At 35.7% G+C, this 72,089-nt stretch overlaps 2 protein-coding genes across 3 annotated transcripts; one reads left to right on the top strand and one right to left on the bottom strand.

Moving 5' to 3' along the window:
* Window positions 1-1,191: 1,191 nt before the first annotated feature.
* LOC117340157 (protein mono-ADP-ribosyltransferase PARP3-like) lies at window positions 1,192-16,631 on the bottom strand. The gene is made up of 12 exons (XM_033901919.1): window positions 16,507-16,631; window positions 15,495-15,677; window positions 14,602-14,727; window positions 13,496-13,693; window positions 12,778-12,898; window positions 11,331-11,554; window positions 9,925-9,981; window positions 9,337-9,432; window positions 4,759-4,851; window positions 3,830-4,007; window positions 3,230-3,373; window positions 1,192-2,531 (listed from the first exon to the last, which is right to left on the bottom strand). The coding sequence occupies exons 2-12, from the start codon at window positions 15,675-15,677 to the stop codon at window positions 2,362-2,364; spliced, it is 1,590 nt and encodes a 529-aa protein (XP_033757810.1). The 5' UTR covers window positions 16,507-16,631; the 3' UTR covers window positions 1,192-2,361.
* Window positions 16,632-42,731: 26,100 nt separating this feature from the next.
* LOC117341188 lies at window positions 42,732-71,520 on the top strand. 2 transcript variants are annotated; one of them, XM_033903043.1, is made up of 12 exons: window positions 42,735-43,072; window positions 54,522-54,824; window positions 55,546-55,804; window positions 57,673-57,918; window positions 61,665-61,961; window positions 63,567-63,899; window positions 64,332-64,454; window positions 65,348-65,390; window positions 66,358-66,392; window positions 69,003-69,039; window positions 69,316-69,632; window positions 70,199-71,520. In XM_033903043.1, exons 4-12 carry the CDS (start codon window positions 57,741-57,743, stop codon window positions 70,237-70,239), a joined length of 1,404 nt encoding a protein of 467 aa, XP_033758934.1. In that variant the 5' UTR covers window positions 42,735-43,072; window positions 54,522-54,824; window positions 55,546-55,804; window positions 57,673-57,740; the 3' UTR covers window positions 70,240-71,520. The 2 variants fall into 2 exon arrangements, with proteins under 2 accessions (XP_033758933.1, XP_033758934.1); XM_033903042.1 differs by lacking the exon at window positions 70,199-71,520 and having other exon boundaries at window positions 42,732-43,072; window positions 69,316-70,115.
* The last annotated feature ends 569 nt before the right edge of the window (window positions 71,521-72,089 follow it).

Below are 72,089 nucleotides of genomic sequence, written 5' to 3'. Positions count from 1 at the left end.
AGTATTTTATACATATCCACTTAATGAACATAATGAACATACTAACAGGTTGCAAAAGTGACTTTTAAGTTTAGCCTCATACTCAAGTGACTGATGGTCAATGCCAGGGGGGAACCAATCCGAACCATTTGTACTTTGCCACAGATTATCATTTATTTATTTACCTGCTTATTATTTTCAAAATATTTATAATATGAAATTTGTTTATGAAATAGATAGAACTGAGTGGATAAATGAAGGAGGCATAGAAGAATGAGTGATGAATGTAGTATAGGATGAGTATGATATATATAATGAATGAATGGATTACGTGAATTACGTGAATTACAGAATGAATAAATGATTTCAAAATAAATGAATGAATGGATGAAGAATGAATGGATGAAGTATGAATGGATGAAGAATGAATGGATGGATGAATGAACGAATTGATGAATGGTACAATATTGTATGTAGAATGAGAGCCCTCTTGCATGAGGACATATTTGTTCGGCCACTGATCCCAGGGTCCCAACTCTGGCAGTGGTCTTTATGTATAAATGTCTGGGCAATAAAAGTATTTGTAACCTTTAAAAAAAACACCATGGAGTATGAACAACAACTTAAGTACCTACAATTGCAGACACTAAAATTCAGACGATTGAGGGGAGATATGATAAAAACATTTAAAATTCTGAAGGGTATATATGACCAGAAAGTAACAGAGAACTTGGTGCAGTTACAAATATGGCTAGCAATTAATACAATGGGAAACTAACTGAAATCAGCCAATCAGATCGGGTTTGGTCTGAAGCATTCTTGGGTGAAGTGGAACCAATTTTGTAGAGTGTGACCCCCAGGGACCTGACTGGAGGGGGCCAATAGGGCAAATCTTGCAGTTTATTTTAAATTGTTCTTCCATAAAAATGAAAGATTTTGATCTTTATTTTGTCTGAAGCATCCTTGGATGAAGGCGAACCAATTTTATATAAATGATCGTTCAGCTGGCTCCCACGGGTCTTGGGAGTGGCGTCCAAATAGGAGAAATATCTAGCAAATTCTTTGAAAAACTTCTTCTTCCTCATAATCACTGCAATATCAAGGTGAGTGATACATGTCCTCTGGACCTCTTGTTTTGAATAGTATTGAACCACACAGTGAAGGTTGGAGGTAAATCAAGCATATCTCAAAACATATAAAACAACAAGGCCAGATTATTGATATAAAATTTATTTAAATAAAATGAAGTGAAGTCGGTGATTGTCACTATCACAGAACAAATAAGAATTCCTATTGAAAGTCACACATAGAATACAGCACATCTAATGTATAGAATAGTTTACCAGTGCCTAATGATTAACAGAAAAGAGTTATATTCTTAGCACTGGCTGAGTAATGTTACCAACATAAAATTGCCACATTAATAGAATGAAAATTTAAAAGTTAAAATGTAAAAATGTAAAGTTAATAAATATAAAAGATAGGCAAACTGTAATAGATTATCACAACTTTAAAATGTTTGCAGGAAAAACCCTAAATTAACTTGTTACAAAGCTAAATTTGCTGCTAAAATGGAATCTCTTTCAAAAACATATTTTTCACTATGTTAACACAGTAACAAGACACAACAATCATTTTTCTATTGTTAATAGTTCTCTACAATAAATCATTAATGAGAATCGACCTTACAAGATGACCTTGACCCCACTGTACAATGATGCTGTCAGATGTGACCCTATCGAAAGTGACTTTGTATATGACCTTGAATCCATGACCCAAGGGAAAAGTGATATATTGATATATAAGCTGATATCACAAGGGTTATCTTGCAAATATGATCTTGAAAATATGACCTTTTAAGTGTATTGAGAATATTTTTTAAATACGACCTTAAGTTATTAAATGTGGATAGTAATGCATATATGAATTTCACTCACACAGATGATGGTCATGAATGTGAATTTAACCCTGTGAAGCCGGAGTACAAAAATAACATCATGAATATTTGTTTTCAAATACAAAATTATATCTTGTAAAAAATATGACCTTGAGCCTGTGACCAAAAGATACCACTGTTGAAGGTTAAAGTGTCTCAAAGCACAACACAGTGGTAGAACTTTCTAGGCCTCCAAATCGTATTACTCAACACAGATAATTATCTGGTAGTTTTGTTACAATGAAATTTCCGAGTAAGTGTACAAACAGAGGATAATATATGTGTAGCACATAGTAATTTGTTTTTGTGCCACAGACTTGCCACCTAAAAAAAATCTAAAAAAAAACAACTCCAAATTCATCCATACTTGGTTTTATGAGTCAAGGTCATGGTTGGAGACGTAATGTATTTCTGAATCACAATGGTGGTCACATCAATGGTTAAGTCTAAAATTCTACCATCAACAGGTAACGTAACCGGTTCTGGCTCTCCTTATAGACAAGGTACTCGCTCTGAGAGAAGTTAGATGTATTCCACTTCGACTGGTTGATGGGAGCCCCCTGGGGCACAACGACTTTCTTTCCGTCCAGAGTCAGTGTTGTGTCTTTCTTAGGATCTGAAACACAAATAATTGTTCTTAACTCCAATCAAGGTTCCTAATGCTTTTTGTCATTGATTTTACCAAAGGATGTATTGAATATTATTACGGACCTGTCTCCACACTTACAAGAGAAAATACAATACTAGTTTTTTTTTGGAACTATGAGCTATCACCAAGAAATTCTTGGCACTAAAAATCACCAAATTGTTTTAAAAGAAAATCTGGGCACTACAAATTTTATCACCAATTTCTTTTTTTAAGAACAGAATCTTGGTAAGTTAAAAATATAATATACTTTCTGCATTGTAATATTTGTGAATTTGTGAATTTGTGAAACTAGTGGAATGAAATGCCTTGTGGCCTATCCAAAAACATTAATCTAATTTGACCCTGTGACCTTCCCCACATGACCTTATTGTATCACATGACCTACCTCATCTGACCCTGTGACCTTCCCCACATGACCTTATTCTACCATGTGACCTACCTCATCTGACATTATCATCTACCTCATAATATCACATCTGACCCTGTGACCTACCTCATAATACCACATCTGACCCTGTGACCTACCTCATAATACCACATCTGACCCTGTGACCTACCTCATTATACCATTTCTGACCCCGTGACCTACAGGCATCGTCTCCTATTCTGTGACCTACATGCATCTTATCCTATTCTGTGATCTGCCTCATATTTCAGTGACTTACCTGGCTCTGTGCGACCCATGGCTATGATACTGTCATACCCTGGTGGTGCTGATTTTAGTGTCCAATCATCTGTCTTGATGTGGTGTTCCTTTCCAAGAACGACTTCATCCAGAAACATAATACCTATTTTACCTGCTGGCTGCACTGTAAACATACAAAGTCAGGCACTGAACTATCTTAAACATCATACTGCATACCAGCCAGAGCTAATTTGCCCTGTCTCCGAATCGCATTGATGTAATAAAGAGTAATCTTCCGATTTGGGAAGACCTGTCTTGATAAACCTGTATGGAGCCTTAATTATACATACATAATTTTAATAGCAAAAAATCATTTTTTTTAAACTAAGGGAGCAGGGATATCAATATCATCAAGATGGGAATTTTTTTCTAAAGCAAAGTACCTCCCAATAGATTGTGTTTACTTGCAGTGCGTGGAAAGTGTGTTGCCCGGTTGATAATGTCGCTCACACTTTTCTGTCCTCAGGAGATTTACAAAAAGTTTGCAAGTGTGTTTTAAAGATATCAAAAAAATTATACTCCCCCAATTGTCGATAGCTTTTGATGGCTATACGGAAAATCTAACCATGCATGAACTTACCATAACCGGCAGACTTGCTGTTCTCTGAAGCAAAGTAGATGCCACTCCCTACGCGCCCACCACTATGTGGCATAATACGAAGGCCACCTTTACATATAGCTGCCACCACAGCGACGTTGGTTCCATGCCACAGAAGTTTACGATTAGTTAGTTTATCATGGGTCTTGAACCGGTCACCCTGGAAACAAATATTATAAGTGATTAAGTAAAAATCACCCAAACAAAAAGACCAAACCACAAAATAATGAGTATTTTGAAGCCTCTGATTAATCATGATTAAGCATCTATATGACCATGATGATGCCTATGACTGAAAATGAAGCCTCTAATTAACTCTGATATTCAATATAAAGGCTCATCATTCTTATGATGCTAATTTTCACAACAATTTTTTTATCAAAGATAATTTTTTTATTAAAAGATAATTTCTCACGTGTCTAAATATGCCTCTTATAAAACTTTTCGTAAACTTTAAGTTTGAGATGTTGACAGTTTATCAAAGTGATATAATTTGTCAATATTACATATATACACAACATTTCATTGCTTGAAACATGTCTCTCATAAAAACTTCTTACTTGGTCTGTAAGCTATGAGGGTACTGTGTACATATGTTTTCTACATGTCTCTCATAAAAACTTTTGTAAACTTTAAGTTTGAGATGTCAACTAGAGTCCTGTGTGCATGTATACCTCACAACTTACTTACCAAGTAACACTTGATTTAAATGTACAATAAATTCATACATTAAATCATCAGTAATACTTCATGTTGTTTTGGAAATTTTTTATAAACAAGTTATAAATCTTATCTTAAGATTTTTTGTTTTTGTAAAAATTAAATTAGTAGCAATTGTTTATGTGTAAAGTCAAATATTTCTTATACTATAGTTTGATTATGTGGCTGAATTGTAAATTGTGTAAACATACCTCTCCGTCACGGTCCATGCGCCAGATATATTTGATCTTAGTCTGTCTCCAGTTAGAACTATTTCGTGTATTGTTGGTATACGTCTCCAGGATCTGTACAAATACATATTGTTATATAATAACAGATATATTGTTATATAATAACACAGATATATTGTTATATTAACACAGATATATTGTTATATAATAACACAAATATATTTTTATATATATCACAGATATATTGTTATATAATAACACTGATATATTTATATAATAACACAAATATATTGTTATATAATAACACTGATATATTGTTATATAATAACACAAATATATTGTTATATAATAACACAAATATATTGTTATATAATAACACTGATATATTGTTATATAATAACACAAATATATTGTTATATATAACACAGATATATTGTTATATAATAACACTGATATATTGTTATATATAACACAGATATATTGTTATATTAACACAGATATATTGTTATATAATAACACAGATATATTGTTATATAATAACACTGATATATTGTTATATAATAACACAGATATATTGTTATATAATAACACTGATATATTGTTAAAAAATAACACAGATATATTGTTATATTAACACAGATTATTGTTATATTAACACAGATATATTGTTATATAATAACACTGATATATTGTTATATAATAACACAGATATATTGTTATATAATAACACAGATATATTGTTATATAATAACACAGATATATTGTTATAATAACACAAATTTATTGTTATATAATAACACAGATATATTGATATAATAACACAGATATATAATGAGAGAAATGAGTATTAATTGGACTATATTTTATGATAGGGCATGTTAAAACCTATACTGCATGGCTGTTAAATTTCACAGGTTGTTGTAGTTGAACGGTTCAAAGGAATTAAAATTTCCCAGGGCTAATATTTTGTGGTTGTCCTTGTTGAAAGGATTGCGAGTATTACAAAGAAGGATCGCTGTTAGTAAAGAAGGATCATGGGTATTATAAAGAAGGATTGCGAGTATTACAAAGAAGGATCGCTGATAGTAAAGAAGGATCATGGGTATCAAAGAAAGATCGTGGGTATCAAAGAAGGATCATGGGTATTAAAAAAGGATCGCTGGTAATAAAGAAGGATCATGGGTATTAAAAAAGGATCGCTGGTAATAAAGAAGGATCATGGGTATTAAAAAAGGATCGCTGGTAATAAAGAATGATTGTCGGTATTGAAGAAGGATTGCCGGTATTAAAGAAGGACCGCGGGTATTAAAGAAGGATATATATAGTGGTATCAAAGAAGGATCAGGGGTATTAAAGAAGGATCGTTGGTATTGAAGAAGGATTGTGGGTAGAAGAAGGATTGTGGGTATTGAAAAATAATTGCATGCATTAAAAAATGATACAAATTTAGCTTTGTAAATATTCTGTTAAAGAGACTTCTATACATTTGTGTATAACTGATTATTATTATCATATTATTACCAACCACATTTTGGTTTGTTGACCATGCAGTAAAACATGTTGATAAAAAATTCCACAGAACCAGAGGAAATGGTTTGTTATATCCAAAATTCATTACTGGATTTAAAAAAAATCAGATGAGCCGATTTGGAGATCTTAATTTCTTCGTAATAAGCATGTAAGTACATGTACATGTATTTACCTTGTATTCCTGGGACTTGGAATCTAGAGTATCCAGTTTACATTTGAGTAGGCCGTAATTGACATCAAACGGATGGGGCTCTTTTCCAGCAGTACTCTGAAATCACAACAACCAACAATAAACTGTAAATTAAATGTTAATGTGTTTGTTCACATACTAAATGTATCGGTCATCACTTCCATGAATCGCACTGTTAATTTTGAAGTTCCAGTTTGTCCTAGAAATAATGAAGGTGTACTCATAAAGACAGAGGATCAATAGAAAAACATCTTCAGTTTGAAATTCGAATATTTTGCTGAAAACAAACTCTGCCAGTGGCATCTTTGTCATATAAAACAAGCTTCCTTATAAAGAAGGGTTGTGGGTATCAAGAAGGACCGCGGGTATTAAAGAAGGATATATATAGTGGTATCAAAGAAGGATCGTGGGTATTAAAGAAGGATCGCGGGTAGAGAAGGATTGTGGGTATTGAAAAATAATTGCATGCATTAAACAAGAGATCCCAGAGGGATCTTGGCGCCCACCATTGAATGATCTTCGTAAGTTCCATGTCAGATTGATCTTTTCTCTACTTTTCCCTTCATTTTACTAATCTGTGCAAATTGAGACATCCCACCAGTACTTTTCAAACAAGGGAATCTTAGCTATATAAGAAATTTGAGATTTAACGATAATGGCTGTTTGTTTGCCAGGTTGTTTTCAGGACAGACTGGTCCAAAAATGCAATACAAGGGACCAAGGGGAACCTACTTATGAAATTTGAGAAAGATCCATTCAGTACTTTGAGAAATAGAGATAACAAACTTCAATTGTCAAAATCCAAGATGGCGGTCTGTCGGCCATATTGTTTTCCAATTGATCTCAAAATGCAATAAGCATAAAGAGGCACCAAGGGGAACCTCCATATGAAATTTGAGAAAGATCTCTTCAGTGCTTTCTCAGAAATAGCGATAACAAACTTCAATTGTCAAAATCCAAGATGGCTGCCTGTCGGCCATGTTATTTTCAGATTGGTCTCAAAATGCAATAAGCATAAAGAGGCACCAAGGGGAACCTCCATATGAAATTTGAGAAAGATCCCTTCAGTACTTTCTCAGAAATAGCGATAACAAACTTCAATTGTCAAAATCCAAGATGGCTGACTGTCGGCCATGTTATTTTCAGATTGGTCTCAAAATGCAATATGCATAACTAGGCACCAAGGGAAACTTACATATGAAATTTGAGAAAGATCCCTTCAGTACTTTCTCAGAAATAGTGATAACAAACTTCAATTGTCAAAATCCAAGATGGCTGCCTGTCGGCCATGTTGTTTTCAGATTGGTCTCAAAACGCAATATGCATAACTAGGCACCAAGGGAAACTTACATATGAAATTTGAGAAAGATCCCTTCAGTACATTCTCAGAAATAGCGATAACAAACTTCAATCGTCAAAATCCAAGATGGCTGCCTGTCGGCCATGTTGTTTTCCGATTGGTCTCAAAACGCAATATGCATAACTAGGCACCAAGGGGAAACTACATATGAAATTTGAGAAAGATCCCTTCAGCACTTTCTCAGAAATAGTGATAACAAACTTCAATTGTCAAAATCCAAGATGGCTGCCTGTCGGCCATGTTGTTTTCTGATTGGTCTCAAACTACAATATGCATAACTAGCACCAAGGGGAACCTTCATATGAAATTTGAGAAAGATCCCTTCAGTACTTTCTCAGAAATAGCGATAACAAACTTCAATTGTCAAAATCCAAGACGGCTGCCTGTCGGCCATGTTGTTATCCGATTGGTCTCAAAACGCAATATGCATAACTAGGCACCAAGGGGAACCTTCATATGAAATTTGAGAAAGATCCCTTCAGTACATTCTCAGAAATAGCGATAACAAACTTCAATCGTCAAAATCCAAGATGGCTGCCTGTCGGCCATGTTGTTATCCGATTGGTCTCAAAACGCAATATGCATAACTAGGCACCAAGGGGAACCTTCATATGAAATTTGAGAAAGATCCCTTCAGTACATTCTCAGAAATAGCGATAACAAACTTCAATCGTCAAAATCCAAGATGGCTGCCTGTCGGCCATGTTGTTTTCCGATTGGTCTCAAAACGCAATATGCATAACTAGGCACCAAGGGGAAACTACATATGAAATTTGAGAAAGATCCCTTCAGCACTTTCTCAGAAATAGCGATAACATACTTCAATTGTCAAAATCCAAGATGGCTGCCTGTCGGCCATGTTGTTTTCCGATTGGTCTCAAAACGCAATATGCATAACAAGGCACCAAGGGGAACCTACATATGAAATTTGAGAAAGATCCCTTCAGTACTTTCTCAGAAATAGCGATAACAAACTTCAATTGTCAAAATCCAAGATGGCTGCCTGTCGGCCATGTTGTTTTCCGATTGGTCTCAAAACGCAATATGCATAACTAGGCACCAAGGGGAACCTACATATGAAATTTGAGAAAGATCCCTTCAGTACTTTCTGAGAAATAGCGATAACAAGAATTGTTTACGGACGGAGGGACTGACGGACGGACGGAGGGACGGACGGACGGACGGAGGGACGGACGGACGACGGACCACGGACGCAGGGCGATTTGAACAGCCCACCATCTGATGATGGTGGGCTAAAAATGATACAAATTTAGCTTTGTAAATATTCTGTTCAAGAGACTTCTATACATTTGTGTATAACTGATTATTATTAATATTATTTAAATACCACATTTTGGTTTGTTGACCATGCAGTAAAACATGTTGATAAAAAATTCCACAGAACCAGAGGAAATGGTTTGTTATATCCAAAATTCATTACTGGATTTTAAAAAAATCAGATGAGCCGATTTGGAGATCTTAATTTCTTCGTAATAAGCATGTAAGTACATGTAATTACCTTGTATTCCTGGGACTTGGAATCTAGAGTATCCAGTTTACATTTGAGTAGGCCGTAATTGACATCAAACGGATGGGGCTCTTTTCCAGCAGTACTCTGAAAACACAACAACCAGCAATAAACTGTAAATTAAATGTTAATGTGTTTGTTCACATACTAAATGTATCAGTCGTCACTTCCATGAATCGCACTGTTAATTTTGAAGTTCCAGTTTGTCCTAGAAATAATGAAGGTGTACTCATAAAGACAGAGGATCAATAGAAAAACATCTTCAGTTTGAAATTCGAATATTTTGCTGAAAACAAACTCTGCCAGTGGCATCTTTGTCATATAAAACAAGCTTCCTTATTAAGAGAAACTTAAAATATAGACTTTGCCGGTCTGTGCTGTCATGGTTGTGTCCTTAGGCAAGACACTTAAACCTTATTGCTATGGAAGGCATGTGTTGGGTCTCCTGCATGTTGTTCAGTGAGGTAGTCACCAACTACTACAAGGATGCCCAGGCTCAAAATGACTCTTGCTGTTCATTGGGCAATAAACCCAACAAACAAATAGACCCTGAAGGGACAAATGTGGTGAGTTAACTACCTGACTTGATCGTGTGTTCTTCTGCAGACTTTGTGCCAGCTCAATATCTCCCAACACCTGAAAAAGGATACAAAACAATTATGCCAGTCATCCTACAAATTTACATGTTAACTTGTCTAAACAAACCTCAAGTCTTTCAATTTTTTATTTTCATGATTTTTTTTCATATTAAAATATTAATTTCCCTTTCTGATATGATGACAAGATAATTCTGAATCTCAAGACAGCAATAAAAGACAAGTTTATTGCACAACACAATATCATTAATTGCTTAAAGGGACATCACGGTAAAAAACGTTGTTATTTTCATTGAATGTACGTGTTTTGTACCTTTCCAGTTATGTTTCTGTGCTATCCCAATATTCACAGTCGATCCCTATGTCCAGCTTGACCACTCGATTTAGTTGGGAATCCCCCTCTAAATTTAGCACGGATTATTTTTAAATCATTACCACTCGATTTAGTTGGGAATCCCCCTCTAAATTTAGCACGGAAATTATTTTTATATCATCACGTGACTGTTTTGAAATCGAGGCATTTTCATTTATAAGCACAAAAACATGATAGTTTACAAGTCGAAATATTCTATCTGGGTTAGTTGGATAACGATATTATACAGTGGTTTAAATGTTAAATAACATGTTCTGTATATATTCTGGCACAAATATTTATGTGTAGGTACAGACTGTATAAATATTACCAAGTTTGTGTTAATATTACCTAGTTTGTTATGGCCTACTATCCAGCAATCAAGCAGAATACGAGCAGCGGCCGTATTACTGCATCATTGTTTTCATGTTTGAACTGTTCCAATCTATTGTACTGCTTCCCCAGTGTAATTCTAGGATTGTCTTTTACCCATTTGGCCATTATTCTCTTTATTGCGGAAGCTGTTATCGTTATCAACCGCAGTCGAGTCACGATGGAAGCCATTTTTGTTTTCAGGTGTTTTAGTTTGTTGTGCGCATGCGTTTTATCGTATATGTCACAAAATTTACATATCCAGACTATTGATCAACAAATTGTAATAACCTTTTTATAATTAATAATTCATGTTTTTTATGTACATATATCATCAAATTTGAATGGTTATTGTTCATAAGGTTATATTTTTTAAAGATATACCCAATAATATGAAAAAATACAAAATAAAAATTGGTTAACTGTGATGTCCCTTTAAAATAATACAATTTCCTAATAACGATAATGATAAACACTATTGGTGCTTCAAATCATAAACCATAATAAAATCAACCAATCAATATCCTGTATGGTATCATGTGACCATAGGTTTTTGTTTGATATAAAAAGACATGTTATTATATAATACTGTGAAACAGCATTACAAGACGTCTTTGTATATATCTGAAATGAACACCGGTCATGTGACCAGTAAAAATACATACCAGGAGCATATCCATCTTTTGACGAATGGTCTCGAGGTCACCGATCGTTGGAGGGATCTTACGGCCGAAGTTGTGAGGAATAACAGTATAAAACTTGGAGGACAGACTAGACAAAGTATTCCGAGGCTTATTCCCCTTGATGGCAGCCTCAATTTCATCCAGACACTCAAATCCCTTCGCTATCTGGCCCTTACTTAACTTCCCCAGGGGCATCTTCTTGACGTCTGAAAGGCAAATCACAACAAAGTCAGTTTACAGAAATCTTCTAATCAGTTCTGTTGTAAACTATCAACTATTCTGTCACCACTAATCAGGTTTTACCACTATCCTGTCACCACTAATCAGGTTTTACCACTATCCTATCACCACTAATCTGGTTGTCCCACTATCCTGTCACCACTAATCTGGTTGTCCCACTATCCTGTCACCACTAATCTGGTTGTCCCACTCTCCAGTCATCACTAATCTGGTTGTCCCACTATCCTGTCACCACTAATCTGGTTGTCCCACTATCCTGTCACCACTAATCTGGTTGTCCCACTATCCTGTCACCACTAATCTGGTTGTCCCACTATCCTGTCACCACTAATTTGGTTGTCCCACTATCCTGTCCCCTCTAATCTGGTTTTACCACTATCCTGTCACCACTAATCTGGTTGTCCCACTATCCTGTCACCACTAATCTGGCTGTCCTATAATCCTGTAATAACTATTCCAGTTTTTCTCACCACATTCCACTGAGAACAACTGCTGGATCATCTACTTCGAATAAAAGTAGTTGGATAATGCAACGACAACAAAGATTGCCAGATTATCTACTGAGAACAAAGCTGACTGGATTATCTAATAATAACAAAAGTGGCTGTAATATCTACAGAGGAAAAAGATGGCCGGATTAACTACTTAGAACAAAGGTGAACAGACTAGAGTGGCTTCAATATATGGTCAATATTTTCAATTTTTTTACTTGGAAAACCATTTTTGGTGTTCAGAAGTTGAAATCTGATTAATAAAGCTATTTAAAAATTATAATCAAAGCTATGTTCATATACATAAATGCAAATTGATTTTTACTTAACATACATAAATGTTATCATTCTCGATAGTTAATCAGATAATAGAATATGAAGCTAATAACATTTGACCCAAATAACTTTAAGGGTAGGTCAAGGTCATTTATATGAGGCACTTCTTTCTAGGAACTATTTGTCAAATCATCATGTGGCTTCGACAACAGCACAAGATTACAACAGTCTTTAACCAATTACATGCCAAGCTAACCTTTGACCCTAGAAAACAATCAAATTTGACCTTTCACCTGGTTTATGGTAATACATGTAACGCCTAATTTGACAGTTTCAAGTTAATTCCACTGGTAGAATTTGAAAAATTCAGAAAGTCAATGCATGGTACAGGTGGACTATATGCATACTTAAAACTTACTTACCAATGTCAAATTTCTCCATGGCTTCTTTAAACATGTCGTGGTCGAAAATGAGTTTCATCAGTATCTGGGTAGCATTGTCCAGTGTGCAGGGAGCAGTCAGACCCTTGACCACAGGTGCCAACTATAACATTCAACAGTAAAAACGTTAAACACTGAGGTATGCTAATGTATGACCACCAAACTCATGAGCAAAAACATTGTGACATATCTGACAATAGACATCACAGGGGTTAACTATTTCAATGACCATAAAAGGAATGAAACTCATTAGAAATAGTAATCAAAAGCATGCCTTTGAAGGGTAATTTAAATATGTGTACAATTCATTACTTTCTAATAGTTAAAAGATTGAGACTCATATTTATTCAAAAAACAATTAAAAGATTGTGACTCATATAAATTACTCAATAACAGTTAAATGATTTTGACCCATATTTACTCAATACCAGTTAAACTATTATGGCTCATATTTACTCAATACCAGTTAAAATATTGTGACTCATATCAACTCAATAATAGTTAAAAGATTGTGACTCATATTAACTCAATAGCCATGCAAGGGATGTATCCAGTGAAAAAAGTAATAAACATGTATATCATGATAATAGATCAATATCAAAATATCGTAACAGTCAATAGTCTATAATTCTTAAAGGGAGATAACTGTTAACTTTTTACATGTAATGCTAAGTTTTTTTTTTCACTTTTCGTCACTCACTGCAGTGGCTGCTGCATCCACTTCGTCCTCTTCCTCTCCTGCCATCTCTATAAGAGTATATTTTCCTGGGGCTGCCTTGAAATTCTCTCGATTTGCCCATTTGTTCTTTGTTTTGTCTGAAAACTTCTTCTCAAAGTCGGACGTAGCTTTTTTCACATCAGTGAATGGTCCCTTCATGGAGTTAGAACCAGGCTCTCCCTGTTTATCAATGGATGCACATAGTCAGTTTTACTGAATTTGTTGTTAGTACAAGGATCAATCTAAGTACATCTGTTTTACTGACTAAAATGTAGGTACAGGGGTTATCCTAAGATTAGCGGAATACTAAGTTGTTAAATTGGGGATAATCTGGAAATGAAAGGCTTGGTGCAGAGGTCATACTTCACCAACCTCCAAATGAATACCAGCAGTTAGGAGTCAGGGAAAGAGCATCAAAGTATTTATAAAAGAAAACAAAGCTCTATCTTATATAAAAATATTAAGTTGATAAAAAAAAAGAAAAATCCCATAAGCAACATCTTTAAGTTTGATGTGTTATCTTTGTTCAATTGATAAGATCTATAAACAAAGGTTTTTCTTGCTGGGGATATTTCTCCTGTTTGAGGGATTTTTTCTTGTTTTGGAGTTCTTTTTATTCATAGGTGAAAACCAGCATGTGTGGGGAATACTTTATGGGTGGTAAAACATGTCTAGAAAATAAGTTATCAATAAGATTACAAACTCCTTCTCTATTTGACTCCTCTGACCTTGAAAGTATAGGTCAAGGTAATTCATTTCAACAAACTCGGTAGCCTGTTCACTAGCATGCTACTGGCCCAGTAACATGATGCTAGGCCTCTGTGTTATTGAGAAGAAATCAAAGATGTGAGTTGTTTATGGATGGACGATGGGCAAAAGGTAATCGTGATAGGTCATTTGAGACTTTGTCTCAGGTGATAAAAGTATTTCAGGTAAAATATCTATAGTAAAACACATACACATACATGTACTTCTAAAAAGTTATCTAAAACACAAAACACTGTTAAAATGTATAAAGTACATACTGCCTTAAGACTTCAGAAAATATTTTTACTTGAAAGTGACTGTGGTGTTTCATGATAACATACCACTCTGCCCCATCTGTTCCAGGCATAATAGTTTGATCCTTGCTGCAGAACCTGAATCACGTAGTACTTGTTGTTGTTGTGTCCGATATTCGTCTGGTTGAGCATACAGTCGTAATCACTATATACCTGCAGGAATAAATAGATTTTATATCAATAGCTCAACCAAGGACAGCTTTAAACACTGCACGAGATTACAGGATTTTCTTTCAAATGAACTACTGAAACATCATTAGCCCTTATATACAAATTTATCATCCTGGATACTCCAAGCTCTACATTCACTTTCGCTCTCTGCAACCTTGAAATATATCACCTCATGGCAAAATTGACATCTCAGTCACTTGCCACCACGTGGATCAATCAAAAAGACTTAATTTGATCCTAATTTAATTGACTGGCTTTAGAATATGATTGTCACTCCACTATGATTTTCAAAAGAAATACATTAGCTTAGCAACCGGCCAGGTTTTTTTCCTGGTAGCAATCTAAAAGCTAGTTGTGTACCTTTGATTTTATATATGTGCATATGCACCATGACATATATCAGGTATGCAGAGGGTGAAAGTGAACATTTGGATTATTAAGGATAACCTATAATTGCAATTAATACTAGTACTAGAGGCTAGAGCGACTCGGGACAAATTTCAGGATTCCTCCTGCAGTCGATGCTAAGAACCAATTTCATTATAGTTTTACACATTTTCAGTCCCCATCAGCTGTGAAGCTTATTATCATTATGCTATCCAAGAATGGAACCTGGGTAGATTATAATGAAATATTCAATAAAAATTGTAAACGGCCCTCTTAGTACTGTATGTGGAAGACTCATTTGACTGAACATGTTAATTATCCGTGCAGAAAGAAATGTATGTGAACACTGTATGGCTACCTACACTACACCCGGAGATGGGAAAGTAACTATCAGGTTTAAACTTCTTGGGTTTCCCGGCGTCGGCAGACTTCAGACTAGCGATAGCATCCTGAACAGTGGACGGTCCAGCCTCAGCAGCGTCGGCAGTCTTGGCCTTCTTACCACCGGCTTTAGCCGCCCGAGCCGCTTTTCTCTTAGGTGGCATCTGTTAAAAACCAGAAACTATATCAGGACAAGCATTTTATTGACCAAAGTCTACAATATTAGAGACAGCCTCTGGCCCCGACACTGAATTGTTTTGGAGAATTCAACGTTTTGATATAGAAACTAGTGTGCTCTGGCAGGGCTTTTTCTCACTGGTATGGGATGGGGCCTTTTTGTTTCATTTTGGGAAGAAAATTGGTGAATTGGGAAAGAGTTTTTCAGGAGTAAACTGCAAATTTTGGGAATTTGGCTTTAAAATGAAATAAATCCTGTTGGGAATGGGGCCCATTAACGGCCCCAAAAAGCCCTCAGAAAAAGCCCTGTCTGGGCCTACACGAAGCATCCATGAGTTTCCTCAGCTCCGACACCAGACTCCGCTTGGACATTAATTCTGACATATAAATGTATATAACTACCAGACACCTACAATGCTGGTGCAGAATGTGCAAGTCTGGTGACAGGACAACAGGGCCAATGCATTGTTTAAGTATAGGACTAGACTACTCGGAGTAGGACTAGACATGCCCTTGTGGTCAGCACAAGAGGATATTCGGCTAATACTTGTACATGTCAACTCGAGTTTGACAGTGTGAAGCCCGAGTTTCCTCTGGCCTTGTCACCATGTCTGGTGTCAGGGCCAGAGGAAACTCGGGCTAGACAGTGAGTGTGTGGGTCGTGTTTACAAATGCGTACCTGACTGTCACTTCCTGGTTACACAGACATAACGTTTTGTCAACAACAAACCGATTGATAAATAAACATGCATGCGATGCATTCGGCAACAAAACCAACACTCTCACGTGCATGCGATCTGTAATTTCGACACTTACCCTTGTCAGTCCGAGCTTGACAATTCAACGAAGTTGTATATCACAGGCCTAACGCGTACTATGAACCATATAAGCTGTAATAATGCTGACACCCACATAATTCAGGCCAATCAGTGGCCTCCATACTAACAGACGTCGGCGAGTCGAGGCTTGTTGTTAAACGTTAACGATTCACGTAGTTGACTCATGTGCTATACTGTTACGCAAACTGTCTACGTTTAGGTACATCAGGTTCAGAAAATGAAACTACGTTATTTTTAGAGCAAGCTGTTCTGTTAAGGCTTGCATGGGAGCCTCTCTGATCCATTTGATAATTAAGATTTGAAATATTATGAGGATTTTAAATAATTTCTATTGATTTTTAGTTTAAAATCTGGTTAATCAAACAGAGAAAATGTGTAATATTGCATGCGATGCTGTAGGCCTACATGTAGATGTTGCTTAACTTTTTATTAAAGAGGCTTACCCGCAGACGGACCGGTAAACGGCACATCTCCGATCACTAAATAAACTTCAGTACACGTTTCTATGTGACAAAATTAGAGGCTTTCCGACTTCATTTCTTGAAAACAATTACAGAATATGTATTTAAAAGACGTTTTAAAACTCAACCTGAGAGGGAAATGTATGGAATATAACGGCAAATCTTCTTTGTAAATCGCCGCTGCCTTTGAAGTTATCACTGTGCGGCACTGTGCACGTGCTTGTTTCTTTGATGTGTCAATCAAATTAGACTTATTGCGGGTTGCGATTAAATAATTAATATTTAAAAATGAGGTTTTAATATCACTTTTCAGCGTTTTATAAGGAAAATAAAATGAAAAACTCAACAATTCCAACAATCTGTCATGTGTAAAAATCTTTTTCTATTAGCCAATTTTTCTGATCTCTCTGCGGGCAAGCCTCTTTAAAGACAGCTCTAGGTTTATACTAGATCTACATACGTACAGTTGAGTGTAGACATAAGGTTACACCCAAGTGCACTCCATTTGTTCTTGGAGTGCACTCCGTTTGGACTCCAGGTAAACTTGGAGTGCACTCCAAGTGGACTTCGAGTCTACCTGGAGTCCTATAAGACACCATGCCTACCCCAGGTCTATAATCAGACTATATCATATATGTATATATATATATTAATAATTTTATGCTTTTAATATAATTTATATATAAATACATAGATTTTTACAAATCACTTTTGTTCTGTTAATATAACTAGATCTATTAACATTTGTTTAGTCTACTAGGAATATTTATTTTATTGTTAATGCATGGTAATAATGCCTACATGTTAAATATATATTTATTAAGATCCATAAAAGACAGATTTAATGAGGCAGGTATAACAAAAAAAAAAGTTGGTTTACCAAATGTAAATTTAAGTCTGATGTTAAACTGTAAATCAATATTAGACATTGGATCCGGAATATGCTATCATGGTGATAAAAAAAACAACAACAAAAAAACCCCTTTCTTTTGTATTGTATGTTAAAGTGTACCCGGAACGAAAAACGATATTCAAATATGTTATTCTATGTAACCATCAAAGAAGAATGTCGCGAACCGCATCAAAATCGGTTGGCCGAGTGCCGAGATATCGCACATCAAAGTACGCGTTTAGCGTATCGGTCAGTCACGCTGATTTGGAACTCTTCAGTCTATGACGTCAGAGGTTTCACGGAGTAACTGAAATGGTGGTCAGCAGTATAGACGACAGTGTGAACAGTAGCAACACAGACATGTCTGAATACGATCTGGACATGAGATTTGAGGTTGATGACTTTGGCAAATATTGCCGACAAGAAGTCGGAATCCAACAATATCAGTTTGAGTTTTTAGAAAATTTTGAGCTTTTAGAAAATTAAATTTTATAGTGAAATGGACTCTGAAAATGACCGCTTAGGTAACACTAATAAAATCTATTACCTGTAAGTGATCGAGATCGGGTTATCTCAGTCGAGGGCTAAGATTCTGTAACATCCCAACCTCGGCGTTAGCCTCGGTTGGGATTATGTTACAGAATCTTAGCCCTCGACTGAGATAACCCGATCTCGATCACTTACAGGTAATAGATTTTTTTTCTCGCACCTCTTACATATATCTAGTTGTATAATAACAACCCATCTATATATGCGTTTAGAGTGTAAGAGTATCCCGTCTGGGGCCTCCCGGTTCAAAGCCGATTAACCACTTCATCTGCGCTTCGAATTCAGTCCTTTCGCGTAAAAATATAGTTCGGTTATAACAAAGAAGAAAAACAATGATCAATCGGTGCATATTATTTTAATAATAAACAACAACCAACCAAACAATGCATAGTAATTAAATACATGACAAAAACAGTTTGAATGCACATATTTCTAATAATATTGGTTAACTAGAGCGTGTGACGTCACTCAGAAACTTGTTGTATCCGGAATTTACAAATCGTCGTCGGAGTCGGTGATAACTGGACGTCTAGCTCCACGATTTGTTGGCGGATTTATGATTGGATTGTTGTTAATTGTGATATTGAAAACACCACCATTTATTACACTTCCTGTAAAAACAGACCGTTCCGATGTCTGTTGTGCACATGTGTTTGATTGTTGGTACACGCTTGGGACACGGATCTGACCTCCATCATTGGGATTAGTGTTACAAAGCATGGAGGAAATGTTACGTTTTTGTGCACTCGTCATTGCCCGGTAATTGTTTAGTGAATTAGGATTTTTGTGTCCGGTGATTTGTACGGCTTGTGTGTCTGGGATGTCGTTTTCCAGGAGTTTCTGACATAGATAGATGTTTCCTGACAGAAGTGTTTGTAAGTCGTTTCTCACCTTTTATATTTGCGTTGATTGTCATTGTTTTCATCAGGTTTTTCAATTTGTTCTGACCTACAGGGCATCTCGAAAACCACTGGTCATACATTGTTGGACTTTTTATTGTACTAGCGGCCAGGTAGAATGGGTGATCATTTCCGGAGAAGTCACAGGGCCTTTTTTCTTTGTATGTTTTATATATTTTAACCGGACATCTCTCGGGGTTTTCCAAATTTTCATATGCTCTGGGTTTTTTTCTTAACAAAGATATGTCTGCCCCCGTCCTGGTCTTTGTCTGTCGTTCATTATACTCCAGGTATTCTCTTTCCAATTCAGGATCGTATCCATGGTGTATGTCTCCCCAGCATAAAGCCCTATGCTCTGCTGCCCCACCCCTCATTCCAAACAGCAAAGTGTTGTTGAACCACAACGTGTTTAATATTGAATTGGGCGAATTAGCTCCCAGTTCTCCAGCATCATAGAGTTGGTTAATTTCAGCGTCGGAAATCGCATCCGCGGTTTTTGGTTGGTTTCCTAAGCCTTGTTTTTTAAGATTTTTTTGCTTGCTTTTTAATGTGTTCCTTGTTTTTGAGAAACAAACAGATGTTATCAAACTTTCCCCGTATTTCCTTTGTTTAAGTACCCTTTCGAAGCTTCCTAATATTCCTTGTTAGAGAGACTTGTTGGCTCGTACTCCGAGCCATCTTTTTGTCGGACACTCATGAAAAATTGAGCGAGAAGTTGATCGAGCTCGCTATATGGAATATCTGAGATTTCACGGGTTTCTGCCTGTGTTGATAAAAAATCTCGGAGCAGCTTTACATGACCAGATGTCTTTCTTTTTGTGCTCGCATTTTCATTTTCTGTTATAAAATCGTCTACATCGTCAGGTGTAGTAGCTATAAATCTTGGGTTGAATGTCTGAGTTTTATTCTTTGGCTCAGGTCCACCATGGGTAACCTTAGGAGTGTTTGCCCGAGGGGGCAGGCTAGTTGCGCTGGGTGGTGGAGGGATTGTGCTTGATGATGGAGCGGTGGCTAGTTGGTCATGGGGTGGGGTAGCAATAGATAGGCCCGGGGGTGGGGACGACTCGCTTGTTGGCTGAGGAGGAGAGTTTTGAGGATTGAATAGCTGAAGCAGTTCCTTATCAAATACGACATGGTCATCAACTTCAAGGCCTTTGATTAATTCGTGCCTTGCACACCTGATCATCTCACCGTCAAAGGAGTGAATAACGTAATATGTATATGTCCCTAAGGGTTTTTCAATAGACACAATTTAACCGCGTTTTCCATTCTGTCCAACACGTACAGTTTCACCAACTCTGAAGTTCATGCTTTTCTTGATCGATCGAGCAGACGATTATCGAACTGAATACTCGATAAGTGGTGACGTAATAAAAAATGTGTTGTCATTAAATGATGACGTTTGTTTTTTATGTTGTGCAAACTGTACTGTAACCATATGTTGATGTTATCAGCTGATGATCTGGAATGCGACTTTATTTACTATTACGGAACATTATTGATACAATGTATATGTATGCAAATTAAATATGACAACAATTTAACAATTATACAATGTATCTATGTGTGTATACATACTGCATTGCGGTTTGTGCACTTGATCACCGATTCGAGAGTATTACGTCACTTGCGCGGATGAATACATGAATGGGTTAAAATTCCGCCAAAACTCACGTAAAGGTACCAGACAGATCGGACGAGATAGAAAAATCTAGCACTGGGTATCACGTGAGATTTCCCTGTCCGAGGTGCGAGAAAGACTGATGTGTTATAAGGGACATACAGATGTTATACACGATCCAATAATCGGTCAACCACCAATAAATGTATATTAGTTTTCCATTTCTTACTCATTACTATAAAACATTTTAAAATAAAATAATGTGCCATTTTATTCGCAAATTAATATTCAAATAAACATACCAACAATACAACATCTGGATACTCTGGTTTGTGAGAAAAGACGATACACATGCGTTGTATTCTATACAAAACCCACTTCTAGTCATGAAGGACACTTAATTCAGAAAGTAATATATTATAATCATCATGATCTACAATAGACTAAATCTCTCCCGTATGAATACCGGTGTTGAAGCCTTCAACAAACTTCTACATATACAGATTTTATCCTTTATTTTACATGTCATGGTCTCAGGGATTACGGACGATTAAATGCTTGAGAAAGATATAATTCATATACGATCGTTGTCGGTGAAATTATATAAAAGTGATTCGCAACAATTATAATATAATTGATACATTATGTACAGGTAAATAGCATAGGTACTTATTAAAATCATCATTTTAGCTCCGTCTTTTATGATAAAAAACATACAATTTAGTTCATCGTGACTAATCATTATTAATACTAAAACTTATAAACTCGCAATGATTTTCGTGTACGATTAGTTCAAATTTTATTTATTTATTTTTTGTTATTATTACTATAGTATTGGGTTGTTTTTTTGTTTTTGTTTTGTAATTGTGTCATTATCGTGAAGTGATTGAGATCCTTGTGGTTTTACTTTCCATTCGTGTGTCGCAAGTCATATCTTCACTTAAAACAGGACTTTAAAAGATGTATAAACATGTTCGGAGAATTACGAATTCTCAAGTTTGAGTGGGTTAGTATACCGCTAAACAATTACCAGGTGTGAAATTACGATCCACAGACAGACAGACAGACAGACAGACAGACAGACATACAGACTTTATTTCCTCTTCAACAGAGATTTTGTATGTCAAACAGTTTACATTTCATATAATGTGTCCATCCTAAATAATAAAAATCATACAAAAATCTAGTTATGAAATGCTTCCAGCACGTTCTTGGGGGTACGAATATATTCAGGACATAGCCATTAATAAACGATTCTATATTAAATTTAATCATTATGTTATATATATCAGGCAGGAATCCTGTTACAATTGTTGATGAGCTACTATACATAAACTGGCAAAGCCTAGTTATAAAAATAGTTTTCCACAAGAACTTAACACCACCTAAGCACAATTTATTCCAAAACAATAATTTCCGTCTCTCCACTTCACCCCACATTTCAAACGATCCAAAGCATTGGACTGTTACTTCTGACGAGGAAGTTTTTGGGAGACCAATACAGCGTCTACATGCGTACCTATGTGTACGTCCTAATTCTTCTACAGCTTTCTTGGTATAAGAGTTCCAAAGCTCACAACCATACAATATACTTAAATAAACAATACCTTTAACAATATCAAAAGACTTGATACAGGGTTCAAACCATTAGGGTGAATTCCGATACATAGAAGTGAGTTTAAAATAGTTCTTCCTTTTACACAAGTATCACTAATGCTACTACTTGCATGTAAGTTACTGGTAAACATAATCCCAGCGTACGTTTGCTGTGAGGCTATTGGAATGTGATCAGAACCAATTTTACATTTTGATAAAACATCATTATGTACTAGTGGACATTGACGTTTGGAATGAAATATAACTAACGAGCTCTTAGCAGAGTTATAGTTGAGACGCCAATGAGTAGAATACGTGTACACAATATCAAGCTCACGTTGAAGAAGTCCTATTGATGCTGACAATACTAAGGTGTCGTCAGCTAGGAGTACACATGCTACATGAACATCTTTAATTAATAGACCATTATCTAGTCTATCTAATTCATTTGCTAGATCGTCAATCATGACGAGGAAGCACCAAGCAGAGAGAACTCTGCCTTGACCGACACCTTGATCTATGGAGTACATAGGACTTAGTTTGCCATCAATGAGAACTGATGCTTGAACGTCAACAAATGAATCATATAAGATCCTCCAGAATTTACCATTAAATCCTAATTTATACACTTTATACAGCAATCCTTTAATCCATACAGTGTTGAACGCCTTTTTATTATCAAGAAAAGCTGCATAAACTTTTGATTTTCTTTCAATATAGTAAGAGATAGATTCTCTAACAATTAAAGCAGCTGTTATACTACCACATTGTTCCCTAAACCCTTGCTGCAATTTATGCGGGAAATTGATCTCATCGCATTTCTCAGTTAATCTGAAGAATAAAACTTTTTCTAAGATTTTCTGTAACACGGGCGTTAATGTTATATCTCTGTAATTATCCATTAATAGTTTATCTCGTTTTCCACCCTTATATAATGTAACGACAATACCATATTTAAAGTGTTCTGGATAGCTCTCGCTTTCAATGATGCTATTAAACATACATACAATTGATTCCATCATTTTGTTACTGGCATATTTTATATGCTCTAATACTAACCCGTCCTGTCCCCCTGCTTTACCGCAGCTCATTTTAGAAATAGCACGTTTTACTTCAAGTAAAGTTAAAGGACGATCACATATGCCATCCAAATTATTAAAACTTACATCACTCATGTTACTTACGGCATTTCAATATACATCTTAAAGTTTTGTAATTGTGTCATTATCGTGAAGTGATCGAGATCCTTGAGGTTTTACTTTCCATTCGTGTGTCGCAAGTCATATCTTCACTTAAAACAGGACTTTAAAAGATGTATAAACATGTTCGGAGAATTACGAATTCTCACGTTTGAGTGGGTTAGTTTACCGCTAAACAATTACCAGGTGTGAAATTACGATCCACAATCTCGTCACACCTGTCACTGCACCACAGACAGACAGACAGACAGACAGACATTCTTTATTTCCTCTTCAACAGAGATTTTGTATGTCAAACAGTTTACATTTCATATAATGTGATCTGACTTAATATTGAACATGGTAATATTATCGATTCATATATATTAATACAAATAGATAGATAACTTACGATATATTCCTGCATTATAATTGTACAATACAATAAAGTAATTATAGAAAACAAAAAACAAATATGCTGTTATCTGATACTATAATGGACATCTTATGATAAGAACTTTATATTAATATTTCATATTTTAAACTAATTACAATAAAGTCTCCATCTCGTACAACATTCCATTGATATATCTAGACATATTTAATAACAGTGTTTCCCATTCTATGTCTGATAAATATACATTTGAGCGATCACCAAGTAAAAAACTACATTGATCTTCATTGCTTAATTAATTCTGAAAATTGTAAATACGATAGTACTTCTATAGCATTAACAACACCATCCATCATTGTATCACGACTTAAATATAAACATGGACATTCTAGTAAGAAATGAAGAATAATATCTTCACTTATTTTATCACATAATTTGCATTTAACTGCTTCATTTTCACAATATATTGAGTGTTTAAACAATTCTACGAGGTCCCATACATGCTGCTGGGATACTTCCTTAGTGCTCAAACGTAATATAGGGTTTACTCCTGGCTCGCTGTGGATAGCAGCATACCTCTTTAATTCACGTCTTGTATTAATATTAGCTCTCCATCCTAAATAATAAAGATCATACAAAAATCTAGTTATGAAATGCTTCCAGCACGTTCTTGGGGGTACGAATATATTCAGGACATAGTCATTAATAAACGATTCTATATTAAATTTAATCATTATGTTATATATACCAGGCAGGAATCCTGTTACAATTGTTGATGAGCTACTATACATAAACTGGCAAAACCTAGCTATAAAAATAGTTTTCCACAAGAACTTAACACCACTTAAGCACAATTTATTCCAAAACAATAATTTCCGTCTCTCCACTTCACCCCACATTTCAAACGATCCTAAGCATTGGACTGTTACTTCTGACGAGGAAGTTTTGGGGAGACCAATACAGCGTCTACATGCGTACCTATGTGTACGTCCTAATTCTTCTACAGCTTTCTTGGTATAAGAGTTCCAAAGCTCACAACCATACAATATACTTAAATAAACAATACCTTTAACAATATCAAAAGACTTGATACAGGGTTCAAACCATTAGGGTGAATTCCGATACATAGAAGTGAGTTTAAAATAGTTCTTCCTTTTACACAAGTATCACTAATGCTACTACTTGCATGTAAGTTACTGGTAAACATAATCCCAGCGTACGTTTGCTGTGAGGCTATTGGAATGTGATCAGAACCAATTTTACATTTTGATAAAACATCATTATGTACTAGTGGACATTGACGTTTGGAATGAAATATAACTAACGAGCTCTTAGCAGAGTTATAGTTGAGACGCCAAAGAGTAGAATACGTGTACACAATACCAAGCTCACGTTGAAGAAGTCTATTGATGCTGACAATACTAAGGTGTCGTCAGCTAGAAGTACACATGCTACATGAACATCTTTAATTAATAGACCATTACCTAGTCTATCTAATTCATTTGCTAGATCGTCAATCATGACGAGGAAGCACCAAGCAGAGAGAACTCGGCCTTGACCGACACCTTGATCTACGGAGAACATAGGTCTTAGTTTGCCATCAATGAGAACTGATGCTTGAACGTCAACAAATGAATCATATAAGATCCTCCAGAATTTACCATTAAATCCTAATTTATACACTTTATACAGCAATCCTTTAATCCATACAGTGTTGAACGCCTTTTTATTATCAAGAAAAGCTGCATAAACTTTTGATTTTCTTTCAATATAGTAAGAGATAGATTCTCTAACAATGAAAGCAGCTGTTATACTACCACATTGTTCCCTAAACCCTTGCTGCAATTTATGCGGGAAATTGATCTCATCGCATTTCTCAGTTAATCTGAAGAATAAAACTTTTTCTAAGATTTTCTGTAACACGGGCGTTAATGTTATATCTCTGTAATTATCCATTAATAGTTTATCTCGTTTTCCACCCTTATATAATGTAACGACAATACCATATTTAAAGTGTTCTGGATAGCTCTCGCTTTCAATGATGCTATTAAACATACATACAATTGATTCCATCATTTTGTTACTGGCATATTTTATATGCTCTAATACTAACCCGTCCTGTCCCCCTGCTTTACCGCAGCTCATTTTAGAAATAGCACGTTTTACTTCAAGTAAAGTTAAAGGACGATCACATATGCCATCCAAATTATTAAAACTTACATCACTCATGTTACTTACGGCATTTCAATATACATCTTAAAGTTTTGTAATTGTGTCATTATCGTGAAGTGATCGAGATCCTTTCGGTTTTACTTTCCATTCGTGTGTCGCAAGTCATATCTTCACTTAAAACAGGACTTTAAAAGATGTATAAACATGTTCGGAGAATTACGAATTCTCAAGTTTGAGTGGGTTAGTATACCGCTAAACAATTACCAGGTGTGAAATTACGATCCACAATCTCGTCACACCTGTCACTGCACCACAGACAGACAGACAGACAGACAGACAGACATTCTTTATTTCCTCTTCAACAGAGATTTTGTATGTCAAACAGTTTACATTTCATATAATGTGATCTGACTTAATATTGAACATGGTAATATTATCGATTCATATATATTAATACAAATAGATAGATAACTTACGATATATTCCTGCATTATAATTGTACAATACAATAAAGTAATTGTAGAAAACAAAAAACAAATATGCTGTTATCTGATACTATAATGGACATCTTATGATAAGAACTTTATATTAATATTTCATATTTTAAACTAATTACAATAAAGTCTCCATCTCGTACAACATTCCATTGATATATCTAGACATATTTAATAACAGTGCTTCCCATTCTATGTCTGATAAATATACATTTGAGCGATCACCAAGTAAAAAACTACATTGATCTTCATTGCTTAATTAATTCTGAAAATTGTAAATACGATAGTACTTCTACAGCACTAACAACACCATCCATCATTGTATCACGACTTAAATATAAACATGGACATTCTAGTAAGAAATGAAGAATAATATCTTCACTTATTTTATCACATAATTTGCATTTAACTGCTTCATTTTCACAATATATTGAGTGTTTAAACAATTCTACGAGGTCCCATACATGCTGCTGGGATACTTCCTTAGTGCTCACACGTAATATAGGGTTTACTCCTGGCTCGCTGTGGATAGCAGCATACCTCTTTAATTCACGTCTTGTATTAATATTAGCTCTCCATCCTAAATAATAAAGATCATACAAAAATCTAGTTATGAAATGCTTCCAGCACGTTCTTGGGGGTACGAATAAATTCAGGACATAGTCATTAATAAACGATTCTATATTAAATTTAATCATTATGTTATATATACCAGGCAGGAATCCTGTTACAATTGTTGATGAGCTACTATACATAAACTAGCAAAACCTAGTTATAAAAATAGTATTCCACAAGAACTTAACACCACTTAAGCACAATTTATTCCAAAACAATAATTTCCGTCTCTCCACTTCGCCCCACATTTCAAACGATCCTAAGCATTGGACTGTTACTTCTGACGAGGAAGTTTTGGGGAGACCAATACAGCGTCTACATGCGTACCTATGTGTACGTTCTAATTCTTCTACAGCTTTCTTGGTATAAGAGTTCCAAAGCTCACAACCATACAATATACTTGAATAAACAATACCTTTAACAATATCAAAAGACTTGATACAGGGTTCAAACCATTAGGGTGAATTCCGATACATAGAAGTGAGTTTAAAATAGTTCTTCCTTTAACACAAGCATCACTAATACTTCTACTTGAATGTAAGTTACTGGTAAACATAATCCCAGCGTACGTTTTCTGTGAGGCTATTGGAATGTGATCAGAACCAATTTTACATTTTGATAAAACATCATTATGTACTAGTGGACATTGACGTTTGGAATGAAATATAACTAACGAGCTCTTAGCAGAGTTATAGTTGAGACGCCAATGAGTAGAATACGTGTACACAATATCAAGCTCACGTTGAAGAAGTCCTATTGATGCTGACAATACTAAGGTGTCGTCAGCTAGGAGTACACATGCTACATGAACATCTTTAATTAATAGACCATTATCTAGTCTATCTAATTCATTTGCTAGATCGTCAATCAGGACGAGGAAACACCAAGCAGAGAGAACTCTGCCTTGACCGACACCTTGATCTATGGAGTACATAGGACTTAGTTTGCCATCAATGAGAACTGATGCTTGAACGTCAACAAATGAATCCTATAAGATCCTCCAGAATTTACCATTAAATTCTAATCTATACACTTTATACAGCAATCCTTTAATCCATACAGTGTTGAACGCCTTTTTATTATCAAGAAAAGCTGCATACACTTTTGATTTTCTCTCAATATAGTAAGAGGTAGATTCTCTAACAATGAAAGCAGCTGTTATACTACCACATTGTTCCCTAAACTCTTGCTGCAATTTATGCGGGAAATTAATCTCATCGCATTTATCAGTTAAGCTGAAGAATAAAACTTTTTCTAAGATTTTCTGTAACACGGGCGTTAATGTAATATCTCTGTAAGTATCCATTAATAGTTTATCTCGTTTTCCACCCTTATATAATGTAACGACAATACCATATTTAAAGTGTTCTGGATAGCTTTCGATTTCAATGACGCTATTAAACATACATACAATTGATTGCCATCATTTTGCTACTGGCATATTCTATATGCTCTAATACTAACCCATCATGTCCCCCTGTTTTACCGCAGCTCATTTTAGAAATAGCACGTTTTACGTCAAGTAAAGTTAAAGGACGATCACATATGCCATCCAAATTATTAAAACTTTCATCACTCATGTTACTTACGGCATTTTCAATATACATCTTAAAGTTTTGTAATTGTGTCATTATCGTGAAGTGATCGCGATCCTTTCGGTTTTACTTTCCATTCGTGTGTCGCAAGTCATATCTTCACTTAAAACAGGACTTTAAAAGATGCATAAACATGTTCGGAGAATTACGAATTCTCACGTTTGAGTGGGTTAGTTTACCGCTAAACAATTACCAGGTGTGAAATTACGATCCACAAGCTCGTCACACCTGTCACTGCACCACCGGTGTCTGTGATTTCTGGTGTTCTAATCGGCACACGCCGATAATTGCTTGTGAGTTCAAGCGTTTCGTTTCTATGCACTTCAAAAAAGTTCCGAAGATATGCTTTTACAGGTTGTACGTAAATTGAGCTTGAATTTTATTAAGATTGCGTTTATACTATAGGGAATACATTTTCAAGTTGTTGAAATCAAACACATTATTTTTGGAATTCAGTGAGTTTCGTTTTCCTTACAAGCGAAAAAAAAATCTCAAAGGTTTGTCTATATAATATTTAACCTAAGTTGCCTCATTCATATACCCACGATGTTGAAAATTTACTCTATGAATCTTGTCTGGGAGTTACTAATCTTTCATGGACAAGTGTTATCATTTTCGGACAATTATACGAAAATCACAAATAACGGTATCTTGAAGTGTATTTGCAACGTATCCATTGCTGTTTTGGCTAATAAAAATTCAAAATTTTCAGCATTTATTTCACATCGTGTATGAATTGCATTTTAAACTTCTATTACCAGAAGTATTATAACCGAAATCAATATTGGTATGTAACAAACCAGTCATGCCCTCATAATAAAGGCTATATGATGTAAGTCGTTATAAACGGCCCGTTATTCAAATGTCATACATGTTACAACGACCCGTTAAAATAGAAATTATTCAAATTTTACATGTTATATACGACCTGTTATAATAGAAAATAAGTAAGATGATACACGTGTATTTGGCCCGTTATAATAGAAAATTAGTAAGATGTTACATGTTGTATATGGCTCGTTATGAGAGAAAATTAGTGAGATGCTACATGTTATATATGGCCCGTTATAAGAGAAAATTATATGTCCCTGGTTTCGGTAGCACTTGTTATTAACTAATTCACAAATATAACTCAAAAAGTTTATTCAGCACTTTCGTTATTGTTGTCTAATTCGCATTAATTGCATGCACGTGTTCACGTTTGTTTCTATATATTTCCTATATGGCGGCTCTGATCCCGTTAAACCTCTGACGTCACAGGTCAGAGGTCACCGAAACGAGGTCAACGGCTTTGGGCTTCAGGTGTGTTTTCGAGAAAAATCGCAATTACTCTAAAACTAAAGTCGCTATGAAAGTTTAAGAAAGTTTAGGATTGGAGCCTGATAGGACTCCAGGTAAACTTGGAGTGCACTTTGTGTAACCTTTAGTCTACACTCAACTATACAAATGTACCGTATATAAAGCTAGCTATGCGTAGTTAAAACCAAGCGCCGTGTATTGTAGACAGGGGGTGTATATCTATACATTATTATAGTAAACTCTGATATTTATATGGTTGTCGATGACATCAAGATTTTTAAAGTTACATTGTATTATAAAACAAGAAGATGGACGCACTTTACAGCAGGATCTGGACACGATGAATACCTGGAGCAACACCTGGCTTTTAAAAATACATCCGGGAAAATGCAAATATATGCATGTCGGACGCACACAACAAAATATGGAAGAAACAACTGAACCATACAAATTGCTAGAGAACAACCTGAAAAAAAAAACCAGACAAGGAAAAGGATATTGGCGTAGTGGTAGATACATGTACATAACTTACCTTGAAAACCAAATTAGTGAGAAAGTTGAAAAGGCTAACCATTTTTTTTTTAGACTTTTAAGAACATTTAGTTTCATTGGTAATAAACCTTTCCTTTTACTTTACAAAAAGTTTGTTACGATCACAGCTGGTTTGCGCTGTTTCGGTTTGGGTCCATAAATCAGTCTAATTATGGATATCCATAAATAGTGGCTTTTTTCACTTTGGTTTGCCAAAGAGCAACATATACAGAAAGGTTTAGGAAATTGAAACTGTCAACAATATCATACAGACGGGTCAGAGGACATATGATCGAACTTCACAAAATGTTGAGCGGCATTTATGACAAAGAATCCTGCAGTTTCTTAAAACTATGGAAAGACGTCGGAACACGACACATCGGCCGAGAAAACTCAAATATGTTATTTCCGCAAGAATCAAGGACAACGCTGAGAAGTAAAACCTTCGCCATTAGAACTTTAAAAATATTGAACAATCCTCCGGAAGTTGTTTTAACTGTTAAGAATATAAACACTTTCAATAATAGATTAGATGAAACATGGAAAAATCAGGATATCAGGAGGTGAAGGAAAGCCGGAGAAAAAATGTATAAGTCGCGGAAGGAATTGTATTTCTATCGACCTTGCAACGAATTTTGGAAACAGATAGGAAAATTAATCATACAATCTCTGATTGAGGTATATGTACATGTAAATGAGAAGGAAACACTTAGAAAATATGGTTTACCTATCACAGTTGGTAACTAATAGCACAGGCGTCTGCATCTAGTTAGTATTTATAGAAAAACAGTCCCTACTCCTACTATATCAACATACTAGCACAGGCGTCTGCATCTAGTAGTATTTATAGAAAAATAGTCACAACTCCGACTATATCAACATACTAGCACAGGGGTCTGCATCTAGTAGTATTTATAGAAAAATAGTCCCTACTCCTACTATATCAACATACTAGCACAGGCGTCTGCATCTAGTAGTACTTATAGAAAAATAGTCACAACTCCTACTATATCAACATACTAGCACGGGAGTCTGAATCTTGTAAGTATTTACAGAAAAATAGTCCCTACTCCTACTATATCAACATACTAGCACAGGCGTCTGCATCTAGTAGTATTTATAGAAAATAACATAAGTTCCTACTTTAGTCCGAGTTTCCTCTGGCCCTGACGCCATGTCTGGTGTAGAGCCAGAGCGCACTACTATATATATATATGAAAACGAGGAATTATCCAACACCGTTTGGTGTCGCGAAGAATCTTGTGCAAATACAATGAAATCGGGTGTGACATAACACCTACCTTACATATATGGATAAATGAGATATTTATTTACCACAGAACACCCATTTAGTCCCATCTAGGTGTTTTATTTCGTCCGTATAGACCCTCGCTTTGTGTATGGATAATTTAAGTCCGTCATTTAACAATGTCCGGGTAGTTAAGTTGTTCTGTTTTAAACGACGAGCCTTGTACAGCATTTATAATGATAATTTGTGTTGACTTTACCTTATTTTGCACGCTTGGAACACGTTTACATAATGTCTATATGTGTTCAGTAACCATAGGTACATTACCATTGTCCATTGGACAAAGCAATACCTTTCCTGTGGGAAGGGCTGTTAAAGAAGTTAAGGCCAAAAATCTGAGATATACCTTGTATTTAAGTCGCGTTACCGTAACACGACGTTTTGGGATGGTCATTGCGACAAGGGGCGATGTTTTCAAGACGGCATGTGTAGGTTATTTATTTATATATTTATCAAATCTCTTTTGTATGAAATAGATATACAAATCTGTATTGTAAAAGGGAATGGTACGAGAGATAAACAGACGAAAGATAATTTGCTCTATTTTGAAGGTAAACCAATACCCAATAGACTGATTGATCAAGACAAGAGATCAAAGCGGGATTTTGGCTTCCAATTCCAATTTAGAAGAATTTCTAAGAAATATTGATAACAAATTTCATCTGTCAAAATCCAAGATGACCTCCTGGCGGCCATTTCCCCCACTTATTCAGGTATAAAACAGAGCGGATTCAACAAGGGACCCTTAACTTGGCCATTCACAATAAGGGGTCGAATTGTATCGTCTTGTTTATGTAAGTGATTTCACTAGACAAAGTGAGAATAATCAGAATTATTTTCTGATTACATATCTGTGGCTTATTGGAACATTGGCAAAGGTCTTTGTATTGAACTGAACGACATAGAATGTCTACAAACTATACAAAACCATGATGTAATATGTAACGGTGAATGCTGGATCTCAGAGGACGATTCATTTGAATGCCCCGGATATTCAAAATTTTTTATATCCGAGGAAATCTGGAAAGGGAGGAGGAATGGTTATTTTCTATAAACATTGTTTATATCACAATGTTAGTATGGTTCATAATGTAAGTGATACCATTATTGTGGTGAAATTTTCCAAACAGAATTGTACGATGCATTTTATTTTCTGTTACTTTCCTCCAGAAAACAGTATATTTTACAGAACTAATGATATTGATTTATTTCAAAGATTGAAGGAAACGCTTGTAAGGTATAATGATGAAGGTTCTGTGTATGTAATTGGAGACCTTAATTCGAGAACAGGTATTAGACATGATTTTATTGAAAATGACCATCCAACTCAGGACGTAATAAATATGTTTAAATGTTTTAACTACTATCCAGATAAAACATTAACTGTAAGAAAGAACGTGGATAAATTCGTTAACTCGTTTGGTAGGAGATTGTTATCACTATGTAAATCTTCTGGTATAAGAATTGTTAATGGTCGACATGAAGGAGACAGGGATGGAAGCTTCACTTTCTACAGTAAGAATGGGAAAAACACTATAGATTATTTCTTAACATCTATAGACAATTTGAAATATATTAGCCTGTTCAAGTCCGGAAAGTTTTTAACGATTTTAGATAATTCACCACTGTCGTTTCAAGTAAAGTTGAAATACACACAGAAACCAGAGAATGCTAAAATAAACACTACAACAAGAGTTGCAAGTGAGTCTGTTAAATGGAGAAATGAAAACGTAAATATTATTAGAAATAATCTTAGTGTTAATGTAAATAATCTTATAGTTTGGTTTGGTTTGGTTTATTTTGTTCAACGTCCTATTAACAGCTAAGGTCATATAAGGACGGCCTCCCGTGCGTGCGACATGCATGCGTGTGGTGAGTGCGTATGTGTGTTTTGGGAGGCTGCGGTATGTATAGATATTGGTAATAGAATTGTCAGTTCACAAAATGATGTAAATGGTGTTATTGATGATTTTTGTAAACTGGTAAATACATGTGTTTTACCTTATTGTGACGTGCGTAAAGTGTGTGCCAAAAATTACTATATGAACGTTCAGCATAGCTCTAAAAGGTCAAATGACAAGCCATGGTTTACAAATGAATGTAAGAGAAAATATTTTGACTATAAACATGCATTAGGAAACTTCAACTGCTTTAAGTCTGAAGAAAAGTATCGTATCCTTATAGAAAAAAAGACATTGTACAAAAGACTTGAAAACAGGTCGAAAAGACAATATAACAGACATAAAGGTGACATGTTAAATCTTATTCGTAAAAATAACCCAAAACAGTTTTATAAATATTTCTCGAAAACTAAAAGTAGGACTTTGCAGTCTAATATAGAATTGGATGAATTTTTTGCACACTTCCAAAATTTTAACAATGATGATTTTGGCAATTGTGACGTGTCAATTACGGCTGGTGAGACAATTTTCGACGAATTAGATTTACAAATCTGTGAGGATGAAGTGGTTGCTGCAATAAGAAATCTGAAAAGGGGCAAAAGTTGTAGTGAAGATAATATTTTAAATGGATTTTTTATTGATTGTGAGAATGAGTTGCTACCATGTATTACAAATGTCTTCAATAATATTTGTCAGTCTGGCTTTTTTTCCAGAATCTTGGTCAAAAGGTTGTATAGTTTCAATTTTCAAAAAAAGGTTATATCGATAATCCGAATAATTACAGAGGTTTGACAATAATAAGTTGTATGGGCAAATTATTTACATCTATTCTTAATAAGAGGCTAATGAAATGGGATAAACAGTATAATGTAATAACGGATGCTCAGTTTGGATTTAAACCTGGTTTTTCTACAGTTGATGCTATTTTTGTTCTGCAAACTTTAGTTAACAAAACATTGAAAAATAAAGATTATACTGCTGCTTTATAGTTTATAAAAAAGCTTTTGATTTAATTGATAGAAGCCGTTTATGGTCAAAACTTATAAAACAGGGAATTGATGGAAAGATGTTAAAAATAATACAATCTTTATATGATAATGTAAAGTCTTGCATCAAACATAATGGATTATTGTCAGAATACTATAGAAACACGATCGGTTTATTCCAAGGAGAAATTTTGTCGCCTATTTTGTACAGTTTATATGTAAATGATTGTGAAATGTGTTTTATTAGAGAGAACTGCCACTCATTTAAGCATTGATGTCATTTTTTTTTAGTTTCATCGGGGTATGAAACAAATTTTGTTTGCAAACTGTATGAATCCGCGTAGCGGATTCATACAGTTTGCAAACAAAATTTGTTTCAAATTAATAAAAAAAATTAATTTTTGAAAATGATTTTCTAATTTAAAACATGTTTTATGTACAATTTTACTGGTTTTAAATGGGATTCTTTTTCTCAAATCAATACGCAACGTCAATTGTCGTATTGTGACGTCACATTTTTCGCGCCATTCTCGGAATTTCTTTCATAGAAGAATGAAAAGAATTTTTCGACCAACTTCTCATATATACATGTATCTTGCAAATTTAGTATATAAAATGAATAAATTTGGCATTGATCTTTTATGTCCTGAATATTATGAAAAGTTGTTACATCAGGTGTATCATTTTGACTTGTTTCTGATGCTGATGGTTTTTGCGGGGCGAGCTGAAATTTCTTCCATCGGGGTTTTCTTTGGCTCACTTTAACTGACCGATTGATTGCGTTTCCTGCCACGTAATGACTAGTTATATCAATTAATGGGTTTGACTAGAACCATCACCTAGGGACACTATTCATATTTCGTTTTTAGCTTTTTGTTGTTGCTGTTTTTTTTGTTTTTTGTTTTTTGTTTTTTTTTGTTGAAAACTTGTACGCAACTTCGTGTTTGCGTATAGGCAGCTACGCGCCTGGTTTAAGAGACATCTTAAACCATAAAACCATATTGGAATGATGAGTTAACAAATATGTACCGTCTGTGTTTTTCAAGATTTTTGAGACACTCTTGGCTAACCGTTCAAGTCCCGGTTCTTGAATCATACATATTTCCGAACAAGCATCAATCTGCATACCGCAAACAAAAAAAAACTATGTAGTTTATTTTATGTATTTCTTTTAATCTACAGTAAAGTGTGAACTTTAAGCTAGATAATGGATCTGATGTATTCGTCGCTTTTCTAGATAGCAATACAGCCTTCGGTTCTGTATGGCAAGAAAGCTTATTCTATATGCTTTACAATATAGGAATTAAAGGGCAAATATGGAATATCATGAAACAAATGTATGATCGATTTACTAGTAATGTTGTTTTAAATGGTTTTACGTCTGACAATATCATCATGAAGCGGGAAATCTTACAAGGCAGATCTTTATTCGTAAAATTGTACTTAATCTTTATCAATGATTTGTTAAATGAAGTAGAATTTAGCGGAAAAGGGGCCATAGATTTTCTCCTCGCGTATACATATACCTACGCAAGCTGGTGACGTACGTATTGTCAGCAATAATGTTAAACTAAATCTAAAATTGTTGTTTTTACTTTCAAAAAGAAGTCCAATGTTCAATGTGATATAACTGTATATGGAAAGAAACCATCAATTGTAGAAAGTATAACACATGTCGGAGTTTTATTGAACAGTAGAAATAACAGAACATACATGTTCTAATTTAAAGTGTGGTGTTGTGCCCTTTATTCGTTTTGGTCCCCATCAATGCGCGCTGAATCCTTTCACCACAGAAAAATTCTCAAGTGTAAAGTACACAACAAAGAAAACATTAAACAGAAATTCACAGACGCTGATATTGGCTCACAACGCAAACGAGATAAATAGGCAAAATTTCCTGAATCGGAAAGTACTTTAATTTCCTGGTTCGCCCGGATACGCTCAAAAAATTATCGTTCTCTAGTGAAATAGTCAAAGAAAAGGCTGGACAATTCGCCAATCATTTAAACATTGTAGACTTTGAATGCTCCACTGGTTGGTTAAACAGATTCAAAGAACGTCACAACCTAACATTCAAAAGGGTGTGTGGTGAATCCAACGCAGTCAATATTAATTTCGTCGCTATGGCGGTTTGGCAGAAAAAGTTGGGTGTCAATTTTGAGAGACTACCAACCAGATAAAGTCTACAACGCTGATGAAACTGGCTTGTTTTTCATGATGTTGCCTGATAAACCTCTAGAATGCAAAGACACAAAGGGTCATGGTGGTAAAATGAGTAAAGATAGGATGAGTGTCATGGTGTGTGCTAACATGACCGGTACAGACAAATCGCCCCTACTTGTCATCGGTAAATCTTAGAATCCTAGGTGCTTCAAAAACGTCAAACACCTCCCCATTGACTATGAAGCTAATAAGAAAGCCTGGATAACGTCTGAAATTTTCATACGCTGGGTTCAGAAGCTAGACAGACGGATGTTGACACATGGCAGGAAGATACTTCTGGTTGAAGACAACTGTCCTGCCTACCCATACGTCTCCGCTCTGAAGTCAGTGAAGTTGGTTTTTCTCCCACCGAATACCACTTCACACACCCAGCCGATGGACCGAGGGGTTACTGTAAACGTACATATTTTAGCGGTAATTTTATTTTAGCGCTTTTCGCGCTAGAAGCCTTGCGCTAAATTATGATTGCGCTAATTACTTTTTCTACGTTCTATTTCTATAGAAAGTTCTGTTGATGCGCTAATTCATCATTGCGTTAACTGGCTAAAATCTGCAAATGCGCTAAAATTTGATTGCGCTAAAATAAATACGTTTACAGTATGCGTAACTTCAAGGTTCATTAACTCAAGCTCATGACTCAGCGACAGCTACGACTCATCGAGACATCAGACGCCCCCCCCTCCCCCTCCCCCTCCCCCCTCCCCCTCCCGTACCAGCTTCCTTGACGCACTCCACATGATGAAGAATGCCTGGCGACTCGTCTCCCCGACGACAAAAGAGAACTGCTTCGGCCATGCTGGACTTCGTCAACAGCCAACAGCATCCCAGATGACAAATCCCGACGATGACGACGACGACGACCCAGAAGATGACATTCCGCTTGCAGCCTTAAGCAGACTAGCCACTGGTGTGACGTTCCAACTGTACGCAGCGGTTGATGACGACATTGATTTGTATGCTGATGCCACAGACGACGCCATCATCGACATCGTTCTCTCTAAACGACCCGAAGCCGACGACTATGACGACGATGATGAACCACTACAGGTCAAGCGGAATGCAACGATTCTAGACGCCATCCAAGGTTTGGAGATTTGCGTGATTTCCTGTCCGGACTGTGCTCTGGACCACGAGAATGACGTCAGCAATACACTCTACAGACACTTCTTGCCAGGACTACACCGGAAACAGACGACTATTGAGGCCTTCCTTGGGAGTTTTCAGGCCTAGGATTGGTGCTTACATTCAATAGTATCTATCGTGTACTAACTTGTGCACTGTTGTGTGTTTCGTAGTGCTATATATCAATACATCAACAATACAGTCTATTTTTTAGGAAAATTGTTAAACTCTGTGTTGAAATGCATGGCAATGAAAATATATATTTGTGTCATTACTATGTGTCCTAATATTATGACTATTGTACTTGAATGTTCACACACAGAGCTATCACGTGACCAGCTCTGGCGTGTACTCAGTACTGTGAAAGATGTAGATTTTGTATACATATACATGTACATAAATGTTTACATTTTGACCTCTTTACAGATATCAGACTTAATATATACCTAACAAATTATCGCGATTAAAACACTGCAGGAAGATGTATATCTATGAATGTAAAGGGGGAAATTCCCAAAAATAATAACTGGGTCCGACGGACCAAGCTTCTACCCAAATCGGCGAGTTATTTTTATACACTGATGTCGCAAGGATTCCTCCGGACAAGTGTCCAGTCCAACGGTCATTTTAATACTAGGGGAGCGTGAATGAGCATCTTGCATTGCCATAAATACATGCGTATAACTAGAATCTTAGGTTATTTGGGAGTATGCGGCTTTAATGCAATGTCTAAGCACCATCTACTTCATTTATCTCCAAATGAACTAGAGAATTTCAGAATACAGTCCATTGTTATCGTTACTAAAATCCTTCAACATAGTGGTATCGTGTAATTAAACATCTCATATAGATAATTGAATTTTTTATACCGAGAGTTATATGTAACTTCCAATTTACACTGTGCGTACTTAACGCTGCAGCAGTGTCAAATATTCATATAAGTAGATAGATATTTTCTATTTCCGTCCCGTTATTTTACACTGTATAATCGGGCCTCACCACACGGTCAAATCACTCCTCGTATTGTTATTATCGTATGACTTCATCTTGTGGTGTGTATTACTACGGTGGTTGCTCTGATCGTTTGTGTTGATATTAAACAATATTGTGTGATTTCAGCATACATAGCGTGCACAGGGGCTTGGCACTATTTTCCAAATGATGGTCCATATATATATGTATTATAGTGTCACTATAATACATATATATATGGACCATCATTTGGAAAATCGTGCCAAGCCCCTGTGATAGCATGTAATTTCACAATACTGTATACATTTGGATTGTGAGCCATGCAACAGTAATATTAACTACAACAATACGGTATAACGTATTGTGTAATATTTCATATACATGTATAATTATATATGTCCGAACGATGGTTATACGAATGTTTGTGCCTTCAAGTAATGAAATTAACGCCGAAATGTACTGGAAAAGGCGTATCGTTTACAAATACAGTATTTTTTTTGCGGTAATTAGTGATACTTCGGGTCGAATTAAGAATTTTTAGGACTTTATACTCGAAGAACTTTGGTTTATCTTGAGAGTAAAACTGCCTTATTAATGTAAATATTATAACTTTTACTATTCGGAAAAAATACGGTTTTTTTACAGTAAGTTCAATTTTGACGACCTAAACTTAATTTAAACGAAAGAATGCCCCCTTTAATACGTGCCCATGATAACGAGCTAATCTAAGTTTGTTTTATCAATTGAGACTCAAGATTTTTACCTTAACCTCCGAAAGAGGAAGATATTTCGCAAGACAATATCGGCCAAGATAAAATCGGACACTAGGTTCTGGTTTCCGTATCTAAACATTTCTATTTATCAAAATCACTACAGCACAGGGGCTTGACACGTTCTTAAATTTTGTATAACCCGGAATGAAAAATAAAAATCTGATCAAAAGATCACTAATCAATAATAAGTGATCTAGGGGTCGGACTTTGGGGTTAATTTTGATAATAAGTGATCTAGGGGTCGGACTCTGGGGTTAATTTTGATAATAAGTGATCTAGGGGTCGGATTCTGGGGTTAATTTTGATAATACGTGATCTAGGGGTCGGACTTTGGAGTCAACTTTGATAATAAGTGATCTAGGGGTCGGATTCTGGGGTTAATTTTGATAATAAGTGATCTAGGGGTCGGATTCTGGGGTCAATTTTGATAATAAGTGATCTAGGGGGTCGGACTCTGGGGTTAATTTTAATAATAAGTGATCTAGGGGTCGGACTCTGGTGTTAATTTTGATAATAAGTGATCTAGGGGTCGGACTTTGGGGTTAATTTTGATAATAAATGATCTAGGGGTCGGATTCTGGGGTTAATTTTGATAATACGTGATCTAGGGGTCGGACTTTGGGGTTAATTTTGATAATAAATTATCTAGGGGTCGGACTTTGGAGTCAACTTTGATAATAAGTGATCTAGGGGTCGGATTCTGGGGTTAATTTTGATAATAAGTGATCTAGGGGTCGGATTCTGGGGTCAATTTTGATAATAAGTGATCTAGGGGGTCGGACTCTGGGGTTAATTTTAATAATAAGTGATCTAGGGGTCGGACTCTGGTGTTAATTTTGATAATAAGTGATCTAGGGGTCGGACTTTGGGGTTAATTTTGATAATAAATGATCTAGGGGTCGGATTCTGGGGTTAATTTTGATAATACGTGATCTAGGGGTCGGACTTTGGGGTTAATTTTGATAATAAATTATCTAGGGGCCGGACTTTGGAGTCAACTTTGATAATAAGTGATCTAGGGGTCGGATTCTGGGGTTAATTTTGATAATAAGTGATCTAGGGGTCGGATTCTGGGGTCAATTTTGATAATAAGTGATCTAGGGAGTCGGACTCTGGGGTTAATTTTAATAATAAGTGATCTAGGTGTATTTATTTATTTATTTATTTATACACCCCCGTTTATACCATACTGTATTGTCAAACTGTTAAATATCATTTTAGGAGAACACTGATAAATCCGCACCTGTTGTCCTGTCATAGCTTTTTCTTCTCTTAAAAGTTGTTGACAAGAAATGAAATTATTTCTCCAAAATAAAAACAAACAAACAACAAAAAAAACTCTTAATCCCGGACGATTTTAATAGGAAAACCTACTGGCACGTAAATCCCGGAGAAGTTTGAAAGGAAAACCCAAACATCCAAGGAATTTGTATTATGTTAATATAAAGTGATATGCTATTTTTATAGCATTCGCTTTGTTATAGGCGAGGTAAAGAAATTCCCTACAAATACGAAGAAAGACAATTGGTTTAGGTGACAAGATGTGACCACTAAGGCACTCTACCTTGTGTGTTGTGCAACGAGAGGTCAACACTTGATATAAATGTAAATGTATACTTTATCTATTTCACAACAATCAACAGCAAAACATGTTATACCAACATATATTAATCACTCGTTGACCCGGAAGGAAGGGTGTGAGAGGTTAAACCGGAGTAATGGGAATGGGCTTTATTGTTTATATAAACTGTATATCAATATATAAGTATTACGAACTGATTTAGGGCGTTGCCCCGATTTGTTTACAAATATTTTCACCCAATATATGTTTTACAGTGCTATCTGATGATGCAACTCTTAGTTTTAATTCTTGCAAAATGGTTACTTTTTTTTCATTTTTGGGGAGTGGGGGTGGGGGTGGGGGTGGTACGTACCCCGTCACCCACGGATCCGCCGATTATTACACTCGTCACCTCATTACATGTATATACAATGGTATAATGATATAGTATTACCATCATCATACACTGACATATATAAAATGTAAGAGACACTTTTCCTCATACTGGGGTCGCCTTAGTCCTGCTTGGTAACCATGTTAATACAAATATTTTGACGCCGCCAATGACATTGAACTTGACATTACGTAGGTATAGGTGAATTAAATTGGTCTGGTGGAAAGATACCCCCACCCCCGCGCCTTTTCATGGACACTAATAATAATATTTTCTAAATAAAAAATTTGATCCCAGATTTGTAACCGGTGAATAAATCGTTATAGTAGCCTTGACTTAGATAAAGCTATCTATAAGTCAGGGGTCGCTTCCCAGATACCAAAATATGACAAAACAAAATGAAATAAAATAAACATCATAACATTTTATTTTGTTGCGTATTTCTTATATAATGAGAACACTGTCGTAAAAATTGTAATCTGGTGACAATATCGTTATACATATATGTGGTAGTTTTATCGGAGTTATAAGGATGTAACAAACACATTTAAAGTGACTATAACTGTAGATTTGATAAAACCACTACATAGATTAAACGTCCATTTAAACTTGACATTTCTAAACAAATGATTTGACCTTTGACCTACACGTGTATACACATATTCTGTTTGGACTGTATGAGGAAGTTATAACGTCTCTGACCACAGGGATCTAAAAACAAAAGTGAAATACTTTTTGTTGTTGCTATTTAACGTAACAGCTTCTGAATGACGGATTATTTTGTTTGACAATTACTATTTAAGAATGTCTTAGTCGGAGTGGGCGTGGTCACAGCCGGAACTGACCCCCTTCGATATTAGTTATACTTGCGATTAATAGGGAAAGTGAGGATAAAAGGACATATATCATACTCATCACAGGATTCAAAACTTCCGCATTACGACTGAAGGGATGGTGTACCTATCGCCGACGATGTGGATTACAATTCTATCGTTTTTGATACAAGGTAAGAAGACAATAACCAGGTATCTGTCTGTCTGTCTGTCTGTCTGTCTGTCTGTCTGTCTGTCTTTCTTTCTTTCTTTCTTTCTTTCTATCTATCTATCTATCTATCTATCTATCTATCTATCTATCTATCTATCTATCTATCTATCTATCTATCTATCTATCTATCAATCTATCTATCTATCTATCTATCTATCTATCTATCTATCTATCTATCTATCTATCTATCTATCTATCTATCATTCTTTCTATCTATCTATCTATCTATCTATCTCTCTCTCTCTCTCTCTCTCTCTCTCTCTCTCTCTCTCTCTCTCTCTCTCTCTCTCTCTCTCTCTCTCTCTCTCTCTCTCTCTCTCTCTCTCTCTCTCTCTCTCTATCTAACCCTGAACATCTATAAACCTGTCCACGAAGGGGTTATAAATAAGTTATTTTTCAGTTGAGCAAATGACACTATGCATTACTTTTTTATACACAAGAAAAAATGAATAATACTATCAAAACAACATAAAAATCACAATGTATATGCAGTAATTATCCCTCGATTAGCCAGGTCAGCTGTACTGTACTTTATTCTAAAACGTAATATTACACTCGTAACAGTAAAATATCATTCGGGGTACATTTTACATATTTACTTAGTGATTAACCAGGAAAGGTATTTTTGTGGTATAAAATTCCCGTGTGTGTGTGTGTGTGTGTGTGTGTGTGTGTGTGTCTTCAATTACACTCCTCAATCACGAGAAAATGAATTAACGTGTTTCTTGTCTTTCTCTATCCGGCCCCAGTTTCATCAGTAATAATCCTTAATTTAAGGAAAGTTCCTCAGCTAAGACTGTCTCCTGAAATCTAATAATGCTTTCCTATGGGACATTTTTAGTTAAGAGACAATGATGAAACAGGCACCTGGTTATTCATTTATTTATTCATTTATTTATTCATTTATTTATTTATTTTATTGATCTATTCAACATAAAGATGTATTATTTTACGTTGACGACTCATCCATCCATCCATCCATCCCATCCATCCATCCATCCATCCATCCATCCATCGGTTTGTCATCCGCTCTGGGTTTTATTCAGGGCGAATAGGTTTTCAAAATATAAAACAGGACATTGTAGAAATAATAATTGCTTACACGTCAAAATGAAATACCAATACTTACCGCTAAATCTTCCTCGTACCGAGTTCTAATGCTTTATAAACAGGTTTGTAATATCTCAAGAAATGATACTCTTTATCACAATATAATGACCGACAACAAAGTCAGATCGAGTTAACCTCTAAACGATATTTATAAATCAGCGGAATGCTTTTTAATTGCTTTGCGGGTTTAATATCTTAGTTATATATTGGATATTTCCCTTTTCTAGCATTTTACCTAAACTAATATTTAAACCATCCAAATTGTATCAGCTCATGACAACAACTCAGTAACATTTGATAATCTTTGGCCCATTTTATTTCAAACAATCAATCAACATTTAAATTAGAAGCTACCGATCTCTAATTATTTCTCAATCCACAGATTTACATTCCCTCGATATATCAAAGCCACGTCTGAATCCCTGTCTGACAAGACAATCGTGTAAAAGTGGCCAATATAGGCCATATTTATGGCGGCTGATATGTGCCATTTCGTTATTTCGCCCCACTAATCATCGTCTTTTCGCAGCGACAAAATGAAATAACGAAAAAAAAAGTGACGCAAAATAATAACGAAATGGCACATATCAGCCGCCATACATATTTCTAGTTAAGGCTGGTCCGTCCGGAGAACTTTTCTATATTGGATGTTTCCTCGGAGAGCAAGATGTAGCTAGGTTATGTCCCAGTTTGAAAATGGCGTTATACACTTATTTACCTAAGTTTGCATTTTGATATTTTTTATCATTAGTAAAATTATTTCTTTGCATATACATGACAGTTCATAGAGGAAGACAACTTATTCCTCAGATGCACGCCGCGTTTCATATTTTCTGAGTGTAATTGTAAGGAGTGATACTTTGGAGCGTATGTGATCAAGTTATTTAGGATAGACCGGAAGTGGTATTCGGTGAGGTCACTAAATCAAGTGTTTGGAACAGAAACAAACTGACATCACTTCCGTTTTATGATGAATCAGTGACGTGTATACCTTATATCGTATATATGTATGTCTTTGGATGGAGTATTTAACACAACGCGGTACAAAGAGGCTAGTTTAACAACCAATGAGTTTCCTCTTATGACCCTTAGATAAGAAATGTAATATGAACGGGGTAGTACAGATTTTCTTCGTCAAGGAAGTTTAGGTTTATGGGGATATCTGATAAGCAACTGCTTAAAAAGTTAATTTAATTAACATTAATACATATATTTTAATGATATTTTAATTAAATGGAATCTAAACAAATGTACGACTTGCAAAGGCGAAATATAAAACGTGAATTTTGAAATAGATTTGAATTATAAATTTTGGAAAATAATTGATTTGATTCGAGATTAATATCACAAAAACCTCAGTGGATGATAGCACATTTGAATGTGAATTTTAGGCATGTACAACTCTATCTGAGTAAGGCGATTTTCAAATCTTAAATATATATTAGATTTACCGGAGGTATAACACAATTAAACATAATATCTTAGAATTTCGAGTTGTTATAAAGCTCCTACCTATGGTTGGTTGTGCTTTATATGCTAAAACGGATATCTGAATATGACATTTTGTGGAAAATTTGCTCGTATGTTACTTTCAAACATAACTCTAGAAGTCCCGAGGGTAAAAATCCACAAACTTGCAAACCTAGTCGCTATATATTACAGATATTATAGATTTGAAATCCTGCAAGAGTCATTCACTCTGATGAAATGGCCTATTGCGGCGAGAGACTGTTTCATGCAATATCTAAATTAGAGTGAACCTCTATTTTCTGACATCCAAGTGGCAATCATGATTTCCGACCCTGTCCTCTAGTATTGGTAAATATTTTCAGATCACCTCTACAGGAAAATATAGTTGTAATTAATTATGACATTCCCCCTGTTGTTTTGGAAACCACCACTGTCAATGAGGTGTCTCTGAAATCAATAATAAAAAAAAAATCGCTCAGCGAAAATTAATTACCACGAAAAAGTTCCAATCACAGGTACAGACTACAGTAGGACTTTAATTCTGTTTAACGCTAAATTGAATCGCCCCGAAGATAAATCGGTTTACAGTAAATAAATGTTATAATTATCAATTTTCGTTTGAGGGTCATATGGAACATAAGCTAAAGTTCAATATGTAACCCAAAATTACTATTACTACAAAATAACTTATCACGAGATAGATATGTCGTTATTATGAGATTAATTTGTCATTATTACGAGATAGATATATCGTCATAACGAGATAAATATGTCGTCATAACGAGATAAACATGTCGTCATAACGAGATATACCTGTCGTTATTACGAGATAAATATTTCGTTATTACGAGATAAATATGTCGTTATTACGAGATAAAGATGTCGTTATAACGAGATAAATATGTCGTTATTATGAAATAAAGATGTCGTTATAACGAGATAAATATGTCGTTATTATGAAATAAAGATGTCGTCATAACGAGATAAATATGTCGTTATTACGAGATAAAGATGTCGTTATAACGAGATAAATATGTCGTTATTACGAGATAAAGATGTCGTTATAACAAGATAAATATGTCGTTATTATGAGATAAATATGTCGTCATAACGAGATAAATATGTCGTTATTACGAGATAAATATGTCGTCATTACGAGATAAATATGTCGTTATTACGAGATAAATATGTCGTTATTACGAGATAAATATGTCGTCATAACAAGATAAATATGTCGTTATTATGAGATAAATATGTCGTCATTACGAGATAAATATGTCGTTATTACGAGATAAATCTGTCGTTATTACGAGATAAATATGTCGTCATAACGAGATAAATATGTCGTTATTATGAGATAAATATGTCGTCATTACGAGATAAATATGTCGTTATTACGAGATAAATCTGTCGTTATTACGAGATAAATATGTCGTTATTACGAGACAAATAATATGTCGTTATTACGAGATAAATATGTCGTTATTACGAGATAAATATGTCGTCATAACGAGATAAATATGTCGTTATTATGAGATAAATATGTCGTCATTACGAGATAAATATGTCGTTATTACGAGATAAATATGTCGTTATTACGAGACAAATAATATGTCGTTATTACGAGATAAATATGTCGTTATTATGAGATAAATATGTCGTTATTACGAGATAAATATGTCGTTATTACGAGATAAATATGTCGTTATTACGAGATAAATATGTCGTCATAACGAGATAAATATGTCGTTATTACGAGATAAATATGTCGTCATTACGAGATAAATATGTCGTTATTACGAGATAAATATGTCGTTATTACGAGATAAATATGTCGTTATTACGAGATAAATATGTCGTTATTACGAGATAAATACGTCGTTATTACGAGATAAATATGTCGTTATTACGAGATAAATATTTCGTTATTACGAGATAAATATGTCGTTATTACGAGATAAATATGTAGTGATAACAAGATAAATTTGTCGCCATTACGAGATAAATAAGCAATTATAACGGTGTGGCATAAACTGCTTTCCGTACTCTGCCACACCTGTATTGCAGCAAGATGATTATACTTGCAATCGTCTGAGTCATTCATTGTACGGTACATGCATGAGTCCGGAAGCAGGGAATTTTATAACATTATTTGAAACTCTGCTTTGTGTACATAACATACAGAATAAACACCTTAGAAGATTTGTTGAAGCTTGAGACTGAACCGTTTTAAGAGATTGATTTGTTTGTTCGGCTGGTGATAATGCACTTTTATCGATTATCCCGACTGTAACGGTTAAACGAACATTTACTCAGACACAAATGTCAATACTCAATTTAATATATGTGGTATCTTATACCAGGTATAACATGTATCATGTCAGTAGATCTCACACAGATTTATTCATTTAGCAATTTCATGATGATATCTTATGTACAAGATATATCATTGAATCGATATGTTACTAATTAGCCAATACAAGACTAATTCACCTTCTGATCAAAAAACAGAAAAAAGAAAAATCGAAATAAAACAATATATTTATGCATTGAACTATTTTAGTATGGTATTTATGATCTATTTGCGAGCAAACAAATCATAATGTGCTAACGTACATTATGTTGTTTGCTTGCATAACTCTGGCATTCAAATAGATAATAAATATCATACAAAAACAGTTCAACGCTTATATTTACATTCCTTTTACTTTTTTATTTATTTTTTAAATGCTATAATTCATATTTAAAATTCATAATTCCCGCCCTTACCGACAGTCAGCAGATTTTTTGTCAGTCGTTGGAACAGCCGGAACATGGTCGCATGCTTTTTGGCAAACAAAATAGTTCATGGAAAATTTTTTAAAAACAAATCAATTTTGTTAATCATTTTATTATCAACGTAATGCGCAGATGGCATATTTTTATAACAAATAACGTAGACGAAATAATTAGTCGTTAAACTTAATTATCCTGGATATTGTAGTACCGATTTGTGTTGTACATGTATTAATACGCTGATAAATGTAGCGCGTGATGGATGGCGTTTAAACGTACATCAATGTCAGAGCTCTCAAACAGACTATATAGTAACAATGCCAGACAAATGTAAATATATGTATTTAAGTCCGCGATATTATATATTTTATAAGAGTATAATAACTATTTTTTTTATCAAGAACTGTCCTCGTGATTTTCAGTAAAAGTTCATTGGTTGACCAAGGATTGTTGCTGAAGTAAATTACCGGCTGCCATGGTTCAAATTTCATTTAAGGTGAAGTCACCTTAAGTTGAAACCCAGATATTGCCTTGACAGTGCTCACTCGATCAGCAGATTCTTTAATTGAGGTATACGTTTTCTGTTATTTAAAAAAAAACCCCGGAAACTGGAGTTAGTCAAGGCTCTCTCATTTTAGTCCTATTGTTTTTGTGAAAATGATAATTGAAATGTTTGAAGTTGATAACCATATCTTTGGAAAAATGAATTGACTATAACCAAATCAGACCTTGAACTGCATATTGTCATTATGAAACTACATACCAATCACCACATGAAATTATGACGGAATGACGCCAAAGGGAAACACTATCTGTGATTTCCTTTATCGGGTTCGTACCAGTTGTACCGGTACAAATCTGCTGTACTCATAATGGAACTGGACTGGTTCTTGTGGATCGTTTATGCAAGCGAACCACTTGGATCCAAGAAGGCGGACTGTTATTCTTCAATTGTCACGCAAATGTGTTTTTTGTTAAAAACGAGATGAGAACTCATTATTTGCGATGAAATTTTCTATGTCATTGTTTGACAGAACTATTCAGGTATTGGTTTTACTTTATAAAACAGGAAAACAATTTGTTTTTATGTTTGAAGCGAGCAACGGCCGCCATCTTGGGAGCTCACTTGAGATGGAGCTGCGTTCCATTATACAATATCGTGCTTATTTGGTACAACAGGTACGAACCCGATAAAGGAACACACAGACTATACCCAGTCTAAAACGAGGATTATTGAACATAATGGTTTTTATCTAGATACAACATTCAGATAAAAAACAGGAAACTGACTACAAAACACAGTCCTCTCGTGCAAAAGGAAGAGATCATTTCAAACACAATTTAGTCATACACAAGCTTAACTGTTACCTACTTAACAACAGCAAACGTTGACGTCAGGACAAACTAGTCAATCATACACAAGCCTAACTGCTACCTACTTAACAAACAATAACGTTGACGTCAGAACAAACTAGTCAATCATACACAAGCTCAACTGCCACCTACTTAACAAGCAGTAACGTTAACCCCAGAACAAACTAGTCAATCATACACAAGCTTAACTGCCACCTACTTAACAAACAGTAACGTTGACCCCAGAACAATCTAGTCAATCATACACACGCTTAACTGCCAACTACTTAACAAACAGTAACGTTAACCCCAGAACAAACTAGTCAATCATACACAAGCTTAACTGCCACCTACTTAACAAACAGTAACGTTAACCCCAGAACAATCTAGTCAATCATACACAAGCTTAACTGCCACCTACTTAACAAACAGTAACGTTGACCCCAGAATAAACTAGTCAATCATACACAAGCTCAACTGCCACCTACTTAACAAACAGTAACGTTAACCCCAGAACAAACTAGTCAATCATACACAAGCTTAACTACTTCCTACTTAACAACCAGCAATGTTAACGCCAGGACAAATAGCAAGTCATACACAAGCTTAACAGTTACCTACTTAACTGCATCTGACGTACCCAAAGCATTAATCTCCTCTAACAGTATCAAATGCACAAAGTTTTACGTAAATCTGCTTTCTGGGAGCAAGAATTGGTTTTGTATTGTTTTAACGTTCTATCAACAACTATGCAACATTTATGCATGCGTTTGGTGAGTGTGTGTATTTTGGAGGTTGCGATATGCTTGTGTTCGTCTCCTTGTAATATAGACCAAACAAACAATTGTTTTTCCCCCTGGAATTCAGTATTAATGTTTTAGAGTAAATCATTGAAATTTTGAATTCCAGGGTAGCCATTTTGATATTGGGTGAATGGGGAAAAATCTGAAACTTTCACCTATTGATTATTATGATCTGAAATTTGGAACAGCAGGACACATCAACCCTTCACATTATACTGGCAAACGGGGAACCGGTTGTCTCACTCCATATTAATGAGCGCTAATCAGGAATAGCAAAATCCATTTAAAGATTCTGGCATGTCTCGGTCAGGGAATAGAACCGAAAGCCTTCCTCACTGGAGAGGACGCTCAGCTTCAGGCCAAAAAGTGAGGCAGTGCTTCTTACACAGCCAACAAAGGAACACACGAAAGATGCGACAAGTTGATACACGGTATGATCAGTGCCATCGATGATGTAGTATAATCAATTTGTACCTACTAGAAACTCTCCAAAGAAATCGAGAAACAGGCGAACAAGGTCTATTAATAAAAGTTCACTAGTAGAAGAAATGGTCAAAAAGGTAATGGAATATGTGTTGTATGCAACAAAGCGATAGAGGCCATCAGCGAGATCTGTGAGCAACGTTAGCATACAATTCACAGCAGTAGTGTAGTTATTGGTCACGATGTCAACAACCTCTGTTTAAAAGGTAAGAAGAATATGGAACATGACTCCACGGAAGACAGAATATACATACATATGTATATGTAGGATCTTACTAATCAGGTAAATCCGACTAAATCAATGCAAGCTCCAGTCCAGCGCCATCTGGGGAAAAAGAAACGACGAGAATTGAAGTTAAAGAAATCGGAAAATGTTTATCGACCAAAGAGGGAAGACTATTAGAAGTTCAGAATGAGAAACACGAAATTATATCTTCCTTTATTAGGTGAACACTAACGCAGATGAAACAGAATTGACAAACAGGATACTTCAACGCAATACAGCATAATGATATTTGCTCCGGAGCCAAGGTGCATCTTGGATCCATACCGGATACAAATGGGTTACCATATATCAGAGTCTGCTATTAAAGAATTGTAACAGATAGAAACTTTCACAAAAGCGCTAACCTGTCAAACATTTATGAAAATCAGGGACTATGCATTATTTAATGGAAGAAGTTATTTTCAGTCACGACTTGAGGAACAGCCTAGGTTGGGCCAAGATACTGCAGTCCATACAACAACAAACATGCGCGATCATGACACTGAGAACGGTAAACCCCCGAAAAATAATAAGGAACAGCAACATGAAACCATCCCCTATATATGTGGCGGGACTGGGCTTGGTCAATCTAGAGCATCCGGCTAGTATTCGGAGGGTTCCGTGTTTGAACCCTGGCTTGGCCGCTACATTTTCTCCTCTCCTGTTACAGAATTGGCGCCCAGCTAAAATACCCACGGTGGTGGTATAAGGGTCTCGTGTGTCTTCGAGGGTGAAGACTTGGAAAAAAGGAGGGAGGTGTGTGGCGGGACTGGACTGGGTCGACCATCTGTGACCAGGTAGCTCAATTGGTAGAGCATCTGTCTAGTGTTCGGAGGGCCCGGGTTCTGGCCGCTACATTGTCTCTTCTCATATAGGCATATTTACATATTACATATCTGAAGTGAGGTCTCAAATAAGATATGTAATATATTGGCCAACATAATTATTATGAAATGCTATTTTTCACAAATTCTGATTGGCTGCGTTAAGGTCACATGACATGGCTCCCCGTTAAAATCAATATCGATCTCTCATGCTTAAAAAGCTAATTGACTGACTGTTTCAAAAACAGTTTACAGGATGTGAATAATCCCCTTGGAATTCTCTGATAATGTCTTATGTCTTGCGCATAATTACAAGGGAGACAACTTCAGACAAGCAATGTCTATGAAACTTTTGGAACGATTATATTAGCTATGACTTTGTCCATTATATGTACTTTTGATGAATAGGTATACTGTTTGGAATGAGTTGTATTTAAAAGGTAGAATTTTTCATTTTTAATCTCTTTTGGTGAATATTCTTTTTAACGTCGTTGTCACTTTCAGTGAACATTTGCTTGCATTCACTAATATGTTAAGACACTACACACTGTATAAAAATTTATATATAATGTATATATTTAATTTTTTTTTTGTAGTCTTTATTTTTATACAAATATATTAAGAACCTTGTAAACAGAAAGCGCACTTCAAAAACTATTTCAGATAAAAATATCTACAGAACTATAGCTTCCTTATTACATGGAATCTTTGCCTGACATACCACTATGTTATAATACTAGACCAGATAAGAATTCTAAATCCCCTTCCTGTTTCTTTAATTTGAAACGGTAGCAGCATGACTTATTCTGTCGCGTAAAGACAAACAAAAACCAGGTTACTTTAGCCGGTAGATTTATATATATATATATTTTTTTTATTGTTAAACGCCCTACCAACAGCTAAGTTCATTTAGGACGGCAGAAGATGTTACCAGTCAATAATACTATCATTTTTGTTTTAAAATTATTTTTTTATTATTTAGATATTTATTCAATGTACTTTAAAACCAACTAATTTTAGTCAGTAATATGGGAAATGCCACCCGGAATCGTAATAATATAAACGTATTTATATAGAAATTCGTTTATATTATTTATATACTGGTATTTATTCAATGTACGTTAAAACAACCTAATTTACGTCAGTAATATGGGATTTGTCACCCGAAATTGTCACTGCTACCCGCTGTTTGGGCCGGGAGTTCCTGGACGAAATGAACCTACCGCGTAGAAAAACAAAATCATTCATTACATAGCACGCGCTGCCATTACATCGATTCAGCTCGCGATGCTTTTTTGTTGAACCTTTTAGTTATACTCTCTATTTACTTTTACCATCTGTACACCACTTAAGATGATTTCTAATTAATTACAATAGGCCCTCGGGGAATTAATTATCGGCCGAGGAGGATCGTTTTTACAACATTACGATATTTATTGTTGTTAATACCCACTATATTTGTGTAACTGTTCCATGTTCTATGTCTATATGTGATTGTATGTAATTTACCTGTGTCTTGATAAAGGGGCAGATTGCCTCGAAAATTCGACAATTTACTTATCTGTACTGTCGTTATTACTACTTGACAAATTATCTATTTCTAGTAATACGCATCCAGTGAACACCTGTTTGTTAGGAACCAGGACCTACATGTATCTTAGACCATATCGTCGTTATTACATACTAGACTTTATATATATATATATTATAGTAAAAATTCAATATAAATATTACATTACAAAAAAGTCATTTTTATTGCATAAATACATAACACCACATAAACAAACATACGCCACTTTTATACGATATGTTTTACAATCCTCCTCCTCCTCCTCCTCCTCCTCCTCCTCCTCCTGAACGACATCATCATCATCATCATCATCATCATCCATCAACAAATATTACATTTTATTATATTACATGAATACAAATCAGTCAAAAAGGTTATTTATGTTGTATTTCATAACGGTATCAATTAAAATAACTTTAACTTTATAACCGTCAAGGATGTTGAAAAAAACCCACTCAATTTAAGTATGTCCTGAAGGCGTTCATGAAGGGCTTTCAACTGGGAATTTATATACATGTGTAAATAATACTTACCTGATGTTGTTTCGCTGAAATATACGCGTTCATTATATATAATGTATACGAAAATAAATCTTTAAATTGATGATTGCTTTTTTTTCTATCTACTTTAGTATTTATTTTTTGTATAATCATTTACAGTACACATAAATTAAAGAAGCGTAAACTGATGTTAAACATGATTGATGACCTACTTACATGTATATCTCTGTTTTATCCCCCGTTTTTGTTTTGTTTCAGCGATCGGCATTGGTGGGATGTGTATTGCCAATTTGAACAATGTTGCCACATACCAAGAAGGCTCTGAAGTGGTCTTGCAATGTAGTATTACCAGATGCGTAAATTATACCGGTCCAATTCCACATCCGGTCACGTGGACCAAGGGCGGTTCAAAAATAACCAAAGGAGTGACGTCAGAAGCGATCAAAAACATTGATACCCGGAGCAGCCTCACTATTACTTTTGATAAATCGGATAATAACCTCGATATAATGTGCAGCTCGCCTGCCGCCAGATCAGTCTCTAAAAGGTTAAATGTAACATGTAAGTATTGCTTCTGAATGGTTTTCTCTGAAGTGCTTAACAGACATTAAAACACAACAGAAAATATAACTAAAATCGAAAAAAAAACCAAAAAAACGGTGACCATTGGAATAGGACCAGGAAAATAAGACAAAGTGCTCCGATAAAGTAGGCCTTTTTCTGCATAACATCTTGGGTACTTTTTCTTCCTGGTCATTTTTTTCACGTTACACCGGCCATGCCACTATAGGTCAAGTTCGGGTGGAGTCACACATGCTACAAACTCCAAATGCTAACTAGAGTGGATACTAAGGAACCACTTAGCACATCGACATGCATCGAACACTGCTGACTTCATATCGCAAAAAGAAGCAGAATATGTTTAAATGAGATCAGGTGATGTCGTTTATGAAATTGTCCATGGTCATCGCCAACCTTCACTTTTCTAAACATTATATTGCTAGTTTTCTGTCAGTAGTTGATGTCCCTCACATCTACTAGCCTATTAGCACCAATACGAGTTTACTATATTTGATTTTTCTCATTATTGAAGTCCCGTCTTTTGTTGTTTTAATAGGGAAAATATTTTCAAAAAGATGTTTCTTTATGAAACGTTTATATTTGCCTTTTGTTCCTATTTGACAACATTTTATCTACACATTCCAATAGAACACTGGATTCTTATTTTTACTTCCGGTCTTATCTCATGTGGTGGTAAAGTTCCCGAAGACTGATTTTTCAGACAAGCCAGTGGTCACAATAACAACAACGACGAACCCCATCTCAGTTCAGGAAAATTCCCAAGTTAGCTTGACCTGTACAGCTACACAGAGTAACCCTCCACCGACATCCTATCAATGGACGTTTAAGGGAACTGTCAAGTCTTCGAAACTCCCAGCTGAGGTTTAGTTCAGTTACGAGAGCAGACGATGGTGAATACATATGCAGTGTTACCAACACTGTCGGGACCTCTACTAAGAGCACAGTGATCGACGTGACATGTAAGTACATTTTTCGGCAAAGCCGTATAATATTCTTTTGGCCCCGGATATGCTGCGAAAGGTGGCGTTACTGGTCAAGATGAAGTATGTGATTGGTTAATGTAGCGGTAAATGCAAAATGCAGACATGCAGTTAAAAACGAAGCAAAGTTAAGATTGAATGCAAGCTGAATAAGGGGATGTATCTTTTCAAATGACACATTAATAAAATTATATTCCAGATTCAAATGCAGTCTTAACACCAAAAATGATTCAAACTGATCTAATTTTGTTATCCGTGATGAAACGTATTAGTTCGTTGATTTATTTCACCAGTAGTTTTACATCATAAGCGCCAGCATTTAAACTATGCCGTTTATCTTTTTTTAAAGATATTTCTTGTTTATTTGTTTATTTTATAAATTATATTTTGTAGAAATGATATACATTGGGAAGTCACATTCGTGTTGACTACTTAAAGCGACTATGACTATAAAATCACTATTAGAAAATATTACTTTTGTTATAAATAACGAAGTGTTTTCCTTAAATTACGAAAATAAAAGTGTCCGCAACCATAAATACCTAAATCAGTGCAAAACAAGACCATGAAAAATTGGTAGGTCCAACAAGAATGTATATGTTACCGCTCGTAAGCATTTCTCCGGCTCTCTCCGTGTAAACATCAGTTGAGGTTAACAGTGTTTTGGAATCTTAAACGTATTTTTCAGAACGTATTTTTACTGCGAATGGAATATAGTTACAGTCGCTTTAATGAGTCTGAAATCTACAGTTATAGTCGGTTTATTGAGTATGAAATCTATAGTTAAAGTCACTTTAATGAGTATGAAATCTACAGTTATAGTTGTTTCAATGAGTATGAAATCTACAGTTATGGTCGCTTTTAATGAGTATGAAATCTACAGTTATAGTCGCTTTAATGAGTTTGAAATCTATAGATATAGTCACTTTAATGAGTATGAAATCTACAGTTATAGTCGCTTTGTTGAGTATGAAATCTACAGTTATAGTCGCTTTGTTGAGTATGAAATCTACAGTTAAAGCCGCTTTAATGAGTATGAAATCTACAGTTATGGTCGTTTTAATGAGTATGAAATCTACAGTTAAAGTCGCTTTAATGAGTATGAAATCTAAAGTTATGGTCGCTTTAATGAGTATGAAATCTACAGTTATAGTCACTTTAATGAGTATGAAATCTACAGTTATAGTCGCTTTGTTGAGTATGAAATCTACAGTTATAGTCGCTTTGTTGAGTATGAAATCTACAAATATAGCCGCTTTAATTAGTTTGAAATCTACAGTTATGGTCGTTTTAATGAGTATGATATCTATAGATAGAGTAGCTTTAATGAGTATGAAATCTAAAGTTATGGTCACTTTAATGAGTATGAAATCTACAATTATAGTCGCTTTAATGAGTATGAAATCTACAGTTATAGTCGCTTTGTTGAGTATGAAATCTACAAATATAGCTGCTTTAATGAGTATGTAATCTACAGTTGTAGTCGCTTTAATGAGTATGGAATTAAGTTATGGTCGCTTTAATGAGTATTAAATCAACAGTTAATGTCACTTTAATGAGTATAAAAATCTACAGTTATAGTCGTTTTATTGAGTATGAAATCTACAGTTATAGTCGCTTTATTGAGTATGGAATATATTGATAGACGCTTTAATGAATATGAAGTGTACAGAAAAAGTCGCTTTAATGATTATGGAATCGTTCCAGTATTGAAACGTGATTAATCTAAATCTTTCAAAAGAAAGAGTGCAATTTCAGAAATGTGGGTGAGTATTTTAAAAAAAGAAAAAGATTTGAAAATATATCGAAACATCTCTAAGATAGTATATTAACTGATGTTAATACAGATGCACCGAGTTCTGTGTCACTGTCTCCAAACGAAACGGTCTATGAGCTGACAGAAGGGATTGACGAGATGCCACAAGTGAATTGTACTGCCGACTGTAACCCGTCGTGTACCTACAACTGGGGCCGTACTCGTCTGAATGTACTAGATTTGGGCCTGATCAGGCGGGCAGATGCAGGAACTCACACATGCTTAGCTAGGAATGGACTAGGAAGAGCCTCAGCGTCCATTGAAGTGAAAGTCAACTGTAAGTACAGCATTTGTCGACGTAGCTATATATATCAAGCGTTTCGTTTATATAAATGTTCAGATAGTAATTCTCTTTATTATACCTTATGTAAGATTCTCGCCTTATTATTGGTCAATTCCTAATCACATGACCTGAAACAATATGCAGTGTCAGAAACAGCGGTCAACATTGCCGTGGGATATTGCAATGTTCCCCGCTCCGCCCAAAAACGCACGATTGTTTCTTACGGAAAATCCCGAACATTGGGAAGGGAGACAATTCTTACAAACGCAACAGTGACACAGACAACTTGTAAACATGGAGCAGACGTCCAAGAGGTTTGCCTCAATATTTGAGGAGGATATCGATAAATTGATATCTATTCGGTATAATAAAATAAATAGTGCCCTTGTCTGAGGGGAATATGGAGGATTGTTTCCCCTCGGGTAGCCGTAACAAAATATAAGCTGTGTTGATTTTAAATGAGAACATCGTAGTGAATACTTATGTTTATCACAATATCGCCAATAAAGTAAAGGATCTTGATGGCTTAACTCCCTTACCGTCCCCACGTCCCCTACCGTCCCCACGTCCCCTACCGTCCCCACCGTCCCTACCCGTCCCCACCGTCCCTACCCGTCCCCACCGTCCCTACCCGTCCCTACCCGTCCCCACCGTCCCTACCGTGCCCCAACGTCCCCCAACGTCCCATCCCCCTCGAGGGATACTTATTTCTTTGTTATCAATCATTCATAGTTATTGTCCAGTACAGGAACAGAAAAAGATCTTCTACACTGGACTCTATTAGTATTCTACAATTTGTGTTCAAGGTATATTTCTAGTTATGATTGCCTAATAACTGCATAGAATATCCTTATTTTTCCATATTTCATCTTATCTAGTTTTGAATGTGTATATATTCTTAGCAGTTACAACGAATTCCGGAAGATTGTTCCATATTTTTATCGTTCTAATGGCGACGGTTTTACTTCTTAGAGTTGTCCTAGACTGTTGCGAGTAGATCTGCCTTTTCTATGTCCGTAGTGACTTTTCTTGATATATTTTCGTTTGGATTTTCATATAAGTCACTGATTTCGGCATTTTGTTTTTTTTTGTTTTTGTTTTTTCTGCTAATGTCTTTTTCTTAATCTTTGCGTAACTTCCGCGTCTGTGTTGTCTTCTATACAAAATTCTTGTGGTCTCAAAGTAAGTGACCTTTTTTTCGTGTTATCAGTTATTTTAGTCATCTCCGATTTCATCTCGTTTATTTTTAAAGATGGTTCCGAAAGTTTATTTTTAAGTTTATCTGTTGATCTGCCTTTGTGTAGAAGCATTTCAAAGTTTTGAATGTTATATTTGTCTCTTCATCTGATGACATTTTCTTCCCTTTTCTTCGATCCTTATTCCTATAACCTTTCTGGTTCACGGTGGGCCCCTGACATTGTCAGTACATCCCCCCGATTGATTTTTGTCTTTCTTTTGTTTGGTTTCTTGCCGGACCTTTTTCTCTTATTCTCTTTCCTCCTTTGTTATATCGTTTCTGATTTTGACATCTTTAAGGTCATCATCTCCATGCATCTTTTGATGTTCATGAATAACGACATCTTTGTGTCCACGCTGTTGAATACCACCAACAAGGACCTGATCGTCTTTTGTCCCTGAGCGGTTTCCTCCATTGATATATCTTCTTTGTATCTCCTGAGTGTCGTGGATTTTGAGATGTCCTTTTCTTCGCTCCTAACGTTGCATTTGCCCAGAATATTGATCAAATAACGTAAGTGATTCTGGTTCCTTCTGTGGTCGAATTACTCTCCTTAATCCTATATATCACGGTGTCCCGTTCCCGTGATATTCTTTCATTAATTTCTGACAATGTCTATGAGGTTGGGCGGTGGCGATGAGACCGCTTGTAGAACCTTTTTTTTGTTTGCTCCTTCTTCATCTGGCTCCCGTGCGTTTTTACTTCAGTGATTATTTTGCGGACCATATCTTCAGTGTATTTTGACGTGAGGGATTTTTCCAGTCCGGATATCCTGTCCTCACACTCCTTCATAATGACCCGACATCTTTCTTTAATTTTCATATCAGTAACTACACTTTTCTGTACAGCCTCTTTACATTTTCTACAGAACCATATAAAATCCGATTTCTGCAAAACTCTGTATTCCTTCTCCGTTTTGACGAGACATTTAATGCATGAAAGTGAGCGACATTCTAACTTTTGTTGTTACAATCCTTGCATTTGCACTCGGCCTTTTCGTGGATCGTTGCTAGGGCCGCCGCCATTGTTAATGGTCTTGCTGTGGAACGATATTTCTATATCGCCTCTCCTGCCTTTTCCATGCTTTGTTGTGGTGATTACGACCTATATCCAAATTCAGAATATTGTTATTAATCCTTTTTACCAAGTTGCTCCTCCCAGAATATTCGGTTGTTTCCGGCAACCGGAACCAGAAGTCATGATGTAATTGCAGCTCATTGTTAACGAGCCATTATAGGTAGTTGTTAAACATGGCAATGAACTGTCTGGTATCCAAACGCTGTACAATTTAGCAATGCCACACTACGCTATGCCTTATTACGCTATGATACACTACGCTATGCTACACTACGCTATGCCACATTACGCTATGCCACATACCGCTATGCCACATTACGTTATGCCACTCTACGATATGCTGCATTACGCAATGCCACAATACGCTATGCCACATAACGATATGCTAACCTACACTATGCCACACCTCGCTATGCCACACTACATTATGCCACACTACGCTAGGTCACACTATGTAATGCCGCATTACACTATGCTAAACTACACTATGCCACACTACGCTATGCCACAATACGCTATGCCACAATACGCTGATACACTACGCTATGCCACATTGCGCTTTGCCACACTACGCTATGCCACATTACGCTTTGCCACACTACGCTATGCCACATCACGCTTTGCCACACTACGCTATGCCAAATTACGCTTTGCCACACTACGCTTTGCCACACTACGCTTTGCCACACTACATTATGCCACACTACATTATGCCACACTATGCCGTGCCACATTACGATATGCCACACTTCGCTAGGTCACACTATGTAATGCCGCATTACACTATGCTAAACTACACTATGCCACACTACATGTACGCGTTGCCACTCTGTGCTATGCATCACTATGCTCCGCTATATAAAAATCAGAATAAAGCGATATTAATATGCTTTTCGCTCATAAAATATTTATTTTATAAGATTTGATACTAGCTGTTTCCGAACCAACCTAATACAACACATATCATACGTAAATTAGTACTGGTTTACTTCTAACAAGGATCCGCCTATTGCTATGTTCTGTCTCACTGATTGGTAAATAGTGTTCTGTAGGCGTATCGAAAACGTATTATTTTCCTTTAAATCTTTTAGTCTCTAGCGTAATGGAAAGGTCCTGTAAAGGCGAATTAATTAGTAATAGTATCTAGGATTCGACATATAATTTATCCGTAATCAGCTTTTGTACAGCGCCTTGTTGTCACGCGACAAATCCGCTTTTATAATAAGATGTAAATTCAGGTCATTTGTAACACTATTGGAACGCTATTGTGCTTTGGATGTGTAAATCGGAATTATTGTATCTAATTCCGAAAATTTGTCTATGGAAAACCATCACCGATTTAACACCTTAAATATGACTTCTGTAATAGATAGAGTAAATGACTTTATGTACTAGATGTATTGAATTGAATCTTTGATGTCTCTAGATCCTCCCGACATAGCATTTGTTGGAAAACAGGTGAGGATGGAGGGGGAAAGACTCCAGTTATACTGCCGTGTGAGGGGAGTCCCAGCTAATTATACCTTTTATGAATGGTACCAAGTGTCTCCATTGGACAATAAAAGGGTCCAATCCGGAAACATGTCCAAGGAGGGAAGGGCACAACTACCTTCCCTCTCATATATACACAATGGAATCTACTACTGCTCAGTATCCAATGGTGTACCGACGCCAGGGGGCCAGACGAATATCACGGGGACAATCTTGAATCTAAGAGTAAATGGTAGGTATACATACAATCAAATACCACTCATTAAAGGAAAACTGTTCCTAGTTAAAATGTCATATTTTATGCTGAACTCTTTGTAATGTATGCAAATCATGGACACATTTCGAGAGGATTTTTCCGCCTTCGATGAAAAATACTTCCGCCTTCCGTTGTACTCGGTATAACACTAAATAAACAAAAATAATGGATGTATACTTGGCCAATATTTTACAGCTACAAAATTCATGTGACAACCACTATTTGTAATTTGTTAAAAGTAAGGTACATGTATTGTACTAGAGACAATGACCTTGACATTGAAGTAAGGTACATGTATTGTACTAGAGACAATGACCTTGACATTAAAGTAAGGTACATGTATTGTACTAGAGACAATGGCCTTGACATTAAAGTAAGGTACATGTATTGTACTAGAGACAATGACCTTGACATTGAAGTAAGGTACATGTATTGTACTAGAGACAATGACCTTTAAATTAAAGTAAGGTACATGTATTGTACTAGAGACAATGACCTTTAAATTAAAGTAAGGTACATGTATTGTACTAGAGACAATGACCTTTAAATTAAAGTAAGGTACATGTATTGTACTAGAGACAATGACCTTTAAATTAAAGTAAGGTACATGTATTGTACTAGAGACAATGACCTTGACATTGAAGTAAGGTACATGTATTGTACTAGAGACAATGACCTTGACATTGAAGTAAGGTACATGTATTGTACTAGAGACAATGACCTTTAAATTAAAGTAAGGTACATGTATTGTACTAGAGACAATGACCTTGACATTGAAGTAAGGTACATGTATTGTACTAGAGACAATGACCTTGACATTGAAGTAAGGTACATGTATTCAAGTATCTATGTGATAAATTGATCACATGATAACAGTTTTGTCGCTAAATCTAGACCACTTTAAATACAAATAGTGCAGCTGATGATAAGGTTTGTTACATTATAAACAACAACAGATATACATGTACATGTATATATACAAAGTACCTATTTCCCCTAAATGACTATAGACTCGATCGTCTGTAATCAGTATGTTAATCAAAGTTCAACACGACAGGTCATTCTGGCCGGATTACACAATATCTGCAGCAGCTATTTGTCACTTCCCTGGTTTAACAGGAATTGTTAAAATGTTTATCAGAATAGCCAACTAAAGTTTCCATTCAACGTGGTTAGATTTAAGTTTAAATATATGGTGCTCCTGTTGTCCATTATGTGTCAGATAAAACTGTTCCAAGTTTTACCTCTTTTCTATATTTTCCTTCCATTCTTCTCCTTCATATATAGATGTATATTTATCTATAAAACGTTTCCAATTTTGTTGGGATATAACCACTTCGTACAAATTGTTCTGTAAAACATGTTTGCCCATACTTAATGGCCGTGTTGAACAAGTCAAATGTTTTTTTATTAAACTGAATTATATATCAAAATTGTATATCAGATTTGTATATCAGAATTATATATCATAATTGTATATTAGAATTATATATCAGAATTATATATCAATATTATATATCAGAATTGTATATCCCATATAATATTGCTATTTGTGTTAAACAGTCTTTATCCTTGTTTAAGGTCCCTTCCATGATCTCCAGGCCATGTACACCAAGACGGGATACGCAGGCGCAGACATCAAGTTCCTCATAGACTTCTTCGAATTTTCAACAGGACAAATAACCAGGTCGTGGTACAATGCATCGTCAGGAGAGGCCGTCAGTCTCGAGCGCGGGAGCATCACATTAGAAAACATCGACTATCAGACGACGTTCTTCTCAACCAATGTCACCGTAAATGGATACCGTGTCATAACAACCATCACCAATTTGACTGTCTGGGATTATGGTATATATGTGCTGCATTTGGAGAGTTCTGAGCAGACAAGGGTCGTGCAACTCAGGGTTGACAGGGGTAAGGATGATACTTTCGTTCGCTCGGTGTCTTATTTTATGCTTCTGCAATAGAAAAGAGGCATGTGGGTGAACTCGTGAACTCTGGAGTTGGATTTTAGTCTCCTATGTCTGCCATCATCCCACATGTCACATCAACATTCCAATGAAGAGTGGCTGTCACAATACACTGCATTCATATGAATTGCATGCTCTTTCAAATTTAGGAAATAGACTATTTTACCAAAAGAGATTTTTGTAATGTACATATGTATTCCACTCTCAACTTTTGAAGTTTTACACCTTATTGATATAGTAAGAGAAGGGATTCATTTGTTTCTATGCAAACAAGATGCAGACGTTCCTGGTTACACGACATCATTATATCAAACAAAGGGTTTCTTATTGCATTTCTCCTTATAAGGACGTCGTCTAATCATAATGTAATTTACAGAAATTGCTACCAGCAATACTACGAATGGATGGTTGATCTCCACCATTATCCTGCTCTTAGTGCTTGCTGGGTGTGGCCTGGTGGTTGGTATCTGGATATACAGACGGGGAAATTGTAACAAAGGTAAGGTATAATGATACTCATGCCATATAAACTCAATGTAGATGTTTATATTATATTTACATTTGCTCCACATTTCCCCATTGACACAATGCTAAGAGGCAGTTGCCACCATACGCCTATAACACCCAGTGTCTAAGGCTATAATACCCAGTGGGTCATGTGACTTTAAAAGAGGCGGGATTTTTTTTGTGTTGGTTTAGTTTTTTTTCAAAATTGACGAAAATGGTAAGACAATGTAAATATAAGTATTGAACAGTGGTTTTAATGTTGTTATAGTCGATATGGAACCGGTTCCATGCTACATTTGCCCACCATACATCTTGCTGCCATATCGACTAAAACAACACTGTTCATTGTTTAAATACACAGGTATAGTCCGACCAGAACGACCTGTCGTGTTGAACTTTGATTAGTATATTGATTACAGACGAGTCTATAGTCATTTAGAGGAAATATGTACTTTGTACATATATATCTGTTCAATGTTTATAATGTAACAAACCTTATCATCAGCTGCATCATTTGTATTTATACTGGTCTAGAGTCAGCGACAAAACTGTTAACCTGTGAATAATTGAGTCAATTCAATAGTTATTTGAATATGTGTAAACCATGCATCAAAAATAAATGATACAATCCCTGTGTTGTCAATATAGAATTGTAACAAAAACGAATGGTCCAAACAGCACCCTGCTGTAGTATTCCTAATCAATATATTTTGTTATCACACCCGTGAACAAATGGAACTACCCACTTTAAATATTCCATGAAAAGGTCAACGCGACAGGTCATTCTGGTTTGACTCTATTTTGTAAACGGTGCGCGTGCATGTAATGCATATTACCTTTACCTTTAAAGCTGTTTATCTTTACATCTTTCATCCTTTTAACCAGGGGCCTTTACAAGATGTCTGGCAATAGAGAAAGACAGAACAAGGTAATGTGTTTAAAACATTTTTTTCCGGATATGTGTGTTTAAATGGGTCTTGTTATCAGTACAGTATTGGTATAGCAAGTTATCTATATAAGAGGGTTTCTATCTTCGATGTAAGAGGCTTTGCGAACGAGGTATGTTGAAATGAATATGGTTACTAAGGAAATCCCCTGACTCGCAGAACCCTAGTAACATCTGCAGTAGAATGTCTGTTGTTAATTAGAAAATCCCCTGACTGGCGTGACCTCTGAAACATCTGTTGTAGAATGTCTGTTGTTAATTAGAAAATCCCCTGACCGGCGTGACCTCTGAAACATCTGTTGTAGAATGTCTGTTGTTAATTAGAAAATCCCCTGACTGGCGTGACCTCTGAAACATCTGTTGTAGAATGTCTGTTGTTAATAAGACAATCCCCTGACTGGCGTGACCTCTGAAACATCTGTTGTAGAATGTCTGTTGTTAATAAGACAATCCCCTGACTGGCGTGACCTCTGAAACATCTGTTGTAGAATGTCTGTTGTTAATTAGAAAATCCCCTGACTGGCGTGACCTCTGAAACATCTGTTGTAGAATGTCTGTTGTTAATAAGACAATCCCCTGATTGGCGTGACCCCTGAAACATCTGTTGTAGAATGTCTGTGGTTAATTAGAAAATCCCCTGACTGGCGTGACCCCTGAAACATCTGTTGTAGAATGTCTGTGGTTAATTAGAAAATCCCCTGACTGGCGTGACCCCTGAAACTCTGTTGTAGAATGTCAGTGGTTAATAATAAAAAGAATCCCCTGACTGGCGTGACCCCTGAAACAACTGCTGTAATGGACCTTGCCATTTGTTCTATATTAATAGATTAGTAAAGAAAGCCATCCTCTGCATACTTCCAATGCTTTTACATGTACAATAATATTTCCTAGTTAAACAATCGTAACTCTTGAGATATATTTTACAATCCAATTAATTTTGATGTTGCAGTGATGAAGAGGACAATGTGGATCAGAACAACAGCGGTAAGTCAACATTAACTTCCTACCAGCACCACCTTGTGACTCATTTGGGAACCCTAGCTTACGAGTCTTACGAATCGTCTTAGATATAAAGCGGAATTCATTGGAAAAAATTATCGTTATTTTATTAAAGAGAGTTCTTCTTACACAAGTCGGTAGGAGCGGCAAGTATTTCTTAAGGGTGATATACTACCTAGCCAAGTTGTTAGAAAGCGGCAAGTATTTCACCAGAGTGATACACTCCCTAGCCAAGTCGGTAGGTAGCGGCAAATATTTCACCAGGGTGATATGGTCCTTAGCCAAGTCGGTAGGAAGCGGCAAATATTTCATCAGTGTGCGCTTAAGGTACTGGAACACATGTCTAAGTTGGTCTTGTATGAATTATAACCTCAAGACAATGGTTAGTTTTGTATTGTTATGGCTTCAGACGCGTCTCAATGGCTGTTAATAAAATCATGATGTTTATGTTGTCAACGCATTGTTTCTCATTTTCAAAAATATATTCATATTGTCAAAATTAGAAAGAATTATTGAAACTAAGACACGGTTTCTGAAAATAGGCAGGTTTCCTCAAACAAGATTTTAATGTTAAATTTACCAGACGGGTTTGGGTTTCGTCCATTCCGTAACACTTTTCTCCTTGCACTTTTCAGGGGTTTCATGTATATATTTAATTTATATTTTGCACTTTTTCTGATAGACGACCAATTTTGAAATAGATGCAGCGGCAAAAAAAAAAAAAAAAAAACCCTACGAGGATTTGTGGTCTGTGACTCTAGACCATCTGAGCTACCCTTTAATCGATAACCATTTGATCAAGTCCTGCGACACTATCATTTATAATTGTTTTTCATTGACAAAAGTAAAGTGCTGCGACTTGAACAAAACATTCCCTGATAAAGAGCAAGGTACAAAGGGAAAATCGCGAAGGGGAGAGAACTGATCATTTTTTCACCTAACTAGTAATTTATTTATAGCAAGCTCTTCTGCACATACTTGTATTATTACCGATTATCACAGTTTCAAACTTGAGGTTAATTTCTTAAATACAAAAGAAACACTAATGCTAAACTAAATCGATAGTGAACAAAATGATAATATGCACAAAGTTCTTATTATTATAATAAAAATTATAAATAGGAGAATAAACCCATATGTTCCGAAAGAGTAAACGTCTTCCTTTTAAGTTCTATAATTTATTTAAGTGCTATGTAATTATAAGAGCACTACAAGTACGTTACAGTTGTATTACTGTATCATATTATATCAGTAGTATCAGGAACCTGACATAAATATCCAGACCTAAGTAACTATTGTAGATTCATCATGTTACCGTATAGACGGCTATTTTCGCGGGTCAAAATTTTCGCGATGTTCATTTAAAACAAAAGAATGATATTTTAACGAATCAAAAAGTTTGCGATCTGGTTATAAGAGCATATGTTATTTTCGAGAAAATCGCCCCGATATCGAATTCCTGAGTGTTTATCATATATCATATGATTGTTGATACAGTATCTCTATCACTATCGGCAAGAAAATTTACATTTTCGCGACCACGTCAATTGCCAGCGAAATAGCGAAAATAATATTCTCGCGAAAATAAGCGGGTATACTATATATGATGTATTTTTACTTTGGTAAAACCTGCTGAGGTATCATTCTCTGTAAGGACGGGTCGTGATTCTATTTTGTATAACCTACTGAGGCGCCATCCTGTGTAAGATTGGTCGTCACTCTATTTTGTATAACCTACTGAGATGTCATCCTCTGTAAGGACGGGTCTTTACTCTATTTTGTATAACCTACTGAGGCGCCATTCTCTGTAAGGACGGGTCGTGACTACATTTTGTATAACGTGCTGCGGCGCCATTCTCTGTAAGGACGGGTCGTGACTATATTTTATATAACCTACTGAGGCGCCAATCTCTTTAAGGACGAGCCGTGACTCTATTTTGTATAACCTACTGAGGCGCCAATCTCTTTAAGGACGAGCCGTGACTCTATTTTGTATAACCTGTTTAGGTTCCATTCTCTGTAAGGACGGGTCGTTACTCTATTTTGTATAACCTGTTTAGGTTCCATTCTCTGTAAGGACGAGCCGTGACTCTATTTTGTATAACCTGTTTAGGTTCCATTCTCTGTAAGGACGGGTCGTTACTCTATTTTTTATAACCTGTTTAGGTTCCATTCTCTGTAAGGACGGGTCATTGCTCTATTTTGTATAACCTGTTTAGGTTCCATTCTCTGTAAGGACGAGCCGTGCCTCTATTTTGTATAACCTGTTTAGGTTCCATTCTCTGTAAGGACGGGTCGTTACTCTATTTTGTATAATCTGTTTAGGTTCCATTCTCTGTAAGGACGGGTCGTTACTCTATTTTGTATAACCTACTGAGGCGCCATTCCCTTTAAGGACGGGTCGTGATTCTATTTTGTATAACCTGTTTAGGTTCCATTCTCTGTAAGGACGGGTCGTTACTCTATTTTGTATAACCTGTTTAGGTTCCATCCTCTGTAAAGACGGGTCGTTACTCTATTTTGTATAACCTGTTTAGGTTCCATCCTCTGTAAGGACGGGTCGTTACTCTATTTTGTATTGTGCGTTTGTTGTAGATAATCAGGCGGTCGATGCTTCGCAGTATGACCCAAGGTAGGCAACTCTTCCATTACTCTCACGCGATGGTTTGACATCTCGTCATAACACGTTGTCAGTGCTTAGTACCTAAAGGGGAACAACTCTTACAAGATGATTTGAAGCAACAATAAAAAGTTTACTTATTATTTGGTCTCATTTTTATTGTAAAATTTGCTGCTGAATGCTTAATATCATATATCAAACCATATGACGTCATATAAACTTGTGTGTAAAATACAAACATCATTTGGTTGCCAATAACATATCACTTTAAATTCCCGTTTCTTGTAGTGTCTACACTCCTCTTCAAATCCATCGACAACATTTGCCTGAAAGTCCTTATAGCAATCTCCAAAGTCAATCGGAGCATACTTACGAGTGCTTAAAGACTAAAAACAATAGCAGATCACCTGTAGCCGCTGGGGGTCAAAGTTCAAATGTCGATCAAGAATCACCCTCCGCCATGATGGAAGCCGCAAGCTTGTACCAGAACGTTAATATTAACACTAACAGTCACCACGGTAACAAAGAGACACGTTTGCCGCCAAAACCAAAGCCCAAGCAAACAAAAACCAGGAAAAAAGCAAAACTACCCAGAGACACTGAAGGTAAGTTAAGATTATTTATACTCTGTAAGTACCCGGATGAACTTAAATTGTTTGTTACGAAACGACAGATATTAAAAATATGTTTAAGAAGGTTATCAGCATATGATTTTTGTATTGAATTTGAACGTTTTGCAAAAATAGAGAGGGGTGAATATATATGTAAATTTTGTAATCCTAATCATAAGTAGCACGGAATTCATTTTGTCGTAGTGTGTCCAGATTTACAAGAAATTAGAACGAAGTGTATAAAAAAGTGTTATTGAAAAGAAAGAAGGAAGGAAAGAAGAAAGAAAGAAAGAAAGAAAGAAAGAAAAAACCCCCACATTTTAAAGTAGTCAAGCTTGTAGGTACGACAAATATAAAAGAGTGAAATATTTTGGGTAAGTTTGTTTATTATTAAGTATTTATACTATTATTTTAAATGTAACAATGCTGTCTATTCTCCATGAATAACAGTGTCCCGTGCACCACGTTCATTATATATTATCATGTATGTTTATGCAAATGAGCTCTGAAGCTTGATGTTATAAAAAACTGAAATAAGTATATACCCATATTTTTTTCAGCTCATTATAATGGGGCCTTTAAGGAACGTGAGGAGATGTGACGTGAAGACAGGATCGATGATATCACGAACGGAATGATATTATATCATGTTGAACAGTCTCACATCAAGGAAATGCATCTTCAATTCGTCCTAGACTCAGATGAAAAGCACATCACTCGTAGGACTAGCGTGTGCTATCTGTAAAATGGAGAACAGCCTCCTCGTCTGGCGGTGGGGATTGTTAAATAACTAACTACAAATGTTCTGACTGTTTTGTCTCAACGTTCATGTTAGCTGTAGTGTAACACAACGTTTGAGAACTGGAGGATATGTGACCAAGGTTCACTGATGGATGAATTTGACAGTATTTCCTTAGTCTATGGATGAATTATCCTGCTCATCCGCAATATCCCATTACCTCGATATTAATATTGGCTGTATATATGGCGGATAAATAACGTTAAGATCACATGATGTGACGCCATTTTTATCAATATCATGAAAATGCTTCGTTGTGCGCAGCGAAGATTTTGAGAACAACTGCGTTACACACGGGTGCCATTCTATTGATGTGCCTCCCAGATAGGATTGATATTGACAATAATTACAATTTAACAAGAGTTTAAATGTTAACAAAGCAAGTGACATAATGCTCTAACCAAGTATGCCAGTAGAGTAATGACATCTAACCTAGTCATCTTAGCCAACCTCTATGTTGTCACATGACTGTTGCCGAGGTTGCAATGATTTAAACATACTTCTTCTATGCGTTGTTTTCAATCAGATTATTACTTTCAGAGAATTGAGAGTAGATGTTTATAAGCAAATATAAATATATGTGGGTAGCTAAAATGAAAATTCTACGCTACTTAAGTATCGTAATGAGGTTTTACAAAATTAATATTTCACCCCTTTGGGAGTGAGACTAGGGGATCTCAACCCAAGGAAGAAATTCTTCAGTTGCCAAAACTTGAGGTTGGCGAGTGTTTAACAGTTAAGGAATCTGAGATCCCTTGTCTCACTTCCATGGGGGTGAATGATGATTTTTCTCCTACCCTGTTTACCTTCGTATTTATCTAATGTTGCCGTTACGTCAAAGCGACAATGTTGACCTGACGTGATTGAATTGCCGACGTGACGTCATTGTATTGTTGTCATGACGTCATTGTGTTGTTGCCACGGAGTAATACATTTGTGGAGCTCGTGATGCTTGTCACAACCCTAGGCTGAGATAAGAAAATCTTACACCGGCAAAATTGTTGATGTACTTGTCCATGATTTATTTACGCGACATTTAGCGGAAATGAACGTCATAGTTAACGTCATTTTCCTGACGCATCATTCAGCAGCGAAAAATTCCATTCCTATTGAAGAATTTTGAAAAAAAGAAAAGAATATGCAATTTCTACTTAATAATTTACGTAAAAAGTATGTTTTGTTTTTTTATGTGTTCGAGGTAAATTTATTTCCGGTTGAAATATTCTATAACATCTCTGCTTCTTATCGAATGAGATTTGGAAAAAAAATACCCAAACAAATCAATAATGTTTTGATGTAACTACGAGTATGTTAGAATGAATGCAAAGAAAGTGTTTTTAGCTCACCTGCCCGAAGGGTAAGTGAGCTTATGCCGTGGTGCGGCGTCCGTTTGTCCGTCCGTCCGTCGGTCCGTCCGTCCGGCCGGCGTCAACTTTTTCATTTAAACAACTACTTCTCAATAACCAAGAGGGCCAGGGACTTGATATTGGGCATGTAGCATGCTGGGGTGAAGGGCAACACAGTTTGTTCAAATAAATGACCTTGACCTTCATTCAAGGTCACATGGGTCAAATAGGCTATAATCTTCAAACAACTTCTTCTCAATAACCAAGAGGACCAGTGACTTGATATTGGGTCTGTATCATGCTGGG

Source organism: Pecten maximus, chromosome 13, assembly GCF_902652985.1.
Source record: "Pecten maximus chromosome 13, xPecMax1.1, whole genome shotgun sequence".
Lineage (NCBI taxonomy): Eukaryota > Metazoa > Mollusca > Bivalvia > Pectinida > Pectinidae > Pecten > Pecten maximus.
Note: the sequence above shows the minus strand (reverse complement) of the source record. Positions and strands in the feature narration are given on the sequence as shown.

Excerpts from the sequence above, each read along its gene's own strand:
- LOC117340157 (XM_033901919.1), bottom strand. The coding sequence starts at position 15,677 with ATGCCACCTAAGAGAAAAGCGGCTCGGGCGGCTAAAGCCGGTGGTAAG. Across the intron at positions 11,555-12,777 it reads CATGGAGAAATTTGACATTG|ACGTCAAGAAGATGCCCCTG; the intron begins GTAAGTAAGTTT and ends TTTGCCTTTCAG. Across the intron at positions 4,008-4,758 it reads GCATGGACCGTGACGGAGAG|GGTGACCGGTTCAAGACCCA; the intron begins GTATGTTTACAC and ends ATTTGTTTCCAG.
- LOC117341188 (XM_033903042.1), top strand. The coding sequence starts at position 57,741 with ATGCCACAAGTGAATTGTACTGCCGACTGTAACCCGTCGTGTACCTAC. Across the intron at positions 64,455-65,347 it reads ACGGGGAAATTGTAACAAAG|GGGCCTTTACAAGATGTCTG; the intron begins GTAAGGTATAAT and ends CCTTTTAACCAG. Across the intron at positions 69,040-69,315 it reads GCTTCGCAGTATGACCCAAG|TGTCTACACTCCTCTTCAAA; the intron begins GTAGGCAACTCT and ends CGTTTCTTGTAG.